This window comes from Triticum aestivum, chromosome 2D (assembly GCF_018294505.1).
Source record: "Triticum aestivum cultivar Chinese Spring chromosome 2D, IWGSC CS RefSeq v2.1, whole genome shotgun sequence".
Taxonomy (NCBI): Eukaryota; Viridiplantae; Streptophyta; class Magnoliopsida; order Poales; family Poaceae; genus Triticum; species Triticum aestivum.
In genome coordinates this window covers 518,760,473-518,832,561 of record NC_057799.1, presented here as the reverse complement: position 1 = coordinate 518,832,561, position 72,089 = coordinate 518,760,473, and the positions used below count along the sequence as shown (strand labels likewise).

At 45.7% G+C, this 72,089-nt stretch overlaps 1 protein-coding gene across 1 annotated transcript; it reads right to left on the bottom strand.

The window, feature by feature from the left end:
- Nucleotides 1–49,538: 49,538 nt before the first annotated feature.
- On the bottom strand, nt 49,539–53,529 carry LOC123054171 (cyclin-B2-1). Its single transcript, XM_044477879.1, has 11 exons — nt 53,186–53,529; nt 53,011–53,090; nt 52,833–52,923; nt 52,669–52,725; nt 52,437–52,596; nt 52,223–52,351; nt 50,993–51,082; nt 50,668–50,889; nt 50,375–50,473; nt 50,075–50,253; nt 49,539–49,967 (listed from the first exon to the last, which is right to left on the bottom strand). The coding sequence occupies exons 2-11, from the start codon at nt 53,069–53,071 to the stop codon at nt 49,829–49,831; spliced, it is 1,227 nt and encodes a 408-aa protein (XP_044333814.1). The 5' UTR covers nt 53,072–53,090; nt 53,186–53,529; the 3' UTR covers nt 49,539–49,828.
- Between the last annotated feature and the right edge of the window lie 18,560 nt (nt 53,530–72,089).

The following is a 72,089-nucleotide window of genomic DNA, read 5'->3' as shown; positions in this document are numbered from 1 at the left end:
AGATCAACTCACCCACTATATGTGGAGGGTTTGGAACTCTGCTTATGATCGGCCGCATGTTGTGAGGTCGCGGGAGCCAGTTGTGTTGCCAGATTTCTGTTGTTTGGCCATCACCAATGCGGCGAACCAGGCCCTGTGTCAGAGTGTCACGCCCTTCCAAGATCGCTCTCCACACCTGTGATGGCGCCGGCCCAAGATCAACATGCAGAAAGTCGCTCGAAGGAAAATATTTGGCTTGTAGGATTCGTGCACAGAGGGAGGTGGAATCTGTCAATATTCTCCAAGCTTGCCTAGCAAGTAAGGCTAGGTTGAAGAGCTCGATGTCGCGGAAACCTAGTCCACCACAAGCCTTGGGTCTGATCATGGTGCTCCAAGACACCCAACTTGGATTTCTTTTTCCTTCTTTGCTTCCCCACCAAAATTTGCGGATCAACGAGTTCAGGTGCTCGCAAAGGCCACGAGGAAGCTTGAAACAAGACATGGAGAACACTGGTATAGCTTGTGCCACGGATTTGATAAGGATTTCCTTCCCTCCAGCAGACAGGATTTTCTCCATCCACCCCTTGATTTTGTTCCAAACACGATCTTTCAGGAACTTGAAGGCGCCATTCTTGTTGTTACCTACATCAGAGGGCATTCCCAGGTACTGCTCCGATAAGGATTCATTGGTGATGTTCAAGGCGCCCTTCACCTCCTGCTTCAACGTGTTAGGACACCCTTTGCTAAAAAACACTAAGGATTTTGACAAGTTCACACGTTGCCCCGACGCCATGCAATAGTGATCTAGCAAGGATGACAACTCATTTGCTCCATCAACATTGGCCTTAACAAACAGCAGGCTATCATCTGCAAAAAGCAAGTGGCTTACCGGCGGAGCCGTTAGAGCCACTTGAATTCCTCTAAGGTGCGATGATTCGTTTGTAGTTTTTAAGAGGCACGAAAGGCCCTCCGCTGCTATCAAGAACAAGTATGGAGAAATGGGGTCCCCCTGACGGATCCCTCTTGAAGGCATAAATTCCTCAAATTTGCTACCATTGAAAAGGACAGAAAATTTTACAGAGCTCACCATTCTCATGATCAGAGATACCCAAGTTGGTGCAAACCCTAGCTTGAGCATGATGGCCTCCAGATATTCCCACTCAACTCTGTCATAAGCTTTCATCATGTCAAGCTTAACCGCGCAGAATCTATTCCGTTGAGCTTTGTTTCTCTTCATGAAATGCAAACATTCATAAGCAGTGATAATATTATCTGTTATCAGCCTTCCCGGAACAAAGGCTGGCTGCTCCTCGGATATGATTTCTGGCAGAATAACTTTGAGCCTGTTGGAAAGGACCTTGGAGGCGATCTTGTAGAGTACATTGAAGAGGTTATCTGGCCTGAATTGAGTAAGCTGGGTTGGGTCCCCGACCTTAGGTATGAGGACAAGTATGGTTTCGTTAATCACCTCCGGGCTTTCCTCGCAGCACCATGTCTGTTACTTCAGCACCACAAAAAGCCCAGTGCCTTTGGAAAAAGTGTGCAGGGTACGCATCAGGGCCTGGCGCTTTAGTGAGGTACATTTGGAATAGTGCAGTCTTCACCTTCTCGGCCGTGTACGGTGCTAGCAGACTTTCATTCATCTCTGGAGTCACCTTGGACGAAACCGACTCAAGTACTTCTTCAACCCCCGACGTGCCCTCCGCCGTAAATAGACTCTTGTAAAAAGAGTTCGTCAGGCTCGCCATCTCAGAGGCATCATGCGTCATTGAGACATCTTCCCTCGTTAGGTTCTTAATCTGGTTCTTCCAGCGTCTCATGTTGGCTCTACGTTGGAAGTACTTAGTGTTTTTGTCCCCGTCCGTGAGCTGGTCGACTCTTGACCGCCCATCTTCTCATTCGCCCCGACGCGACGTGAGAGGTGCTTCTGAACGCCATCCGACATCCTTACGACCGGGCGTGGACGCAGGTGGTGCGCGTTGCCTCGGAGGAGCCAGAGGCCCACGGCGGAGGGGAGGGGATGACCGCCGACGCAGCCGCAGGGCGCGAGCGGGTAAAATTTCCTCCATATGATACAGCTCTACAAGATGATCAGAAATTTTGACCTCTACATGTGATGGCGCCACTCTCTGGGGTTCATTCTGCAAATTTTCCAACTCCCTCCTTAGCTTTTTGATTTCCTTAGTGACTTGTCCAATCGTTGCCCCACTCCACTGTGTCAAAGAGACCGACAGGTTCTGCAGTTTTCTATTTAAATCAGCCACCGTACTAGCACCCGGATCCCCCGTTCACATGTGATCAAGGGACTCCTTGTACTCTGCATGCTTTTCCCAATACAGCTCATATCTGAACATTTTCTTCTTAGGTTGCATGGCAGTCCGGGGTTCCAACTGCAGCCTAATTGGCATGTGATCCGATGTTGCTGCTGTCTCATGGAAAATCGTTGCATGGGGAAACAACGCAATCCAGTCATTGTTGGCCACTGCGCAGTCGAGACGTACACAGCAGTAGGCTCCTCCTGACGTTTTCTTTTCGAAAGTCCAAGGTCTCCCTTGGTAGCCCAAGTCCTCGAGCGCACACACATCCAGCGCATCTCTGAACCCGGCCATCTGCGCTGCTCTTCTCTGCCCCGCTCCCACATGCTCATGTTCATATAGCACCTCGTTAAAATCTCCCAGGCACATCCATGGTAAGGGACTAGTTGCAACCAGGGATTTTAGAGTGTCCCATGTTTTGTATCTTTCTCCGACCTGAGCTTCACCATGACACACGTGAGGCGCCAATCGGGGCTATTATGTGAGCTAACAGTAGCTTCAATATGGTACTCTGAGTAACCTGAAACATTTATTTTTATTGCATCATTCCAAAACAAACCGAGGCCACCACTACGGCCCGAGCTACCAACAACATAAGAATGAGTAAAACCTAAAGTATCAGAAAGATTCTTGACCCGTTCTTTAGATATTTGAGTTTCCACTATGCATAGCACGGATGGGGCAAACTGCTTCGTTAGATCACGAAGCTTGATGACCCACAAGTATAGGGGATCTATCGTAGTCCTTTCGATAAGTAAGAGTGTCGAACCCAACGAGGAGCAGAAGGAAATGATAAGCGGTTTTCAGCAAGGTATTCTCTGCAAGTACTGAAATTAGAGGTAACAGATAGTTTTGTGATAAGATAATTTGTAACAAGCAACAAGTAACAAAAGTAAATAAAGTGCAGCAAGGTGGCCCAATCCCTTTTGTAGCAAAGGACAAGCCTGGACAAACTCTTATATAGAGAAAAGCGCTCCCAGGGACACATGGGAATTATCGTCAAGCTAGTTTTCATCACGTTCATATGATACGCATTCGGTACTTTGATAATTTGATATGTGGGTGGACCGGTGCTTGGGTGCTGCCCTTACTTGAACAAGCATCCCACTTATGATTAACCTCTATTGCAAGCATCCGCAACTACAACAAAAGTATTAAGGTAAACCTAACCATAGCATGAAACATATGGATCCAAATCAGCCCCTTACGAAGCAATGCATAAACTAGGGTTTAAGCTTCTGTCACTCTAGCAACCCATCATCTACTTATTACTTCCCAATGCCTTCCTATAGGCCCAAATAATGGTGAAGTGTCATGTAGTCGACGTTCACATAACACCACTAGAGGATAGACAACATACATCTCATCAAAATATCGAACGAATACCAAATTCACATGACTACTAATAGCAAGACTTCTCCCATGTCCTCAGGAACAAACATAACTACTCACAAAGCATATTCATGTTCATAATCAGAGGAGTATTAATATGCATATAGGATCTGAACATATGATCTTCCACCAAATAAACTAACTAGCATCAACTACAAGGAGTAATCAACACTACTAGCAACCTACAGGTACCAATCCCAGACTTAGAGACAAGAATTGGATACAAGAGATGAACTAGGGTTTGAGAGGAGATGGTGCTGGTGAAGATGTTGATGGAGATTGCCCTCTCCCGATGAGAGGAGCATTGGTGATGACGATGGCGATGATTTCCCCCTCCCGGAGGGAAGTGTCCCCGGCGGAACAGCTCTGTCGGAGCCCTAGATTGGTTCCGCCAAGGTTCCGCCTCGTGGCGGCGGAGTCTCGTCCCGAAAGCTTGCTTATGATTTTTCTTCGGACGAAAGACTTCATATAGCAGAAGATGGGCACCGGAGGGCCAACAGGGGGCCCACGAGGCAGGGGCGCGCCCCCGACCCTCGTGGACAGGTGGAGGCCCCCCTGACGTATTTCTTCCGCTCAGTATTTTTTATTATTTCCAAAAATAACTTTCGTGGAGTTTCAGGACTTTTGGAGTTGTGCAGAATAGGTCTCTAATATTTGCTCCTTTTCCAGCCCAGAATTCCAGCTGCCGGCATTCTCCCTCCTTATGTAAACCTTGTAAAATAAGAGAGAATAGGCATAAGTATTGTGACATAACGTGTAATAACAGCCCAAAATGCAATAAATATCAATATAAAAGCATGATGCAAAATGGACGTATCAACTCCCCCAAGCTTAGACCTCGCTTGTCCTCAAGCGGAAGCCGATAACGATAAATATGTCCACATGTTTAGAGGTAGAGGTGTCGATAAAATAAAATACGGACATGAGGGCATCATGATTATTCTCATAACAGCAACATATATGGATATTGTCATATGATTTCTTATGCTCAAGTAATGATCTATTCACAATGCAAAGTATGAATCGGAAACTTTATTAGGAACTAACAAACTATAGTCTCAGTCATTGAGGCAATTGCACTACAAAAAAATACACTTCCGTGATGATACGTGTTTGTCACAGTAGGTCGCGTTTTTTGTCATGCATGTACATCCATGACAAATATATGACAGAATCAAGATAGTCATACATGTGCTGTCGTAGAAGTGTTCCATGACATTACCAAAATTATCATCACGGAAGTGTCCACTTCCATGACGATAAATCGCGCGTCACAGAAGTGCTTTCGTCAAGGGTGACCGACACGTGGCATCCACCGTAACGGAACGCCGTTAAGCTATCGGGTCGGGTTTTGGATCCGATAACCCGTTAACAGCCCCGACCAATGGGGATTTTCCACGTGTAAAATCATCATTGGCTGGAGGAGACACGTGTCAGGTCCGCGTTGGCACAGGTGTCACTCATCCAATGGGCGAGACGCGCCTATGATATGTTGACACGTGGACCGGCCCATCAAGTTTAAATGGGCCGGCCCAACTGAAGGCCCACAAGATTTTGCGGACCATAATGGGCCGGCCCAGCTAAAGGCCCACGAGATTTTGCGGACCATAATGGGCTGGCCCAGCTAAAGGCCCACAAGATTTTGCGGGCCATAATGGGCCGGCCCAGGTAAAGGCCCACAAGATTTTTGTGTGCCATAATGGGCCGGCCCAGGTAAAGGCCCACAAGATTCTTGCGGATCATAATGGGCCGGCCCAGCTAAAGGCCCACGAGATTTCGCCGACATTAATGGGCCGGCCCAGCTGTAGGCCCACAAGATTTTGAGGACCCTAGTAGGCCGGCCCATTAACTGGCTGCCATGTTTTGGGCCAAATGCCGGCCCATATTTGATCCGGTCCATTAATGGCCTGCCACGCTCCGGGCCTAATAGTGGCCCATATGAGATCCGGCCCGTTAAAAGCCTACCACGTTCTGGGCCAAATTACGGCCCAGATCAGGTCCGGCCCTTTAAGAGGCTTTGGGCTCAATTATGGCCCATATCAGATTCGGCCCGTCAACTGGACACTATGCTTTTGGGCCCACTTGCTAAAGGCCCACTTAGTAATTCGGCCTGATATTAGTTTTGGCCTGTTAAAGGCCCGTTTAACATTTCGGCCCTATATTAATTTCGGCCTGTTAAAAGCCCGTCATATAGTTGGGCCTAACTACGGCCCGGTTTGCATCCGGCCTGCTCGCAGCCGATATCTGATTGGGCCAAACAAGGACCGAGACAATTTTGGCCTGTTAAAAGCCCGTGATTTGATTCGCACAATCATGGGCCGGGGTTCATTTCGGGCTGCTGCCGGCCCGTGAGCTGTTCGGCACGTTTCAGGCCCAACCTACATCGTGATTGCATGACGGCCCGATTATGTACCGTAATTTTACGGTTTGGCCGGTTTACTGCGAAGACAGGATATATATACAGTAAAATAACTGCAGCATCGTGAATAAGAAAAAACCTAGACTATACAATAAAGAAATTACGGCATATTACATCCACTGGGCATCAAAGTTCGCCACTATGATAATAAAGCACAAGCAGACAGCAGATTACATACACTGGGCATCAAAGATCGCCACCAGTGCAAATAAACACGCCGACAAAATAATATACAAAACCGACAGCACTTCAATAGAGTTCAAGAAAGGTTAGCCCTGCTGGGGAGCTGCAGCGCAAGCAGCTGAGCAAGATGATGAGACTGCGCTTGTTCAACACTTATATCTTCCTCACTCTGAAAGATAAACAAGCAGACAGATGACAGGTTTTGCACATAAAAGTATCAGTGCTGACAATTCATCACATTTCTTACTGACGAATAAAGTGACACAGTTTAAAATTGCATTAACACAATATGGTATTGTTCAGGTCAAGACATGGCAGGAAATGACATTGTGAAGGAGTTGGCAGCTTCACGACACCACTGGATTACAGATCAAGAACTCATAAGTATCAATGGTTAGTGTGCTGTCAATTTATACCATTTCAGATTGGCAAATAAAGAGACGGTTTAAATAATAGTAGAATGATATGACATTGTTCATAGTTAAGACATTGCAGAATATGACATTGTGCTGTAGTGGGTAGGTTCACCACACCACTGGATTACGGATGAAGAACAGAAGCATACATGCAGTGCAAAAGAAGATCACTTGCTCTGTATAGTTTAATTTACATGGTATGAAGAAGGAACTTGGTTGTACAACTGAAAACTTAAATTGAGAAAGGACAAACTTTTGTTTATGAACTACATAATAAACTTTAAACAAGCAATTTGATGCAAACACCAAAAATAAACAGCTGTTGCAGTCATGCCTAACCAAATATATACAACAAAGTTTGAAGGCTTGAGATGGACAAACTTACATTATTGGTGAAGACAGGCTCTATAAAGGCCTTGTCCATGCTGATGGGGGGGGGGCAATTCAAGAAGTTTACCACAGAATCTTCTTCAAAAGCATTGCCTTTATTCTACATTTTGTTAAGAGTAAATATAGATGTGATAATATACGAAAAAATGGAGAATATTTAAGATAAGATGAAGAGTGATGCTACATAACCAAGTAGCTATAAATGTAAGTGCAGCGATACAGGCAAAAGGTACAGCCAAGAGCAATGCACAGCTAAACTTCTTCAGTACCAACCTTATGGTAAGAGTAAATATAGATCTGATGTGTAGAAAATGGAGGGCAAAGGAAAATAAGCTGCAGAGTGATGGTACATGAACAACTACCTGTCATTATAAGTACACTGATAAAGGACAGCATGTACTTACAAGAACAATGCAGAGCTAAAAAACATTGGCATTGGATATATTCTACACTAATGTAACCATTCATACAGATCAGATAATTTGGAGCGAACAATTGATAAGCAAGCTATCATGCATACTGCTGTCACATAATGAACCAGGTATGTATGCAAGTACAGTGATACAGGACAACAGGTACTAACAAGAGCAAAGCAGCGGGCAGCATATTTGCGATATCCTGTCGTTCTTGTCAAACCGGAATTCTTCTTCGAGCAGATTTCCTGCAAAAAAGATCCGTAAGGCACATGCGGAAAAGTAGAAGTTCAAATTGTCATGTGATTTCATAGACAGTACCTCATCCTGGGAACGAGACCAGTGCATAACAAGGTTTTTCCATTCAATGTCTTCTAAATTTAGCACAGGAGACTTCACCGGAAATTCGTTTATAGACTTGCCATCAAAGTGTGATTTCCTCAGGTAACACCGATACTGCTGCAATGCTTCCTTGAAAAGCACAAGCAAGCTTTGCTCGTCATGACTATCCAGATTGACCCTCGCCTAGTTACAACAATGTAATGTAAATCATTGATGTGTTCAATCAGCAGAAAACAGGAAAATAATAACCATGAATAATAGCACTTACACGTAAGTTGGACAGGAAGATGTGAAAATGGTGTTTGTCTTCACAATAATCTTCCCATGATGGGAATATATGCACGTAGTCCCTAACAACATTGAAAGCATTGTCTTTTAAACTGGGAATAAATGGAATGGGGTTCCAATCTGCAGGAATTGGCCGTCTCTGCAGTTGGGATAGGTCTTCGGCCGGTGGACTTGCTGTACTTTTTGCTGGAGTGGGATTTTTCTGTGGTACAGCTGGTGCTATGGCAAATGAAATCGGTATACCTTTTGCTGGAGTGCAGGTCCTGTGTGGTGGGGCTAGTGGTGTGGCCAGTGAAGTATGGGTACAGTCTGCTGGAGTCGGTCCTACGTTTTGTGTCACTGGTTGTACAGCCAATATAAGTGGGGTGCTGTCTGATTTCTCCGGCACCACCACGTTTTTCAAGGACTTTGCTGGTGCTCCTTCAGGTTCGGCAATCACCCTCTTCCTTTTTGATGTCTGATGCACAAGAACAACATTTGAGTGGAAAAACATGGTATGATGACAGATGGAATATGTATTGATAATGGATGGGCATGGCATCTCGACATATATGATGAGTAAACTAAGCAGATGGCGGTGCAACAAAGTAGAAGAAATGCAAGACAACATATGCAAGATACCCGCAATCAATAAAACATTGCCAAATTAGAACAGGCACCTTGATGGGTGAACAGGACAGGCCATCTGCCTTTGACTCCTCGAGGTTAGAATAGTCATTAGGATCATATTCTGAACAAGAATCAACAGGTGGGGAGCGTATGAGTTTCATTGCATCCAGAATGGCACTCAATGCCTTGGTGCCAATTTTGTAAGTCATTGCAGTGTTTAGCTTCAAGAGTGGACTGCTGCTAGTGCGACACAAAGCAGCTACACAGATCATAGTGTAGATATAACGGGAAAACCTTAAGCATCAGAGTAAAATCAGCAAAGTGGAACTTGCTGGAATATATGTGCTAGTATTGCCGGTACGGCTAGAAAGGCTTCGGATACCAGCTCTCTTCAAGTGAAGGTGCGGTACTGTTAATATCAGTGTAACTCTCAAAGGCGACACAGCTCCCCGCATTTCCTTGCTATTCTTATAGGATTCAAGTGGGCAGGCCACTACAAATCCTATTCCTATGTTTACAAGATCCTACGAATCAAAGAGGCTCAAAGTGTCCATCACAACCGACCGTATAGACCTCTACACTGCAAATGTCCCTGCTCATCTTCAGTACAAGGAACATACTGTACTACTATCATACTCCCTCCGTTCCAAAATATAAGTCTTGGTAGAGATTTCCACTATGGATCACATACAGATGTATCCAGATACATTTTAGAGTGTAGATTCACTCATTTTGCTCCATATGTAGTCCATGGTGGAATCTATACAAAGACTTGTATTTAGGAACGGAGAGAGTACATATTAAAGAAGAACGGAAGAGGAACATGGTAAAGAAGAGCAAGCAGATTTTGGATAATAAAATGTTGGTTGCGCAGTGCCCACACATGATGAACCAGAGCGCATTAAGAATGCAACTCCCAGCTGTCTCTCGACCATTTCAGGCGGTTGGATGAAGATCCTACGTCTCCTAACCCTTCTTCTTCCTCGTCTCTGATTCTTCCCATACAGAACACCGCACGGGCCGCCGGCCGGACCACCGGCCCCCACCGCCTGTGTTCCTCCGCCACCCCCACCCCCACCCCGCCCCAACCCCCACCCGCGTCGAGTTTTCTTCGTTCGGCGAGGCCCCACAACCACCCGAGCCCCTTCGATCGCACCGGCGAACTCCGGCGAGCTCTGAAAAATCGACTGACCCAATTTTGAAATTTAGTCTACTGTGATTTAACTAGTGTGGAATATAAAAGGGGAAAACCATAAGCATTGGGAGTATAGTGTTGAGCGTGCCATGGCGGATCTGAAGGTGCAAACCGGACAAAGGCAACTTCGCAACCAAGACAAGAAATCAGAGTAAAGCAGTGGCGATCTATTTTCTTGCTGCGATAAATAAGTTGAGCAGATACGAAAGAGTACCGCCTCTGGTGCGGCGCCGTGTACGCATCTGCTGAGAATTTGACGGTGCTGCGGTAGCGATGGCTGTCGGCGGCGTGGAAGCAGATCTAGGAGGGTAGACGGTGGCGGCGGGGCGCGGTGGACGAGACGGTCGTAGGAGCGGCGCCGGCAAGGTGGACGACGGCGGGGATGAAGCGAGAGGACGGGATGCAAGGATCCCGGTCCGAAGCCGTGGATGAGAGAGGTCGATCTCTTGTAATGGACGGCGGCGTCGGGGTATCAGCTCCGGCATGGTGGAGGAGGACGGCGGTGGATGGGGTGGCGGACGGCGGCGGACGGAGGAGGGTGGGGTGGAGAGGGTGTTTTGGCGCCCACGGAGTACGAATGGGGAAAAGGGAGGTAGAGAGGAAGGGGGGAACCATGTATTCAGGGCGCGCTTGTCTCAAATGCGAGGAAATTTACAAACTTAGCCCCCGTTTCAAATTTCTACTACATCACAGCAACATTAGTCGGTTGGGGATAGGACGGTAATCTCGCATACACCGAATATTTGCCGACGAGAGTTTGTTTTTGGCGCCCACCGTGTATGAATATGAATCGGGGAGGGAGTCGATTTCGGCCGAGGACACACTGTGTTTTGGCGCCCACCGTGTATGAATCCGGGTGAGAGGCGGTTACGTCACGTTTGGGTGAAATTACAAACCTACCCCTATCGAAACCTATAGAAATCCAGCAGATAGGCTTTGCGTGGCAGGGATAGGCAGTAGTGATTTCCATCTCGCAGATTTTGGTTTCGGGCGGTTACTGCGACTTTCCCCGCTTCGTTCAAATTTTGCAGAGTGCACGTTTACCGTGCCAACTCAATTCGAATCCCGTTTGTATTCTATTTTTTTCGGGCGGGATCCATTTTCAATTGGAATTACATTCTATATACATCATTTTTTATATATACTTTCAAAAGCACAACACCATTTATACATAAATATGGTTTACAAATGGCATGATCTCAGATTCATAAGGTTGTATCCATCAATTTGGATTTTCAAATATTTGAAACCACTTTATGTTGAAATCCAATGTATGCATTCCTCGCTAACTGTCTCCAATTAATGTGTGTTTCATGCGGGTTTTTTTACTTCTCAAACATGTATAATGTGTTTCACACACGCAACATATAGTGTAATCCCGTTTAGACATTAATTGCATATAAACCATGCATTGTTTGTAATTGAAGAATCTATGGATCACCAATATTGATAAACTATATAACATTACACGTGTGCCCAAATTCAAATGAATATGCATGTTTGATACACCAATTTGCGTTATGATATTATCGATGTCGTGATCTCCAGTTTAAATATTTGAATCCCCTTTAATCCAGATATTCGTCTCATATAGCTATCACTCATGCTTATATAGGACTATCTCTCTGGACCTATACGCGTTCATCGTCTCTCAGGTATCTCTCGTGCTACCTGTATGTCGACAATGATCTTTTATCTTCGTAACACACTGACGGTACTCTCTCCCTCGACCTTCATCACTCTATCTCTCTCTAAGTATATCTCGCTCCCTGCTATGTGTCTCTAACTATGATTCTCCATGTGGAATCTCTTTCTCTCACACAAACACAAAACTTTGTCTCCCGGGGTCTCATTTCTCTCTACTATTCCCATGTGTGCCACTCGCACACCCCTCATACAGAGATGTCTTTCGCTCCTTAGATATGAGAACCTACGACTCTTCCTCTTCAATATCTCTTTCTCACACACAAACACAAACTCTGTCTCCCAGGGTCTCATATTTCTCCATTGTTCTCTTGTATGTCGCTCACACACACCCTCTCTCCCTAGAGATATCTTGCGTTCCCTCGTATGTCTCTCTAGCTATCACTCTCGTTGTGAAATATCTTTCTCTCTCGCAGACACAAAACTCCGTCTCTCTGGATCTCATTTCTCTCTGATATCTGTTTGTATGTGACTCACATGCACCCTCTCTCTATCTCTCTCACACCCACACACATAACCCAGCCTTCTGATCCACTCGACTCCTATCTCTAACGCACACTAGCTAGCATCTTTATCTTTCTATTTATCTGTTTCTCCATCAACCTTCTTTCTCGCCCTCACTCTTGATTCCTATCACGCACACTACATATGTTTCTCTCTACATGCAGTCAAGTGCCCTCTCACACACATATATAACTTCACCCTTTGAACCACCCGACGGTCATCTCCAACACCCAAACTAGCGGATGTCCCTCTAGCTAGCATCTCCATCTCTGTATCTATCTGTAGTTTCTCCGTCAACATTTCTTTCTCGCACGGAGTCTTGCTTCCTATCACCCACACTATATATGTCTCTCCATACATATGCATTTATAGGTTGGTCTCTTTTGCACAATCGTTGCGCCTCACTCCCTCTGCTCGCCATAGATGCATGCTCCAGCCCACGCCACTATCTCTTAAAGACAAAAACACATGCTCAATTGTCGGGCCTTCTTCCCTGCATTCTCACATGCATGCATATTGTCATACCGATCCGTCTCTCCCATGTCGTTGATCTTATGACTTATGTCTTCTTTCTTTTATCTCGATCATGCGCGCGCGCACACACACACATCCCACGTATACATGTATACCTCTCACACATGCACGTTCAAGGTCTCTATGTCTCCATACGTATTAATTACCCTCAATCCTAACGCCACATCGAATCGTTCTCCTCTTTTGTGCACATAACTTCCGCCTGGATGGGTAAAACACACACTCACACTTAACAATCTCCTTCTAGCTACCCCCCCCCCGCCTCTCACTCTTCCCCTATATCCCTGAAACCAATAAGACCATCCCTTTGTTTAATTCCCGCCTACATGCACCATCGATATATAGTAGTCTTCCTCGGTGTCTCTCGAACAAACACGTTCTCTCGATGTCGACTCCTCTCACGCGCACACACCTTCTCTTCCCTCTCTACGGGCATTTTCTCTCTCGCACCCCATCGTTGGTGGCCTCTTCCATACACATCACCTCTCTATGATGAAGCCATGCACACTTAAATTACATCCTCCACAGAGGACCCCGCGACACACACACACACATGCACACACACACACATGCATGCACCCCCCACACACGCACGCTAAGACTCCATCTCTCTCTCTCTCACACACACACACACACAAACACACACACACACACATGCACGCACCCCCCCACACACACACTAAGACTCCATCTCTCTCTCTCACACACACACACAAACTAAGACTCCATCTCTCTCTCCTCTCTCTCTCTCTCACACACACACACCCCACACACACACTAAGACTCCATCTCACACACACATGCTCTAGGCGGAGCATTTGTTCCTACCACCCTTCATCCAACCTTACCCGTATGATAAACAATCACCTTTATTTACTTGCATAACATGGACAAATTCCACTTTACTTTAGTAGTCAGCAAACTTATCATCTGTACCCTTATAAAAAATGAGTTGGCGGTGATGGTGTGCCTGCCATCTTGTAATACAGACCGTATGATCTATATCTGAGGATAGAAAGCAAACTATGATAATTTTACAAAAGATACCCGCACCTCTCTCCACATCATTATCTCCTGCAACCTCATTGCTCAGCAATTAAAAAAGGAATAAGTCTCTAGAACAATCTAGCATGCATGGTGGCCGCTGCCGCCTGCCGGCGCCGTCCATCCCCATGCCTCCGCCCATTCCGACCACCAGTCACCACCACGCTCCACTCCTCCTCGCCTTATCTCTCATCTTTCATTTTTTCGATGACATTCTCGAGATACCAGTTTTCCGATAAAATTCTCGAGATATCATTAGTTTTTACACATGGGATTACTCCTGCATGGGTCAATCACAACAGGTGTTCTGTAAAAAAATGCATATTGATGTTCCGTGCAATGCACGAGAATCTTGCTTGTAATTATATAACGCAAATCACGAGCAGGAAGTGACATTTTTTGACACAACCACGTAAATCACTAGCTAAAGTAAATACCATTATACTTATATCCCGATGCAAAAGGTTGAGTACATGTCCGAAGAGTAGAGTCACACACACGCACTCTGTCTCTCAGAATCTCTCACACACACACACACCAGTTACGTGACGCCCACTTAAGCAGACACGTATGTTACAATTTGTGCACCTGCGAGTACACGTGATGTTGCGCATTTATTTAAGCCGGAAGGCGAACCCAAACAGTAGCTGCATTCATTCCCCTCCCGCCACCTCTTCTCTGGTCGCCGTCGCCCGGTAGCCATGGGCCGGCCGAAGGTAACAACATACGCCATACTCCCGCCGGAGCGGCGCTTTAATATGGAAATTTTAGTGGTCATGCATGCATCTTTTTGTGCTAGCACTCCTATATAAGGGTTGACCGGTCGCTTCCCGCGGACGTGCGCGGGCGGTGGAAGAGGAAGGAGAAGGGAAGCGGGCTGTGGAGTAACGTTTTTTACCACAATTTCTTAGGAAACTGAGTGCAATAATTGAGTAGTTTTGCAAACTACCAGTACTACACCTGAAACGGTTCAAAACCTATACTCCCTTGCCAGCGCGCGCTTCCCGCGTGAAACGGTCAGCGTCGCCCTGGAGCGTTAGTGCCACATTAATGCCCGGCCAGAGCGGAGGCGACCTCTCACTGGCGCCGGCTTTGAAGTGGCGCGACGGCCGAGAGAGCGCCGCTTCCCGGTGCACGCGACTGCTCCGCGTCGAGACTGGCCATAGGCCCTGTTTGGATCCATGGGTTAGAGTTAGTTTGAGCTAGTTGGGGCTCAAATAGCCCTAATGTATCCAAGCATGAGGGTTTAAATTGGAGCAAGTTGCACCGAACCCACCAAAAAAAACTATCCCACCCAAGAGGTGCTAACTGGAGATAGTTCTCATTGGGACCACTGAAAAATCACTTTTCTCTCTCCATGAAGTGCATTTATTGTCAATCTAACCCTGTCACCCAAACACCTCTTTGGCTACAGTTAGTTCAGGGTTAGTCATGAGTTAGTCTAACCTCTAGCTAAGTTAGAGTATCAAACAGGAGCAGTATAGGACATGCAAGTTGCTCAAAGCATACAAGGCTACAGTTAGTTCAGGGTTAGTCATGAGTTAGTCTAACCTCTAGCTAAGTTAGAGTATCAAACAGGAGCAGTATAGGACATGCAAGTTGCTCAAAGCATACAGGCAAATTCATGCGTGAAAGGATTTTTTTCTTTTTGAAAACGGAACGTGAAAGGAATTTTTTTAGAATGCTCTTGGCACGCCAGCCCGCCGCACTTTGATAGAGACGAGGAGGGAGAAGCGATACAGGCTGCTGGATTACTAGAGATAGGTGTCGCACGGAAGCCAAGAAATATGGTGATAGCGTGGGTTAGCCATGTACTAGTATGATGTAACTACACTGGGCTGCCGTGTTTCGTACTCTTCCAGTCCACTGTGGAGATGATTGGTTAATTTTATATCGCTGAATATTATTAAATATTATGAGTGCAGACGCTCCACCACGAGGTTCCTTGCTCCTTCTCGGTCGTCCGGAATCTATGTTCTTCCACTCTATTTTTTTATGTGAGCTTTGTTCATCCTTTTGCCAACACGCGAGACATCTAGCATCAAGGTGCACGTGTTATGCAAGGATCGTTCCATCTATATGAAGAACACGTGGGACTGGAACTACGAGACGGACATGTACCCAGGAGTGGACGTACGAACCTGAGTAATGTAGCGCAGTAAGTGAAGTAGAAAGGCACAAATGGTATGAACATGCGTGGCATATAGGGTGTGTTTGGTTGCGTTCTCGTCTCAACATAGTTGTTCCCTCTTCATGCATGCTCAACTCAACACCCCTCTTCATGCATGCTTCTAGTGTATTTGTGCTAAACTAGTGTGGACTCATGCACCCTCCATACACTCTACCAAACACCCAAAAGTAGGTCAAGAAGGGAACTCTTGGGCGGCATTTGTCTCTTACTACGTACTACCACTAAATGTTGTGCGTGCAATGCACGGTGATGTTATGGAGAACGTGCCTAAGTACTCTACTACTACTATATTAGTTGGAGGCACATATTAACTTTTATATTTGTTTACGTGTATGCCCCGAGACCTTCCAACTAGACGTGTCTTTCTCTCCATGTCGCACTTTGTATCGTTCATACCACTAAGTACTACTACGTGTGGTCTCCGACCCAGAAGTGGAAGAAGTGGAGACGCTCGACCACGCTATTTTTTTACGCTGGGCTCTACCACGCTGTTCATGTCCCACTCCTTTCGCTAACGTGTGGGACATCCAGCACGTGCCGTGTTTGGCACCCTTCGTCGTAAGAGTTGAAACGCTAGCATTCATTAGAAATAAAAAATAATTATAAATCGGTAGTGATACTATTTTTTTGCGAACCAATCAGCAGTGATACTATACCACGCGGTTTCCTTGCTCCTCGATATCGGAAAGAATACTTCCGTTCGCCAACATGTGGGACGTCGACCATCCTGGTCCACTTGCCATGCACGAAGCTCCAAGGGAGAGTCACCCAGGCTGTCGCGCCACACTAACAATGACTAATGAGCCGTCAAATCACAGGCCCACTTCCCACTTTGAAGTTGCTCGGACGAAGGAACCATCATGACTTCGTTGAATTCCGCTTCTTGAAGAAAACTACTGTACCAGCAGTACTGCTAGCTACAGTAGTTACTCCAACAGAGGCCTCCTTTCGTTCATAGGATAGGAATATGAAAATCATAGGAAGTGAGATGACATGCATCTCAATTCCTATAGAGAAAGAGATGCCATTTGATGCTTAGGATAGGAATTTTTCCATTTAGTCCAGGCTAATGTACTAGTAATTTGCTCTAAAAACTACAGTAGTAACTAGTAGTATTGGTACATGCTCGTACTCAGACACAGACACACACACTAACTACTAGTACTACTACTTCTCACATGCTGACCAGACACCGTCGTTCTACTTCCCGGCTTTGTCGGCGACACCCCACCGTGCTTGGATCTCCGCCGACCTCTCCGCAGTAGCGTGTGCGTCCTTTTCTTTCTTGCGGCGGCGGGCCTCTCTTTTCTTGAGTGCTCTCTGACTTTTCCGCTCCCTCTGTGCGGCTTTGGCCGCCTCTTGCTCTACCGCCCATTCGGCCTTGGCATCTTCAAATTCCTCCCACATAGTTGTGAGGTCGCGAGCGGCGATGAACTCGGCACGGCGGGATGCCATCGCTTCCCTACCATTTTGTGTGCGGTCGTGGGCGGCGAGGAACTCGGCACGGCGGGATGCCATCGCTGCCTTACCGGTTAGTGTGCGGCGCGGTGGCATGAACGACGCTTGGTGAGAGCTCTAGGGTGGAGTGGCCGGACAACCGTATAGTGCATTGGTTTGTCAAGAGCTCAAGGACAGAAGACGAAGCAAATTTGGATTCCCCTTCAATCCTGGTCATTTATTACCGAGTAAAATGCATTGGCGGTCATCGAACTTGTCTTGATAGCTCACTTTGATCATTGTATACGAGATATGGTGATTATACGGTCACTGGCTCAGCGTATAGCTCAGTATTTGTCTGGTTGACTAGTCAAACAGTCCGCATGCGCCTCATCAGCTCGTGTTCTTTATCTATCTACGCGGGCCTACCTACCAATGGAGAAAGAAATACTGTAAAAACCAAAATTATGCGTATGTGGGGAATCAAACCACGGACTCGTCGCTGCAACGCACCCTCGTCAGCCAAATTAAAATTAAATACTTCGCATCAGACACTCACGCTCACGCTGTCAAAGCATGCTAATGCATGCACGTCGCCCTCTAAATCAAAGTCCTGCTCATGGCGCAACGCAAACGGCGAGCCCATCACCTGCGCGCCCCGGTGGTGCCTGACATTACTGTTTAGACGTTTGATGGAGGCCTACGCGAACGCCGAGCATGTATTCACCTGGCTCAACACCAACGGTCATACTCGGACCGCCTTGCTCATGTATATCGTCCATCACAACGACAATCTATAAAACAAACTAAGCTAGAGAGGGTACTATGGTAGTATGGTACAGAGTATGTACTATCGTGAGCAACCAATCTTAGTGCCACTGCACACCGAAACCCCTTCCATCGCTAGCGCGCTTCCCGCCTGAAACGGTCACCGTCTCTCCAGAATGTCAATGCCGCATTCACCGGACTTAACTGTAGGTGCAATTGGTGTGTCACTGACATGCGGGCCAGATGCCCGTTGGGCCCACATGTCAGCAACCCAAACGCATCTGCAGTTAAGTCACTGAAGCAGCGTCCGCATTCACGCCCGACGAACCTACTCTGGCGCCAGTTGTCCATCCGTCTGCCGTGGCTCATTGCGATTCGCCCGCTATATTAAGTTGAGCCCCAGCTCCCAGCCATAGCCAAAGACCCACACTTATTCTCCTCCGGTCCCTTCCTTCTGTCGGCACCACTTCAACCATGGCCTCCTGGCGCTCCGAAGCTCTCTTGGACGTACTGTCGCAGGAGCAAACGAAGGGGATCGCCGGCACCCCCCGGCCGCCCTCCGCCGCCATGACCACGAAGTCGGCGTGCGTGCGCGGGCGCAGCCGGCAGCGAGGAAGAGTAGTACACGGTAGGTCGCCGCCGCTCTGGTCCCGGGAAGGCCACCGCTACTCCACTCAGTCGACGCCAAGCTTGGTGGGGTAAACATCGGCAGCCGATTAGCCTTTTTGACGGTGACGTGGAGGCGGAAATCTTCAGAACCTTGTGCTCTGGAGGAGGAGGTTATCAAGGCGGATGAGGAGGAGGCAAAGGCAATGGCCGACTCTCTCGGGTTCATGGCCGGACATGGTGGTCGGGCGCCGGCGATCGTTTAGATTAGGTTTACAGTAGGTTTTAGTATGGTTTGTGCGAAATATGTAATGAATTTCGTCCAATTTGTAGGAAAAGTTTTCGAAATGTAATGAATTTCATCCGGTCAATTTGAAATTTGCTTTGTTTGCACGAATTTCGTCCGGTTAGTTCATATAGTTGTCGAAAGGTATGCGGGCAGCATCGGATGGCATCCATCAGTGTCCTCGGACAGATGCCGGTGTAAATTTGTGGGCCAGCGCTAGAGATGCCCTAACTATCATGTTATAATCGCTAACAATCCTCCATTATTTGGCAGGGAATAGTTATCCCTCGATCAAAACCAGATCTGCGGTGTTTCGCACTCCTCCCGCGTAAGAGTGTAAACTCTTGCTTACATAAAAATGGAGCAAGTGGACGGCACTATAGCACATCATATCACTCGAACTAGCCCGCCTAATGAGCGGGAAAGCACCGCCCTCGTCATTTTGTTCTGGATTTCTATCGATCGATCGCGCGAAAATGTTATGCTTCGCAAGTTCTAAAGGAAAAGGCGGCACACTTACGACTCGTACGCGTCGCAACCCCGACAGTCCGGCTCGCACGCCGCTCACCAGAGGGGACACACGTTGTCTTGCAATTTCACTGACATGTGGGACCGTAATTGAATAAACCATCGATAGCCGAAATCTAATCGCTCGGCGGGCGCCGGCTGAGAAGAGAGAAACGGGGGAGGGAGAAGAGATCGCCCGCCCGCCGCGCACGGACTCCAAGAAATATATGGTGATAATGTGAGGTGGGCCATGCTGGAGTCCGGACCGCTTCCGGAGCCTGCTCTCACCGCCCTGGCCCCTCAAGACGCTAGCTGCCCGCCACATGCATGCATAGCAAGTAGTACTCCTTATGTGGAGGAGAGAGAGGCATTGACAAAGTCAAGGAGTGGGCTCTGCAAGAGCCCGTCTCTACACGTGCTCCTAGGTATAAAAAATAATTCTAAAAAAGGCATAAAAACAATTGTATCTTAAAAAAAGAAAGGTAAAAACATTTGAGAGGAAATAGATAGAGAGAAAGTGAGAAAAAGCTGTAACCTGGGCATTACATGAGGAAGGAGGGAGTGGTGCACATGCCAAGTTCACTGGGCTGCCGTGTTTCACACTCCTCCGTCGTAACAGTGGAGACAATAGCTTTCATCAAAAATAAACAATGAATACTCGTTGCTCGTCCTCTATATCGGAAAGAATACTTTCATTCGCCGACATGTGGGACATCGACCATCCTGGTCCACCTGCCATGCACAAAATTATCCTGGTCTACCCCGGTCGTATCGCAGGCCCAACCTTTCCCACTGTAAGTTGTTCAGGCGAAGGAACCATCATGACTTCGTTGAATTCCGCTTCTTCAAGAAAACTTACTGTACCCGCAATACTGCTACCACACGCGAAGACTGGACGACATTGTACCACGTCATATCACTGAAACCCACTAGGCAAAACTAGCCCGCCTAGGTCATCTATTTTGGAACGGAGGGAGTACGTCTCTGCACTGCTATGATTTTGTGTTGCACGTTCTCTGTACTTTTGCTACGATTTTCCTACCCTATGAACCAAATGAGGCCTGAATGTATGTCGACTATTGTCTGATTGATCGCTAAGCCTACAATTTTAGGAGCTAGGGCTATTGGTCGATCGACGAGGGATAAGTATAAGCGTACCACGAGCTCATCAGCCCCAACGTTTCTCTTCGGTGAGTGTTTTGCAAGTACTATAGCTCGCATAGTAGTTAGCCTACTAACACCAAAAATCATCAAACAAGCCCTGCTGATATGATAAACAGTTCAAACTTACATCTAAGCATGCCATATATTACATCAAAAGCTGGTGAGGATACATCTGTTTCCATAACTCGGAGAGGGTTCGCATGATTCATCACATGATTCACTATCAAACAAAAGTAGCAAGATCCGCCCACACAAGATAGTGCACTGTCCCTAAGATGGTTTGATAACACGCATCGTTCTAGTAATTAAACACAGGGCAATGCAAACTACCCTGAAGGATTAGCGCGACCAACTATTTCTTGTCATCGATCTCTCGGGCAATGACCACAGGACGGACAGCGGCATGGGAATCGATTTCTAGGGCGATGTCCACAAGACTGACCGCGACATCGGAATCGATCTCTGGGGCGATGTCCACAGGATGGACAGCGGCATCGGAATCGATCTCCGGGGCGATGCCAACAGGACGGGCCACGACATCGGAATCATCAAGGACATCCACCGGCACCTGCACAACCCTAACATATTAGCAAGCACATTGCAAATAATCAAAAACCACAACTATGGTAATAAGCCATTATTTTTTACCTTGTGCAGCTCACCGGGGGATCTCATCCCTCCAGGGGCCATCTCCTCGTCCTCGATGGGGGCCATCACCTTGCCAGGGGAATACTGCTTCTCAACGGCGACTATCTCCTCAGACTCGGTCTTGAGCCTCACATAGGTGGCAATCAGAGTTCCTGGGGTAGGCACGGTGGGGCCCTTGCTGTTCTTCCAACTTTCTTTGAGGAGTTCGTCCGCCAACGTCCTCAACTCTTTGGCCAGTGCTTGTTTCTTGGAGTTCTTCGTCTCCATGGGTTGGCCCGCCAACATGGTTAACTCGTTGGTCGGTGCTCGCTTCCTGGAGATCGCTGTCTCCAGTGGGTTGTCCACCGGCAACTCTTTGCCTAGTGCTCCAGGATCCATCAATGAACTCACAAACAAAAAGCAATCGAAAGGAAACCACAATCACAATGAAAACGGGAAAAGAATATGATGTGAGAATCGGTCGGTGCTTCGCAAAAAGAAGATTCTTGGAATGAAAATATAGCAGCATAACTGATTCGCCCACCTTTCCTTCGTCGGTACAGAAGAAAAATGGCAGAAGTGAGTAGCCTGGAGTGAGGTTTTCTTCAAGAAAGGGAAGAAAGGGCTTGAACGAGCGTTCCAGTGAAATGATGGTTGCTTCGTCCAGTCCAACTTGGAGGCCACCTTACCACTGCTGGTAAAGGTGTGGGTTTTGTGATATGACGGGTCATGACGGCCACACCGGGGTGACAGGTGAGTCTCGACTGTAGCACCTCGCTGTGATTTGGTGGATGGCACGTGGGCCCGGATGCTTTGAAATGTCCTGCATGTAGATAGAGCGGCTAGTCATATAGGAGTGCTCAATATTGTGCACCGCGACCAAGGCGGAGAGGAAAACGAGAGAACTACGTAATTAATGCATGAGTTTAATTAGGGTAGTTTTGTAAAGTACGAGATACATTCCTCCAATCGCAAAATGACTTGGTTCATGAGATTTGAGATTTGAGCCCTATAAACCAGAAGGGAGGGAGTACTGCACACGGTGTAGTCTAGCCACTTGTTGAAATCTCTAGGAAGGCAAATACTCCTTTCCGGTTTACAGGGCTATACTACTCCCTCCGTCTAGGTGTGTAAGTCATCTTACGAAAACCAAATAGTCCCAAAACACTTAGGCGCGGTGCATTAACTTCTACCTTGTTTCTTGTTTCTTGACATATCAACTAATAAGAGATGAGAGGTGTGCATGCTTTTAATGACTTGCAATGGCTAGTTCATTGCATGCAATGCTATTAATTAGCAAATAAACATTGGTGACCCCAGGAGGAAACGGTGCTAAGCGCGTGGACCTATGCAGAATGAGTATCAACCAATGGATAATGGAGTTTAATTGTTAAACAATAGCAATTTTGTCTCATGCAAGAGCCTGGCTAGTACTCCAAGGAACCGCACCACGCGAGCGTTCGCAACTGCCACGTTCGGGTTGCGCTTGGCTCTTCGCCTCTTCGAGAAGACGAACAATGATGTTACTCCTACTTCTACAGTATCGAATCCACTGCTGCATGTCCGTCCACCTCGTGCGGGCGGGATAGCGTGTAGCGAAAGCTTCTACTTACTGCTCCTGCCTTTGCGTCTATGATAGGTGGGCCCAACAGGTGGTTGGCCCTCCTGTCATGCAGCCAAAGGCAGGTGCAGTTAAGGCACCAGAGCTCAGTCCGCGAGGGAGAGGGCGTTGTAGTAATCAATTTTCTCGGTCTTGTACGAGTTGACGCGACACATCAAAGCACTGCACTCGATATAAGTCTTTTTACACATTTCAAATGGGCTACTTCGTATGTAGGAGTAGACATATTCTGCTTCGTATATAGTCACTTGTTGCAATCTCTAAAAAGACTTATATTTGGAAACGGAGGGAGTACAACGCATGCATGCATGCCGTGACTTTCCTTTTGATACTTGCATGTGTTGATTTGATGCACCTTGCCAAATTTTGACTATAAATTTAACTAACCAAATTTTCATGCATGTCACAAAAAATTACGGGGCTGTTTGGATTGTGACTATGTTTGTCTTATGTTGCCACATTATTTTCGTTCAGGTATATCTTCGTTCGAAACCGCCTTAGCTCTACTTCCCCAGCTCGCTACGTCGCTGCATGTGCATCATTTTCTACCTCTCAGCCCCTCTCGATCGGATGGTCCAACGTCACATATTTTTTTCTTCTATTGTTAGAGGTAAAGCTACTTCATGGAGTCGAATCTTGTACTCCCTCCGTCCGAAAATACTTGTCATTGAAATGGATGTATCTAGATGTATTTTAGTTTTAGACACATCCATTTTGATGACAAGTAATTCCGGACGGAGGGAGTACTTGGTTCAAACAAGAAATAAAGTGGGGGTGGGGGAATTTAGTATGTACATCGGACTTGGTACAAACAGGAAGGAAAGGGGGTGAAAGTAGTACAGACTGGTCATCCAACCGGTCTCTTGGTCGAAAAGGGGAATATAGGGGTAACGCTGTACACAGTGGTATGACCAGGACTAGATTTGCTATCCACACATAGGAGTAGGTGGCTAGAGGGAACATGGGACCAACCCAGATATGTTTCTTGGATGTTTGTTTCTCGGGGCAACAAACTATGAATCACCACTTTATGCCCCTGTTTACGTACATGGTGCTGGACTGCTGGTGCACCCACTGTCCCATGCCCTTATACCAAATATTTAGGTTCCGTTCGGAATAAAGGGGCAGAAAACATAGGTCTTGATGAAAATAGAGGAATGGGAAAGGAATGTAGGTATAAAACTATGGAACAGCGAACCGGAGGAAACTCTCGAGAGAATGTGTTCGGATGGACTACGAAATGTACAGATTTGTTTTTTTAGAGTAGCATGCTTGGCAGTATGAGACGCTATTTGTTTATTCAGCTGCACAGTGACTACTCTTGTCCTCACCTCACGTACCACACATAGGTTGATTTTTTATTCCGGCAACACAGCACAGCAACCTGTCTAACGCATGGCAGCGAGCGCCTGTCTTGGGCTTCCGCCAAAAAAATGAGCAGCGAGTGGATGTTTCTAATGCTATGGAATCAGTACTACCAGACCAGCTTTCCTATGAAACACTATTCACCTTTCCCGTGTTCCGAACGGTTGGAAGGGAAAGAATACCGTATGAATTGTGTTCCTACGAAAATCCTGCACCAAACCTGTCCACCGAATGCAGCCTTAGCTGTTCTTAATCTAATGTCCCTGGTAAAAATGAAGCCATGCCACTGTTATAAGCCATGACAAGTTTAGCCAAATGTTTTTGCCTGTAATTGTTTGAGACTCTGACTGTTTCCTCTGTGCCTTTTTGTGCAAACAGGGATATCCAATTCACCTGGTTGCTGTTGTGAGCTTTTGGTGCACTGCACAAAACTCTTCTTAAAAGAAGTGACTTTTGTGTTGTTTAACTGGAATGTCAGAATGGAATAGTTGGTTCATTTTGGTGGAACTGCACAAAGGGAGATCTGTGTTCCAATCCTCATCATCCATATTGGCGCCATAACCTTCCTTTAGGTAAGAATGATATTTAATGCATGTGTTCATCTCTATTTTCCGACTGCCATGAGAAAATAATGTTGGTTTTTACTAGTACATTTGTACTCCCTCACTGACAAAACCAATTATGAATTAGAAGGCCAATCATGTACTTGGTTTCACCAACTGGTGAGGAGAAAGAGAAACAGAGCATGAAGAGGAAGAAGAAGAAGAAGAATAAACAGTGCCAAGGCGATCTTGCTGAAGCCAGAGGCCTCAGTCGAGGCCATTCAAGGGCTCCGGCAATGACTACCTTACATGTGAGACGATCCTCCAGGGAGCCCTTCCACTTCTGCTGTCTCACTTAATTAATTAGGAGTACTTAAGTACCACTAATTTATTACTGCCTAATTTTCTTGTTGGAGTTAAACAAATCTTTAGTAGGACCCTATGCTGAATCATGTACGTGTGTATGTTTGTCTATGGAGGTGAATCATGTGGTGGAGCAGGGAGGGAATATTATTAGTGTCATGACATAATAGTGCTATTGTTTTGCATGTCAATTTATTGCCATTGGTTCAACGAGGCAATGTTTTGCGTATTGTCCATCATGAATTTGATGCTACTGTTTGAGTAATATGCTAATGTCTTCCTATCCTTTCTCACTAAGCTAATGAAGGTTTCACCTTGTTCCTACTTGTGCAAACAGGGATCATGTTGTGCCAATCATACATTTTAGTGGAACTACACAAGACAATACAATGAACTGTATCCCAGCCAGTGCTCTAACTCTGCTGGAAGTTCTTGATAATCTTTCGATATAATCTCAGCACTGGTAAACAAGAGTGATTTCAACCATACATTTGAAGTGCACAAAAATATATACTATTGTGTGATTCCAGTGAGTGCTTTATCATCTCTTATGGGACTACATGAATAAGCTTTTTTCTCAGGTTGGTACGGGCCTAAGGCCTTCATCCATATTAGTTTGATGTCATCTCTATTTGTATCGTGCTACTGTCATGAGAAACTCCTTTATCTTTGCACGTTAAAGTTTTGCAACCTATGATAAATGGCAATGCTTTGAGTGTTGAGTTGAGCTAATTGGCACTGATTAAATAAACTAATACCTCTCTTTAAGCAAGACTACTATGTTGCTAACTTTACCCATTAAGATAATGAGGGTGCTTCTATTTGTTAGTGTATGTTTCATCAACTAGTCCCACTATTACAGTAATCTCACTCTCTCAATATATGTGCCAACAGGGATGCTCGATTTTGGTGGAACTGCACAAAAACTTTGGGTGCTTCATTGCCTCGACAGCTTCCATCCTTTCCTGTCAGTCGCTAATCTCCGCTTGCTTTCTTCCTTTGCTGTCAGTCGCTTGGCTTATCTCGGCTTCCAGTCAAAGGAAATAGTAATTGATATGCTACCTCACACAGGTTGGTACTGGTCTTTATCCTGATTATTGTGCCTGTCATATGTATTGGTAATTTGGTATTGTGCTACTGTTTGCCGATTTCATAAAGGAGTAATTTGGAGCCTGAACTCGCAGGCAAATCATTACATCGGGTGATTTCAGTAGAACTGCACAAAATGATCAGATGGACAGGTACTTATGCTGCTGCTATGTACTCCAAAGTTCACTCAGACAAGCATCGATGTTGACAAGAAGTGCCTATATTCATTCGAGTATCAACCGGCGTCAACCAATTGTCAAACTCCAAGTATTAGGAGAGTGAACGCCAAAAATATTGCTTGGTGCATAGCCCAGAAAAACGCAGTCCAGTCTTTGGTCCCAACTTGTGCCTTTTGGTTATCGGCACATATGGTAGCGAACTATATGGCATGGAGTCTAAAGATTCCAGACAAGTTGGTTGACGCGTATATTCATCTGGCACTTAATCAGTCTGCACGCCAAGGATGCTCCATTTCAGTTGAACTGCACAAAAAATTTGGGTGGTTCATTTTCTCAACCGCCTCCTTTCTCGTCTGCAATGTAGAATTTTGGCGAGATACAGGACCAAGATGAGCCAGTAAACTAGTTGGATGAAAGTAGTGGCCAAGTTGCTCAAACCTCCCTCGGCACGAGGCCACTATTTGAGGATAAACCTACAAGCAAAGTTCAGATTGTCTGTGCTGCCTCTTATGTACTCGAAAGTTTACTCGTACAAGAACTAATTTTAGCAAGAAGTACCTCCGATTGAACACCATTTACCAGTCTGTACCCTAGGTAATTAAAGTTCGTCCATGGATCATATTGGCTGTGATCTCAATCATTTGGATGCATAAACATACTGAACATGTGTATATCTGAATCTTTTTGTGAATTATGTATGAATATTGTCGTGTGATCTATCAATCATTTGGATGCATAGATATGCTGAGCTTGTGTATATATGAATCTTTTGAGTTGTTGATAGTGAATGTTGGCTATGAATATGAACGTGTCCTGTGAACCTGAGTTTGATATGAATGTTTACCTTTTCTGTTGTATTTGTGTGTGAACTTGTTAGTATGCCTACTGTGGGGTATAAAACGCAGGTCTCTTATAAAAGTAATGTTGTGTCCAATTTATGTTTTCCCTTCTAACCACATTATATATATTTATATTATTACTATTATCGTATATTTTATAGAGACTTATATATACATTATAAAAACATCCCACGTGTTATTAACTTATAAAAGTAAATGTTTAACGGAAGTTGGCAAGGAAAATCCTGGTTGTTTTTGACTCACAGGCAAGGAAAATCCTGGTGATTGCGTACAAAAGCTTGCGAAGATTTTAAGGACTAATTTAATAATAACGCGCTCATTTTTATTTTGAGCAATAACTCGCTAATTTCTTAATTATATATATAAAAATGTGCCTCTCCAGTTTATTCTTTGATATTAATTGCTCCTTCTAACATAACATTATATATATAACGAGCCCACCTAATACGTGTATTTCAAGGAAGTGCAAATGGGCTGGGATTTCTTAGAAAATATAAATGGGCCTGATTGACGCGAAATTATTTGTTCACCCAGCCCAGCAAATGGACTGTACATTCTAGAAAACATGGGTTAAATATATGCCACATTTTTGCAGGCTGACATGTGGGCCAATAGGTCGAAGCCTACGCAGGGCGTTGTCAACTTGGTCAACAAATGATTGTGTCATCCACAGCCATTGGATTTATATCCAACGGCCGGCATGCACCTTCAATCTCTCGTCTTCTTCCTCCAGCGTCGCCGGGACCGCCTGGTCCGGCCTCCGGCGGCTAGCGGCTCTGCTTAGCACGCATCGCTGCGAAGCGCTACCCCACCGCCGGCCAGGCTATCCCTCCACCCCTCGACACCTCCTGTTATTCTCCACAGACTACAGCCCCACGCCGCAACAGAACCAGTTATAACCCTTCTCCTCCTCTCAATCTGCGACTCCACTGCCGCGTTTTCCCATCTCCGAGTCGTTCCCGTCCGGGGCCTCGCCGTCGTCCACCGCCTCGCTGCGTTCGGTGCGGCGTGGTCAACAAACGAGAGTCATCGGAAGAGGACTGTACGTGGAGAGCCTGACGGCTGGGACCCACGAGGTCCATGGTCGCACGCAAGGAAAGTTCCTCCTTATTAAGCTGAAAAAAATGTTTCCTCCACCTGACAGCTGGGACCCACCGGCTGTATCTTCGCACGGAAGGAAGTGCCTCCTTGTTTTGTGAAAAAAATTATTCATCCCGTTGACAGCTGGGACCCGTCAGATTTGGTGACTGACTTGTGGGCCTACTAAGCGGACGTGTACGCACGGCTTTGTCAACTTAATCAACAAATGATTCTAGCAGCTGGACCGTTGGATGTTAATCCAACAGCCGTGCTCCTTCTTCAACCTCTGTTCTTGCTCCTGTCTCCCGTGGGCGGCACCGCGGCTGTGCTGCCGCGCACCCGAACCAGTGAAGTTTCCCACTCCTCTCCATCTGCGACTCCACTGCCCCGTCTTCCCCATCTCCGGGTCGTTCCAGTCTGGGTGCGCTCGGCACGGTGTGGTCAACGTGGTCAACAACCGAGAGTCATCGGAAGATGACTGTACGTGAGAGGCTGACAGTGGGGACGCACCACGCCCATGGACGCATGCATGCAACGGAACGCGGCGAGGTCAACGTGGTCAAGGAACGACTTCCATCGGAAGTATACTGTACGTGGAGAGTCTCAGCTGGGTCCACGGCCGCAGCAAGTAAGTGCCTCCTTATTACGCGGAAAATAATGATTCCTCCAACTGACAGCAGGGACCCACTGGACGGGCCACCGTATTTTGCGAAAAAATGTTTGCCCCCTGACTGCTGGGACCCACCTGACGGGCCACCGTATTTCGCGAAAAAAATGTTCCCCCCGCTGTCAGCTCGGACCCACCGGAAGTGCCTCCTTATTACGCACAAAAAATGAATACTCCCCCGGCTAGCTGGGACCCACCTTGGTGGGAGGCTGACTTGTGGGCCTACTAAGTTGACGGGGACGAAGGGCTTTGTCAACTTAGTCAATATGAACGATTCTAGCTCCAGTGACCGTACGATGTCCATCCAACGGCCGTAGTGCTTCTTCAACCTCTGGTCTTCTTGCTCCAGCCGCCCAAAGCAGCGTCGGTCGTGCCGCATGCTCCTGACTCCCGTGGTCGGCTGTGCTGCCGCGGAGGCCTCACCGCCCCCTACTATTCCCACCGCTGGCCAGGCCCTGCGGCGACGGCAGCCTCACACCGCGCGGGCTTCCACTGCCGCGTCTTCCCCCGCTCCGCGTCGTCCCCTTCCTAGGCCTCGCCATCGTCCACCGCCGTGGTGCTCTCCGCGCGGCGTGGTCAACGTGGTCAAGGAACGACTTCCATTGGAAGAGTACTGTACGTGGAGAGGCTGACAGCTGGGTCCACGGCCACAGCCCAGTTTTTTTGTGATTTGCCAAGTAAGTCGCTTTGTCAAGCCTGTTGGGCTGCAAATCTTTTAAGACGAGGAGAGCTTTCATTCGGCTGGCCGAGAAAATGGCCCATCAGTAATGAGAAATGGGCTGTACATTTTTAAAACACATCAAACCGGCAATTAGTTTCAAATATCTTTTTTTTTCATTTCGAGATTTTAAATTACATTAATTTTTATGCGTGGAGAATTTGTTGGATTTTATATTGATATACATTTATTTTTAAAATCAGTTTGAATGTGAGTCGAAATTTCGGGATTAAAAACAGTTCGGACCGCACCGAAATATGCAAAATTTCGTATAATTTTTTAACCGTGGCCACAATATGGGCTGTAATGCTAACAAAAAGAATATGGGCTCCAAAAAAACCTTAAATTAGCAAATGGGCTGTAAATTATTAGAAATAATGGCAGATGGGTTGTATGCTGTTTTCCACAGATTTGAGGCTTTCCTAAAAAAAAGGTTGACGCACAAGCAGTGACTGTTGGATGGCCATCCAACGGTCGTCGTGCTTCTTCAATCTCTGCTCTTCCTGCTCCAGCCGCTCAAACAAGCGCCGGCGGGACTGCCTGCTCCCTCCTCCCCGCGGCCGGCTCTGCTGCCGCGCAGGCCTCACCGCCCCACCGTACTCCCATCGCTGGCCTAGCCATCCCTCTACTCACCCACACCTGCTGTTATTCTCCGGCGACGGCAGACGAACCAGTAAACCCTCGTACAGTCGTACTCCCCTCCGCGTGGGAAACAACTGCCGAGTCTTCCCTGCCTCCGTGTCGTTCCCTTCCTAGGCCTCGCCGTCGTCCACCGCCCTGGTGCTCTCGGCGTGGCCTGGTCAACGTGGTCAACGACCGACATGCATCTGAAGTGGACTGTACGTGGAGAGGCCGACAGCTGGGTCCACGGCCGCACGCAAGGAAATGCCTCCTTATTACGCGCAAAATAATGATTCCTCCACCTGACATCAGGGACCCACCGAAAGGGCCTCTGTATTCCGCGAAAAAACGTTACCGCCGCTGACAGCTCGGACCCACCAGCTATATCTTCGCACGCAAGGAAGTGCCTCCTTATTACGCACAAAAAAATGAATACTCCCCTGTTAGCTGGGACCCAGTATAGTGGCAGGCTGACTTGTGGGCCTACTAAGTTGACGGGGACGGAGGGCTTTGTCAACTTAGTCAATATGCACGATTCTAGCTCCAGTGACCGTACGATGTCCATCCAACGGCCGTAGTGCTTCTTCAACCTCTGGTCTTCTTGCTCCAGCCGCCCAAAACAGCGCCGGTTGTGCCTCGTGCTCCTGCCTCCCGTGGCCGACTGCGATGCGGCAGAGGCCTCACCGCCCCTACTACTCCCACCGCTGGCCAGGCCATCCCTCTACTCACCCACACCCCCTGTTATTCTGCGGCGGCGGCAGCCTCACACCGTAGCGAACCAGTGAACCCTCGTACTCCTCTACGCGTGGGCATCCACTGCCGCGTCTTCCCCGGCTTCGGGTCGTCCCCTTCCTAGGCCTCGCCGTCGTCCACTGCCCTAGTGCTCTCGGCGCAGCGTGGTCAACGTGGTCAAGGAACGGCTTCCATCGGACGTGGATTGTACGTGGAGAGGCTGACAGCTGGGTCCACGGCCGCAGCAAGGAAGTGCCTCCTTATTACGTGCAAAATAATTATTCCTCCATCTGACAGCGGGGACCCACTAGACGGGCCACCGTATTTCGCAAAAAAAAAAACGTTTGCCCCTGACTGCTGGGACCCACCAGCTACATCTTCGCACGCAAGGAAGTGCGTCCGGGCAAAAAAAAAGATTCGCCCCCTGACTACTGGGACCCACCAGCTACATCTTCGCAGGCAAGGAAGTGCCTGACAGTCGGGACCCACCTGGTCGAAGCGTACGTAGCGTTGTCATTCTGGCCGCGAACGTGTATGTACATATATACTGGTGGATGTAGAGGCGCGCACGTGTCGTAGTAGAGGCGCGTACGTGTCATAGTAGAGGCGCGCATGTAGCATGTACACGTACGTACAGCGGCCAGGGTGCAAGAAAGAAAATACGGCCACGTATGTGTACATATGGGCGGGGTCTCGAACGCCTACTCGCGCATACGTACTGCCAGGGCTCGTGTACATGGCTGGGTCGGAACGGAGAAACAACGTCGTCGTCGTGTTCATGGGGAGGCAACGGAATGCGTCGTGTTCATGGGGAGGCAACAGAATGCGTCGTGTTCATCGGGAGGCAACGGAACGCGTGGGAGCCAACCGGCTGGGTCGGAACGGAATGCATGGTCGTGTTCATCGGGAGGGCTTGGACGGAACAGGCGATGGAAACGAGGCCTGACGTAACGCACAACGGAGGAAACGAACCTCCTACGTTCGGAACGGGGTCCTGTTGATCGGGAGGGGTGTGGCATACCGCAAAACGGAGGTAACGGACCTCCTACGGTCGAAACGGGGGTCCTGTTGATCGGGAGGGGTGTGGCGTACCGCAAAACGGACAAAACGGACCTCCTACGGTCGAAACGGGGGTCCTGTTGATCGGGAGGGGTGTGGCGTACCGCAAAACGGACGAAACGGACCTCCTACGGTCAAAACGGGGGTCCTGTTCATCGGGAGGGGTGTGGCGTACCGCAAAACGGGACTCCACGGGATACTGTTCATCTCCACCGTCGACCTCCTCCAGCCTCCACGGGCTACCGTCGACCTCCTCCAGCCTCCACGGGCTCCTGTTCATCCAGCGTCCACCGCGCGCTACTCCACCGGCTACTGTTCAACCACCCCTCCACGGGCACCCCTCCACCATCTACTGTTCATCCAGCCCTCCACACCACGGGGTCCTGTTCAACCACCCCCCACGGGCACCCCTCCACCGTCTACTGTTCATCCAGCCCTCCACCACACCACGGGGTCCTGTTCATCCAGAGGCAACGCCACCGCTCACTGTTCATCCAACCCCCCCCCCCCCCGCAACACTCACTGTTCATCCCAGAGGCAGCATCGATCGGCTTCAGTTAGCAGCAGTAGCGAAGGAATCACTCGACCGGGTTCAGTTAATAGCCATCGATCGATTGCTCGGGTTCAGTAACGCGTAGCCTGCAGTGCAATCGCTCGGGTTCAATTAGAGCCCAACGCCTCGCTCAGGTTCAGTTAGAGCCAACACCTCGCACACACGCGCGTACGTGTACGAGAGAAACGCGCATCGCTCGGCCCCCTACCTCCCACCGTAACCGGGAGCTCCCCAAAATTTTCCTCGCCCTCGCTTCTACCATGGTTTTTTCCGTCATGGACGGCCCAAAGAATGTCATGCAGCTGCGTCTCCGGCCCGCCCAGGACAGAAAGCCCATTTTCTGTCATGATTTTTTGTCATAGAAGTAGGAGCCCACCACATCTATGATGATACCGGGTTTTGTCACAATTATCGTCATAGAAGTGTCATATGTATGACAGGAAAAAAATTTCGTTCGGCCCAAAATGTCACGAATGTGTCTTTTTTTGTAGTGTTGCAATTTATCATAACATCAGAAAGAGTCTATGTCAGAGCTTTCTAGCAAGTCCACATACTCAACTATCATTTAGTCTTTCATAATTGCTAACACTCACGCAATACTTGTGGTTACGGAGTTTTAACCGGACACAGAGAAAGATAGGGGCTTATAGTTTCGCCTCCCAACCTTTTACCTCAAGGGTAATGTCAACAATAATAGTTCATGCTAACTTACATCCAATTATATATATATATATATATATATATATATATATATATATATCAGGATCTTTCCAACACCCTGTGCTTGCCAAAGGATAAAATGTAAAAAGAAAAGGTGAAGATCACCATGACTCTTGCATAAGGTAGAAGATAATAAAAGATAGGCCCTTTGCAGAGGGAAGCAGAGGTTGCCATGCGCTTTTAGGGTTGGATGCACAAAATCTTAATGCGAAAGAACGTCACTTTATATTGCCACTTGTGATATGAACCTTTATTATGCAGTCCGTCGCTTTTATTTCTTCCACATCACAAGATCGTATAAAGCTTATTTCCTCCACACCAATCAATCATACATATTTAGAGAGCAATTTTTATTGCTTGCACCGATGACAACTTATTTGAAGGATCTTACTCAATCCATAGGTAGGTATGGTGGACTCTCATGGCAAAACTGGTTTAAGGGTTTTTGGAAGCACAAGTAGTATCTCTACTTGGTGCAAAGAATTTGGCTAGCATGAGGGGGAAAGGCAAACTCAACATGTTGGATGATCCATGACAATATACTTTATCTCAGATATAAGAAAACATAACCCATTACGTTGTTTTCCTTGTCCAACATCAACTCTATAGCATGTCATATTTTAATGAGTGCTCCCAATCATAAAAGATGTCCAAGATAGTATATTTATATGTGAAACCTCTCTTTCTTTATTACTTCCTATTAATTGCAACGATGACCAAAGCTATGTTTGTCAACTCTCAATAAATTTTAATCATCATGCTCTTTTTATGTGAAGTCATTACTCTCTATAAGATCAATATGACCTCTTTGTTTCTTTTTATTCTTTTCTCTTTTCTTTTATTCACTCAAGATCATAGCAAGATAATCAAGCCCTTGACTCAACACTAATCTTTATTATATAGCTCACGGACTCGATTACATAGAGTGACCATAAAGCAAAACTCAAAACTAGATCATACCAAAACTTTATTCTACTAGATCAAGATACTACTAATAGGATCGAACTAAGAAAAACGGTAAAGATAGGAGATGTGGTGGTGATACGATACCGGGGCACCTCCCCCAAGCTTGGCAGTTGCCAAGGGGAGTGCCCATACCCATGTGATTATGTCTCCTTTGCTGGTGAAGGGATTGTTGATGATGTAGGCTTGTCGTCCATCTTCCAAGGCATAGGCTCACCATCATAGAAGGATGATCGAGTCTCCGGGATCCTTAAATCTGCAGCCAAACTCATCCTTTTGAATCTATATTCATACTCACAGTTTTGGTTTTGCAGGTCATAGATTTGAGCTTGGAGGTGCTCGATTTTCTCGTGGAGCTTGAAGATGGCCTCCCCAATGTCCTTGGCATCCAGCTTGTGGTTGTTGGTGAACTTCATGATCATTATGTGATTGGAGTCAAGTCCATGCTCCACCATCTCCTGGCACTTGAAAACTTGTTACTCCATTGCTTCAAGCCTTGTCTCCATGCTTCCGGTCCTCCGTGGTCCCTCAACATCGTGGATGTGCAGCAACCCATCACGCATCTCAATGGTTTGAGGGTGTTGCAGCACCTCCGCGAGGTAGGGGTTGATGACCTTCTCGAAGAACTTGTCCTTGGGGGCGCTTGGAGACGTCATGATGATCTAGATCTGTCAGAAAAACAGCTCGAAACGAAAACATAGGATATTTGCATGATACAGGAGTCAAAACCTTCGGGATATTATATAATGAATTTTTACCGACCAAAATACGTATCGTGCAAGAAAACGGAGTCCGGAGAGCACACGAGGTGCCCACGAGGTAGGGGGGCGCGCCCAGTAGGGTAGGGCGCGCCCTCCACCCTCGTGGAGGCCTCGTGTCCTTCCCGGACTGCTTCTTATTTTTCTATTTTTCTAAATATTCCAAAACGGAGAAATATTGCCATTAGAACTGTTTTGGAGTCGGCTTACTTACCGTACCACATACCTATTCCTTTTCAGAGTCTGAAACGTTCCAGATAGTGTCCCTTATGTGTTCCTCCGGGGTTATGGTTTCAATAACATTGGTTTCAACATTTATAGGATTACCTGAGATATAATGTTTGATTCTTTGACCGTTCACCACCTTCGGATTTGTGCCTTCGAAGTTGTTGATTTTTATGGCACCGGAACGATAGACCTCCTCGATAACGTAAGGGCCTTCCCATTTAGAGAGAAGTTTTCCTGCAAAAAATCTTAAACGAGAGTTGTATAGCAATACATAATCACCTACATTAAACTCACGCTTTTGTATTCTTTTGTCATGCCATCTTTTAACTTTTTCTTTAAACATGGCATTCTCATAAGCTTGGGTTCTCCATTCATCAAGTGTGCTAATGTCAAATAACCTCTTCTCACCGGCAAGTTTGAAATCGTAGTTGAGCTCCTTAATAGCCCAATAAGCCTTATGTTCTAGTTCGAGAGGTAAGTGACATGCTTTTCCATAAACCATTTTATACGGAGACATACCCATAGGATTTTTATATGCAGTTCTATAGGCCCATAATGCATCATCAAGTTTCTTGGACCAATTCTTTCTAGATCTATTGACAGTCTTTTGCAAAATTAATTTGAGCTCTCTGTTGCTCAATTCTACTTGACCACTAGACTGTGGGTGATAAGGAGATGCAATTCTATGATTAACATCATATTTAGCAAGCATTTTTCGGAAAGCACCATGAATAAAATGTGAACCACCATCAGTCATTAAATATCTAGGGACTCCAAACCTCGGAAAAATAACTTCTTTAAGCATTTTAATAGAAGTGTTATGACCAGCACTACTAGTTGGAATAGCTTCTACCCACTTAGTAACGTAATCAACAGCAACTAAAATATGTGTGTATCCATTAGAGGCAGGAAAAGGTCCCATATAATCGAAGCCCCAAACATCAAATGGTTCAATAACAAGTGAATAATTCATAGGCATTTCTTGACGTCTACTAATATTACCAATTCTTTGACATTCATCACAAGATAAGACAAACTTACGGGCATCCTTGAAGAGAGTAGGCCAATAAAAACCGGATTGCAATACCTTATGTGCAGTTCTATCTCCGGCGTGGTGTCCTCCATAAGCCTCGGAGTGACACTTGCACAGGATCTGTTCCTGTTCATGCTCAGGTACACAACGTCTAATAACACCATCTACTCCTTCTTTATAAAGATGTGGGTCATCCCAAAAGTAATGTCTCAAATCATAGAAGAACTTTTTCTTTTGCTGGTGTGTGAAACTAGGTGGTATAAATTTAGCAACGATGTAATTAGCATAATCAGCATACCATGGAGCAGTACAAGAAGCATTTATAACATTTAATTGCTCATCAAGAAAGCTATCATCAATAGGTAGTGGGTCATTAAGAACATTTTCTAACCTAGACAAGTTGTCTGCAACGGGGTTCTCAGCCCCCTTTCTATCAATAATATGCAAATCAAATTCTTGTAACAAGAGAACCCATCTAATAAGTCTAGGTTTAGCATCTTTCTTTTCCATAATATATTTAATAGCAGCATGATCAGTGTGAATAGTTACTTTAGAATCAACAATATAAGGTCTGAACTTATCACAAGCAAATACAACTGCTAAGAATTCTTTTTCAGTAGTAGCATAATTTCTTTGAGCATTGTCTAGAGTTTTGCTAGCATATTGGATAACATTTAATTTCTTATCAACTCTTTGCCCTAGAACAGCACCTACAACATAATCACTAGCATCACACATAATTTCAAAATGTAAATTCCAATCAGGTGGCTGAACAATAGGTGCAGAGATCAATGCTTTCTTAAGTATTTCAAATGCTTCTACACAATCATCACCAAAGACAAATGGTATATCTTTTTGTAATAAATTAGTCAGAGGCCGAGAAATTTTTAAGTCCTTAATGAACCTCCTATAAAAACCGGCGTGACCAAGGAAACTTCTTATACCTTTGATGTCCTTGGGACATGGCATCTTTTCAATAGCATCAACCTTGGCTTTATCAACTTCAATACCTCTTTCAGAAACTTTATGCCCCAAGACGATACCTTCATTAACCATAAAGTGGCACTTCTCCCAATTCAAGACAAGATTAGTTTCTTCACATCTCTGCAAAACTCGATCAAGGTTGCTCAAGCAATCATCAAAAGAGGATCCATAAACGGAGAAATCATCCATGAAAACCTCACAAATCTTTTCACAAAAGTCAGAGAATATAGCCATCATGCATCTTTGAAAGGTAGCAGGTGCATTACATAAACCAAAAGGCATACGTCTATAAGCAAAAGTATCGAAAGGACAAGTGAAAGTGGTCTTTGATTGATCATCGGCTGACACAGGTATTTGAGAGAAACCAGAATAACCATCTAGAAAGCAAAAATGTGTATGTTTGGATAATATTTCTAGCATTTGATCAATAAAAGGTAAGGGGTAATGATCCTTTTTAGTAGCCTTATTTAATTTGCGGAAATCAATTACCATCCTATAACCCGTAATAATTCTTTGCGGAATCAATTCATCTTTATCATTAGGAACGACAGTAATACCTCCCTTCTTAGGGACACAATGGACAAGACTTACCCACTGACTATCAGTAATGGGATAAATTATACCTGCCTCAAGGAGCTTTAGTATTTCCTTTCTTACCACTTCTTTCATCTTAGGATTCAGCCGTCGTTGATGATCACGAACTGGTTTGACATCTTTCTCCAAATTTATTTTATGTTGACATAGAGTGGGACTAATGCCCTTAAGATCATCAAGAGTATATCCAATAGCAGCACAGTGCTTCTTCAGAGTTTTCAATAATCTCTCTTCTTCATGCTCTGAAAGGTTAGCACTAATAATAACAGGATATATCTTCTTTTCATCAAGATAAGCATATTTAAGAGTATCAGGTAACGGTTTAAGCTCAAACACGGGATCACCCTTGGGTGGAGGAGGATCCCCTAGGATTTCAACAGGCAAATTGTGTTTCAGGATAGGTTCCTGTTTAAAGAATACTTCATCTATTTCCCTTCTTTCATTCATAAACATATCATTTTCATGGTCTAGCAAATATTGTTCTAAAGGATCACTAGGAGGTACGGCAATAGAAGCAAGACCAATAATTTCATCCTTACTAGGCAATTCCTCTTCACGGTGTTGTCTGCTAAATTTAGAGAAATTAAACTCATGAGACATATCACCCAAACCAATAGTAACAACATCCTTTTTGCAGTCTATCTTAGCATTAACAGTGTTCAAGAAGGGTCTACCAAATATAATGGGACAAAAGCTATCTTGTGGGGAACCAAGAACAAGAAAATCAGCAGGATATTTAGATTTCCCACACAAGACTTCAACATCTCTAACAATTCCCATGGGTGAAATAGTATCCCTATTGGCAAGTTTAATTGTGACATCAATATCTTCTAACTCAGTAGGTGCAATATCATGCATAATTTCTTTGTATAAGTCAATAGGTATTGCACTAGCACTAGCACCCATGTCACATAAACCATGATAACAATGATCTCCTATTTTAACAGAAATAACAGGCATGCCTACCACAGGTCTATGTTTATCTTTAGCACAAGGTTTGGCAATTCTAGCAGTTTCATCACGGAAATGAATAACATGCCCATCAATATTATCAGACAAGAGATCTTTAACAATAGCAATATTAGGTTCTACTTTAACTTGCTCAGGAGGTGTATAGGCTCTAATATTTCTTTTACGAACCACAGTTGAAGCTTTAGCATGATCCTTTATCCTAACAGGGAAAGGTGGTTTCTCAACATAAGCAGTAGGAACAATAGGATCATTATAAGTGATAGTCTTTTATTCAACTTTAATAGGTGCAGCTACTTTTACTTTTATGGGAGGATGATATTTAAACCACTTCTCCTTAGGGAGATCAACATGAGTAGCAAAAGATTCACAGAAAGAAACTACTATCTCAGAATCAAGACCATATTTAGTGCTAAATTTACGGAAAACATCGGTATCCATAAAAGATTTAACACAATCAAACTTAGGTGTCATACCTGAATCCTTAACTTCGGCGAGATCCCAATCTTCAGAGTTGCGTTTAATTCTTTCCAATAAGTTCCATTTGAATTCAATAGTCTTCATCATAAAAGAGCCAGCACAAGAAGTATCGAGCATGGTGCGATTGTTATCAGAAAGCTGAGCATAAAAACTTTGAATAATTATTTCTCTTGGGAGCTCATGATTGGGGCATGAATATAACATTGATTTAAGCCTCCCCCAAGCTTGAGCGATGCTTTCTCCTTCGTGAGGCAAAAAATTATATATATAATTGCGATCACGATGAACAAGATGCATAGGATAAAACTTTTGATGAAATTCCAATTTCAATCGTTTGTAGTTCCATGACCCCGCATCATCACATAGCCTATACCATGTAAATGCATCTCCCTTCAAAGATAAAGGGAAGACCTTCTTCTTAATAACATCATTGGGTATACCTGCAAGCTTAAATAATCCACAAACTTCATCCACATAGATTAGGTGCTCATCCGGGTGCATTGTTCCATCTCCTGCAAAAGGATTAGCTAGCAGTTTTTCTAACATACCCGAAGGAATTTCAAAGTAGACATTTTCATTTTCAGTAGGTTCAGTAGGTTGAGGAGCAACTCTTTGCTCTACTGGTCAGGGTGAAGATACCCCGAACAAGCCCCTCCGAGGATTACTTTCCATAGTAACAAGTGACAGTAAATTTCAGCACACTATATAAATTTTTCCTTACCAAATTCCACCTACCAAAGGCGCTTCACTCCCCGGCAACGGCGCCAGAAAAGAGTCTTGATGACCCACAAGTATAGGGGATCTATCGTAGTCCTTTCGATAAGTAAGAGTGTCGAACCCAACAAGGAGCAGAAGGAAATGATAAGCGGTTTCCAGCAAGGTATTCTCTGCAAGTACTGAAATTAGAGGTAACAGATAGTTTTGTGATAAGATAATTTGTAACAAGCAACAAGTAACAAAAGTAAATAAAGTGCAGCAAGATGTCCCAATCCCTTTTGTAGCAAAGGACAAGCCTGGACAAACTCTTATATAGAGAAAAGCGCTCCCGAGGACACATGGGAATTATCGTCAAGCTAGTTTTCATCACGTTCATATGATTCGCGTTCGGTACTTTGATAATTTGATATGTGGGTGGACCGGTGCTTGGGTGCTGCCCTTACTTGAACAAGCATCCCACTTATGATTAACCTCTATTGCAAGCATCCGCAACTACAACAAAAGTATTAAGGTAAACCTAACCATAGCATGAAACATATGGATCCAAATCAGCCCCTTACGAAGCAACGCATAAACTAGGGTTTAAGCTTCTGTCACTCTAGCAACCCATCATCTACTTATTACTTCCCAATGCCTTCCTCTAGGCCCAAATAATGGTGAAGTGTCATGTAGTCAACGTTCACATAACACCACTAGAGGATAGACAACATACATCTCATCAAAATATCGAACGAATACCAAATTCACATGACTACTAATAGCAAGACTTCTCCCATGTCCTCAGGAACAAACGTAACTACTCACAAAGCATATTCATGTTCATAATCAGAGGAGTATTAATATGCATATAGGATCTGAACATATGATCTTCCACCAAATAAACCAACTAGCATCAACTACAAGGAGTAATCAACACTACTAGCAACCTACAGGTACCAATCCCAGACTTAGAGACAAGAATTGGATACAAGAGATGAACTAGGGTTTGAGAGGAGATGGTGCTGGTGAAGATGTTGATGGAGATTGCCCTCTCCCGATGAGAGGAGCGTTGGTGATGACGATGGCGATGATTTCCCCCTCCTGGAGGGAAGTGTCCCCGGCAGAACAGCTCTGCCAGAGCCCTAGATTGGTTCCGCCAAGGTTCCGCCTCGTGGCGGCGGAGTCTCGTCCCAAAAGCTTGCTTATGATTTTTCTTCGGACGAAAGACTTCATATAGCAGAAGATGGGCACCGGAGGGCCAACAGGGGGCCCACGAGGCAGGGGGCGCACCCAGGGGGTAGGGCGCGCCCCCACCCTCGTGGACAGGTGGAGGCCCCCCTGACGTATTTCTTCCGCTCAGTATTTTTTATTATTTCCAAAAATAACTTTCGTGGAGTTTCAGGACTTTTGGAGTTGTGCAGAATAGGTCTCTAATATTTGCTCCTTTTCCAGCCCAGAATTCCAGCTGCCGGCATTCTCCCTTCTGTAAACCTTGTAAAATAAGAGAGAATAGGCATAAGTATTATGACATAACGTGTAATAACTGCCCAAAATGCAATAAATATCAATATAAAAGCATGATGCAAAACGGACGTATCAAAGCTCTCGGACTGTCGCGGCTTTGCCCGCACCGCGACAGTTCCAACATAAGATATTCATTGTGCCCGGCGATCCTCCTCGCGGGAGGTCGCCGATCTTGCATCATTGGGTTTGTCGAGTGCTCCAACTTTCTTCAAGGCATCTTTGTCAGGGTTCGTGCGAGGCCTCTTCGGGTCTTGTTTTGGCGGAGGGCTTACAGGCACAGTCGAGGTCGGAAGAGGAGGGGGGTCTGATGTCTACTACACAACCTTCTTCTTGTAGACGTTGTTGGGCCTCCTAGTGCAGAGGTTTGTAGGACAGTAGCAAATTTCCCTCAAGTGGATGACCTAAGGTTTATCAATCCGTGGGAGGCGTAGGATGAAGATGGTCACTCTCAAGCAACCCTGCAACCAAATAACAAAGAGTCTCTTGTGTCCCCAACACACCCAATACAATGGTAAATTGTATAGGTGCACTAGTTCGGCGAAGAGATGGTGATACAAGTGCAATATGGATGGTAGATATAGGTTTTTGTAATCTGAAAATATAAAAACAGCAAGGTAGCAAGCGATAAAAGTGAGCGAAAACGGTATTGCAATGCGTTGAAACAAGGCCTAGGGTTCATACTTTCACTAGTGCAAGTTCTCTCAACAATAATAACATAATTGGATCATATAACTATCCCTCAACATGCAACAAAGAGTCACTCCAAAGTCACTAATAGCGGAGAACAAACGAAGAGATTATTGTAGGGTACGAAACCACCTCAAAGTCATTCTTTCTGATCGATCTATTCAAGAGTTCGTACTAGAATAACACCTTAAGACACAAATCAACCAAAACCCTAATGTCACCTAGATACTCCAATGTCACCTCAAGTATCCGTGGGTATGATTATACGATATGCATCACACAATCTCAGATTCATCTATTCAACCAACACAAAGAACTTCAAAGAGCGCCCCAAAGTTTCTACCGGAGAGTCAAGACGAAAACGTGTGCCAACCCCTATGCATAGGTTCATGGGCGGAACCCGCAAGTTGATCACCAAAACATACATCAAGTGGATCACGTGATATCCCATTGTCACCACGGATAAGCACGGCAAGACATACATCAAGTGTTCTCAAATCCTTAAAGACTCAATCTGATAAGATAACTTCAAAGGGAAAACTCAATCCATTACAAGAGAGTAGAGGGGGAGAAACATCATAAGATCCAACTATAATAGCAAAGCTCGCGATACATCAAGATCGTGCCAAATCAAGAACACGAGAGAGAGAGATCAAACACATAGCTACTGGTACATACCCTCAGCCCCGAGGGTGAACTACTCCCTCCTCGTCATGGAGAGCGCCGGGATGGTGAAGATGGCCACCGGTGAGGGTCCCCCCCTCCGGCAGGGTGCCGGAACAGGGTCCCGATTGGTTTTTGGTGGCTACGGAGGCTTGCGGCGGCGGAACTCCCGATCTATTCTGTTCCCCGAAGTTTTAGGGTATATGGATATATATAGGCGAAAGAAGTCGGTCAGGGAAGCCACGAGGGGCCCACGAGGGTGGAGGGCGCGCCCAGGGGGTGGGCGCCCCCTGCCTCGTGCCTTCCTGATTGCTTCCCTTACGTACACTCCAAGTCTTCTGGATTGCTTCCGTTCCAAAAATAACTCTCCCGAAGGTTTCATTCCGTTTGGACTCCGTTTGATATTCCTTTTCTTCGAAACACTGAAACAAGGGAAAAACAGGAACTGGCACTAGGCTCTAGGTTGATAGGTTAGTCCCAAAAATAATATAAAAGTGTTTAATAAAGCCCATAAACATCCAAAATAGATAATATAATAGCATGGAACAATCAAAAATTATAGATACGTTGGAGACGTATCAGGGTCCTTCGAGGACTGCAGCTGAACTAGCGTAGCCCCGCCCCGGGGGTCGTCTGGAAGTCGTTTCCGATTTTCCTCCGCTTCCTGCATAACAAGATCATGATCCGTCATGCCTTCTGAATCTCGTGCCTTGTTGTTCTCCCTCTCGCCACGACCAGAGAGCCCTCCCCAGCGTCCTCCACGGCGGCCCCTGCCACGGCCCCCACAAGGGCCTGATCCAACGTTCATATTCTAGGAGGCCCTAAGATCCTTGAAGTACAGGGCAGAAGGAGGATGGATGCCGTCGCCATGCTCCTTGTACACCTGTCCTAGGTGCCCGCAAACCGTGCACCAGTCAGGGAGGCGCTCGTATCTCACGCGGTAGATCTGCCTTTTCCCGTCTCAGATCATGGACACATCGTTCTTGAGAGGCTTGTGCACATTGATCTTCACCCAAACTCGGTAGAAATTGCCAGCAAAATCTTGAGTGATTGGCTCCGAGAACAGGACTTCGCCAACCCTTGCTGCTAGTGGTTTAACAAGATGTCCGTACAGATCCGGAACATCATGGATTTGGATCCATATGTTGATAGTATCAAGGGTGACCTCTGTAGGTTTTGTGATTCCGTCATAAGGCTCGATCACCACCGCGTTCCCTCTGAAATTCCACGGGCCATCCTGCATCACGCGCTCCCAATCACCAAGACAGAAGAATTACATAGTGTAGAGGTTGCCTTCTAGAGGGCGAAACTTCACATCGTGGGCCAACGCATGTTCTTGAAGAACCGGTATTGACTATATGGCTTGTCGATGTGAACCCTAGCCACCGCCATCCATCTAACAGCTTCAGGCGGCGCCTACTTTTCATCAAAAACGACATCGTCAAGGTCCTCCTCTCGAAGCCCTAACTCAGCCATCATCTTCTCCACATCCGATGCGGTGTTGGACCCAGACGCCTCATCCGCCTTGGATCCCATCCTGCAACAAAGCTTGAACCCTAGTCCGAAGAACAGATCGGACCTTGCGAACTAACCCTAAGCTGTCTTCTCACCCCAAGGTGTCGGTCAAGGCCAGGCAGCGATACTAGATCGCCCCGTGATCAGCCCGAACCAGCAGCCGAGAGGGGGTCGGAGGAGGGAAGCAAAGTTCTCGACGGCGGCGACAAAATCGCCTCCGGGAGGAGAAACCCTAGCTAGAGGGAAAAAACACTAATGGCTTGCGAAATCCATCTGTTAACTGGTGCACACCCCCTACAGCAGCACTATGTACAAAACAGGTAGAAAATGGGCAGGCCCATGTAATATTTTTCCGACAGTTTTGTAGGTTCTGCTGGTTTTTTCGGGCAGCTTTTATTTTTGTTTACCAGCACGGGGTTTTTAGATGGTTTTTGTTTGGCTTTCACTTGTTTTATTCCCTTTTTTCATTACTATTTTCAAAACTCATAAACTTTTTTTAAATCCATGAACTTTCCCCAAAATTCCTGATTTTTGTGTGTGAACTTTTTTCCTCAAATTCGTGATCTTTTTTATCTCAAATACGTGAACATTTTCAAATTCTTGAACTTTAACTTTTTCCTCAAATCCGTGAACCTTTTCTCTTTTTATGTTAGGGTTTTCATTTATTTTTTTTGTTTTTTTTGAAATCATGATCATATTCCAAAACGGTGCCTTAAGCACCGGTTTCTTCACTTTTCGCAAACGGACGCACACCCCCATGCCACGGTGGGTTGGCCCGTTTTCCTTTTTTCTGTTAAAAAACAAAAAGGTGTGTGCAGAAGGAGTTCGAAGAGCAACGCAATAACCAGTAGGACAACGAAACACTTGTACCTACATACTTCTTTTTCTTCTTTTGTTCTTTCTCCAGGTCGCGAGAGCCCCCGGTTTTAGGAAGCTTAACCGGTTTTCTTTCGTTCGCTTGTCAGTTTCCAGACGGCTCTGATTCGGTTTTTCTTGTTTCTTTTTTTCTTAAATGCGCAAACTTTTTTCAAAGTCCATGAACTTCTTTCAAAATAGATGATTTTTTTAAAAAATGCTAACTTTCTTTCAAAATCAGATGATTTTTTTTCTTTCAAATTAGTATTTTTTTCCAAATTCGATGAATTTTTTGAATTTTGTGAACTCTTTTTAAAAATAATCGATAGAAAATCAAATTTGATGAACTTTTTCCAAATTTGAGGAAAAAACTTCAAAGTTGGTGACTTTTTTTTCAAATTCAATGAACTTTTTTTTGAATCGATGAACTTTTTTCCCATTTTAGTATTTTTCAAATCTATGAACGTTTTTGAACTCACGAACATTTCCTTTTTTATGATTTTTTTACCATTTTTATTCAAAAGTCAACAGTTAACCGGTCAAATATCAGCCGATCAACCGTCGAACGAAAGCGATGAAGGTGTTCGCTGTCGAGCGATTTCTGCCTTGTGATGGGCCGGCCTATATAGGAGCAGTCGCGTGGGCGCACTAAACATGATGTCCCATCTCTCAGGCAGTTCATGGGACATGAAGGAAGCGAAATCACTAATTAAGGAGTACTTTTTGCAAAGATCACTTCCACATCCCTGAATTGCGACAATGAAGCGAAAACACTAATTAAGGAGTTTTCCCTTTTTCTTAGATTCTTTTATTTTAAAACGTTCTATCTCTTAAACTGTGCGTCCAAATCTTGAACCGTCTTCACCGTTGGATTCCTCTCGTCCATATCTTGAAAACTAGATCTCATGTTGATAGGTTTCGAGAAACGTTTTTCATGAAAAAATAGAGGAGATTACCAAACCGGGAGCACGTTTTTTCCTTTATGAAGAGGCACGAGTGTGCCTCTCGCGGGAGCAAGCCCGTGCCTCCATGAGAAATAAATTCGTGTCTCTTGTGGAAGAAAAAAACGCGTTTTATCGTGAGAGGCACGGTTGTGCCTCTCACAGACGCAAATCCATGCTCCTCGTGCAAGAAAAAAAATGAAAACACATTTTTTTTCTTTTGCGAGAGACACAACCGTGTCTTTTGCAGAAAAAAAACACATTTTCCCCTTTTCTGAGAGGGCTTCACTAGAAGTAAATCTATGCCTCTCGCGGAAAGAAAGAAAACACATTTTTTCCCTTTCGCGAGAGGGATGACTGTGCTTCTCGCGGAAGCAAATCCTTGCCTCTCGCAAAAGAAAAAAACACGATTCTTTCCTTTTCCGAAAGGCACGGTTGTGTCTCTCGCAGTAGCAAATCCATGCCTCCACTAGAAGTAAATCCTTGCCTATTGTGCAAGGAAAGAAACACATTTTCCCCTTTTGCGAGAGGCGAGAAGTTTATATGTGCCTCCCGCGGAAGAAAAAAATGAAAACATATTTTTTAGGGAGAGTTTTTTGGGTCCAAAACCTAAGAAAACCCTGGGGGGAAACAAAAAGTTCATCCAAAAGCCCAAAACGCGTACACACACAAAAATCCGAAGAGAGCCTCAGGGCGTGATACATGGCGGCTGACGAGAGGCCGCCAAGTGGCACTCACCCAGCCCTCTCAAAATGACCCTTGCGGAGGCTCCCGAAGGAGTACTAGCTCATTACTTGCGCTCGGAAGGAAGGGGGTTTTAGTTGGGCTTTCTGTAGTATAGGGTCCAAATGCACCACAAACCTTCAAATTTTCCACCTAAGTAACAGCCCCTAGGACATCAGCCCAGTTTCGAGAGCTGAATTTAAATAAACAGCCAAGAATGATCCAAACGGCAATCTAACGACCGAAATCTCTAACGGTGTGAGAGGGCTGGGAATCAGTTCAGTTTTACCGTCCTAAAATTTTTGGACTGTTGACAGACATCAATTAGAATTGGTTATGAACCCTTAACATACAACAGTTTTCTTGAAGTATTCTAATTTCTAACATTGTCCTGCCATGGGCTTCATATCAGGTCCTGCTCATACAAGAGACATTCATGTTTCCTCAAGATTGGGAATAGGTGGAAAACCAGGAACACTAGTAGACTGCCCGTGCGTTGCCACGGGCTTTTTAAAATTTACATCGCTTGCATCTTAGAGAAATAATGATAGAAAGATGTTAAGTTCATCAGTGTTCATTTGGTTATATTGGAGAAATAAGATAACATCCCCTCAAACAAATTTATTTTTATTGATAAATGAATTCCCTCCTGCCTATGTGGTTGACCTGGAAGGCAAAGGAGAATTTCATAACATGTATATGGTATCTTGCTAGAACAAAAAAATTAACTGATATATTTGCCTCAAAATCAGAATGGATGACAGAAATTCCCACAGAAAATATAGCATGCGATTACGAGGATTGTAATAGCACACTAAATCGTATTTCTGAATGTGTAGGACTACAGAAGTGTTATTTCTTTGGAAAAAAATGGACAGAACAAATGAGGATGGTCCAATGCAGGTTCTGCCGCTTCTATTGTACACGTGTTTTTATACAAAATCTGTTGGAAAAAAAAAGGAACAAAATATGTTTGAGTAGGCAACAGTATGTTTTAGAAGATGATGACTTCCTAATATTGAAGCACATAACTGGACTCTACTAAGCAGTGGCAAATGAATCATAGGTACAGGAAAAGAGTGAACAAATAGGTATTATTTCTGTTACTCACAGCCTACATGTACAACATTAACTTACATTGCCGGGGGTGTACAAGATGGCAGGAAAATAGGACATACAAATGGAACTTAGCATTTTTTTTCTGTCCAATTCGAGTAGCCATTGCAATGATGTATATACAGCTCGCATGATGTTCTTTGCGTCACACGCGGTTTCTCGCACTTGTGTGCTGATGGGCGATGAAAGGCCATATCTATACTAGTGTGTGCTTGGTGGTACTCTGTGTTGATACTCCGAATCAGTCTTTCACCGTGAATTAGTTATGCTACTTCCCGGTTTTCTGTTGTGATCTCAACCTATATTACACGAATTTTCAGTGTTATGCACTTGTCCAGAATCAATTACACCACTGTTAAATTGAGCAACTCTGGTTGTTCTCCATGTTTTCTTTCTGCCATGCATAGACAGCGTCCTTAGCCTGTTGAACGAGAGTCGATTAAGTGAGAGCATAAATTAGTGGAATGAATGAGGATGATGATGTGGATTATTATTATAACTTGAATAGCCCATAAATACCAGTTAGTACGTAGTAACAGCCACAATTATTCTATTTTAGTGCCCTCAAGTAACTGATGGATTTAACCACCGAAATCCCATCAATCCATTCGTTTGGTCACATTCAAACTTAATTAAGTAGAGGTGTGTCTGATCAAGATTCCGCTTCTCAGCTACAAAAAAAAGGCCCCGCTTCTAATATTTTAGAACACAACATTAGGTCCACCTTATTCGTTAATCTCCAGCCCGTCACTTGAGCAATATGAGACTAAAACCTGTAATATCTTGGAATAAAACAGAAGATTCATCTTATATATGTTGGTCTCCACCTCATTGTTTCAACAGTGTGGGACCAAAACTTCTTGCACTAGGTTTGGAATTTTCATAATTCAGTAATGGGGCTTCATACGTGGTATTATGAAATTATAGCGACCCCCTTTGTTTCAGCTTCTCTTTGAAATGTCGTTGGGACATGAGTTTTTGAAAACCAATGACTAGAAAATTCTAGGATGGCTAAAAAAATAATCTATGAACATAATGTCATGAATTTAACCCGTCCCACCAAGTACCAAAGCACATTATGACATAGTAGGCAGTCTATTACGGTTCCATTTAGGATCACAAACCTTAGTTTTTTTACATGTTTTTTACCCCTCTTGGCCACAAATGTAGCTTAGCTATAACATATATATTTGGGACGAAAACACCATAGTTGGTCTTACTATCAATCTAGAAAAAAAAAACTACAAACATGATCAACGACAAATTGTGAACGAAACAATTGTATTTCATGAATCCAACAATTCAAACAGCAACTGAAACATCGACAGATAAGAAAGATAGGTTTGTTGCTTCATTTCATGCAGGCAAATGCTCTTTACAAGGTTCCATGGCACTCTTTAACGAAGGCTAAATCATTATTAGCCGGAGCGCAACTTAACGACTGAGTACTCGGAGCGTCGTCCACGAACGATCATACTAAGATTATTACATCGCCACAAGCATGTTGCAAACCTGCTGCACTTCTGTGCAACATCAGCAAGATGTTTCTGCATGTTCTCAGATGGATACTTAAAATCTATCAAGAAGGATAGATTGCTCTAGATTGTACCGGAAGTTTCATCCCCCCAGCAAGAAGTGCGCAGGCTCCACTTTCGCCACACAACCAAACTTGAATGCACTGTATTTCCTGTGGACGCCTGTAAGCTTCCCCCCTGCGGCCTTCTGGTGGAATTGTACCATCATTTTGGAGCACTCACTGTATTAAAAAACAAGCCAACAAAGGAGCAGATAAGTCAGCATACATTCCTCCTAATGGCGCACATGTTTCTAGATACAGTTAGTCATGACAGAAGGCAAACTTACATGAGCTGATCTCTAGTGTATCTGCTATGTGTCTCACAGATCTTTGTCCACTGCCAGCAGCGATTGATAGCACACTGTGCAGTGTAAACTGCAGCGGCAGCAAGCAGCGAAGGGCAGTACTTGAGCATTTGGTATTCAACCAGGCAGAGCTCAAGCATGAAGAAAGAAACTAGCTGTAGCTGTGATTCACAACATGCATATGGCGTTGTGTCAGCCACAAATGCAAAATGTTATTTCTGTAAATTTTTCTGTTTAAGTACGGAAGCACTAAGCAGAATTCAGAAGGTTACGATACTTCACCTGCTTGTCAGAATCAGCTGCCTTCAGGAACCTTCTCATAAAAACATATGGCGTTGGTACAGACATGTTGTATTCCAGAGTGTTTAGGACCGACTTTTCCTGCTCAAACACAGAAGCTTCACCCCTATTAGTACGGAACAGATAATAGCCAATTGGCTACTCTAAAATACAGTAGAAGCTGAAGAAAACATTCAGAAAACATCTGCGGTTGGAAAGCATGAAGGAATTTTGGATAGATACGCAAGGACTAGAAGCAATGAGCATGATGAGCATACTGTATTGAATGATATTACCATTTCAAGAATCTGTCCTTTAGTGTAAGCTCGGTCAGAAATGAGCACTAAATCTTCAACAACCGGAACTGAGACTTCCTCATATTTACAAGCAAGAAGCATAGCTGTCACTCCAACTAACTGCAACTTCTTCCTTGGCACCACTTGTTTTTCCAAGTATCTGTCTATTATGTTCACGGTAAGAAAGAGTGTCTCATCCATCAACTCAAACTTGTAATGAACCTATCAAGTGAGAAAACAAATATAATGAGTCCCAAAACACAGTTGTTCCAATGGGCACAAATCTATAGGATAGAGAAGGCTCAGGGTTTGCAGGCTTTTCTACCTCAATGAGCCAATCTATCAGAATAGCTCTCATCTTTTCATTTATGTCTTCTTGACTGGACATGTAATCAGGACGCACACAGCTCATTTTCTGCATAAAACCATAATGGTACAAGGAAATACTGAAAAGTTAAGGAGGCCAAAACCTTCAGTGTACACAGAACAGGAAAAAGAGTATTCTAGCACTTGCTTTTCAGTCATGCCAATGGGCACAAATTGCTATCAGCTGTCATAAAAAAAATGTTTTCCATCTTGATTATGATCACAATTTATCATGATCGTATACTGGTTTTAGGTAATACTGAGAAGTTAAGGAGGCCAAAACCTTCAGGGCACACACAACAGGAGAAAGAGTATTCTAGCACTTGCTTTTAAGTCATGCCAATGAGAACAAATTGCTATCAGCTGTCATAAACAAAACTATTTTCCATGTTGATTATGGTTTGCATCAAGAATATCACAGTTTACTATGAGTGTATGTGGTTGAATTCAGTGGTTCAAAGGTAGTACTTGATCTGAGGCATGATAATAAGAAAGCAAAATTGTTGTAGAATCATATCAAAAACCTATCTTCGGACCAACTACTCTGATTTTCACTCAAAATCTACGAACCTCAAAACTTTCATTGGCCCGTTGTCCCTTACTGTCATACCGGTCACCCGAACCAAAAATTTCGAAAGTTTATATTCACATTAGTTGCTCACGGCACTTAGAATACCAATCCTTTTATTTTAAGACATGCATCTTTTTGTTAATGCATTTCATTAAATCATACTTCCTCCGTCTGGAATTAGTTGTCGCTCAAATGGATGTATCTAGCACTGCGTTTGAGCATCAACTGATTCCAGACCGAGGGAGTACCACAATAAAAATATTGTATAATGTGTACTGATTACAGGATTCTGGTCAAATTCATTAATTTTCTTTGCATGGGCCTACCTTTAATCATTAAAGCGTAATGAATCCGGCATTTCTTTTGTTTTATTCCACAAAAAGATTATGCAGATCACTTCATTTTCTCTGTAGAACTTGTAAATCTCTTCGACATACTACAATTAAATTATTGTTTAATGTGTACTGATTACAGGATCTTGGTCAAATTCATTTATTTTGTTTGCATGGGCCTACCTTAATTCATCAAGCAGAATGTCAGTCATAGAAAATGCAACATTTGTTTTGTTTTCACAAAATGAAGATACACATTATGTGACACTGATGGCCAATAGATCACCTCATTTTCTCTGTAGAACCTGTAAATCTCGTCGACGTACTCAGTTGCGGCCAGCGGATTCCCGGAGTCGGCGCTGTCGATGTCCATGAGGGATACATCATCCACAATATCCTCCTGTTCGTCCTCATCCTGCAGTATCAAACACAGCAGTGAGCAGGAGCCACCCCCTACTGATAAACTAAACAGTGCTAATCATCACAAAGCGTATGTATACCATGTCAGTATCGTCGTCGACCGACTCGATCTCTTCATCAGTGTCAGCGGTGTCGTCGGGGATGGGCTCATCCTGGGGATCAACTCCGGGTTTTGCTGCATCAGCTGCGGTAGCCAGATGGTCAAGTTGTTCTCTGTTCTCCAATAAGAGGGCGAGTTTCCTGAATTAACAGAGTGGTATCAAACCAAGGCCCCAAGAAACGTGAGAGCACAAGAAGAGGGAGCGCCCTTACCTCGTCATAGGACGATGCGTCACCAATGCTGGCTTCTGCTCATCCCTCCGACTCTTCCTGGAAAAAAGAAAGGTAGGACACGCCCGGATTACATCTCGATCCAAGAAACATGGGGGAGAACAAAAAAAAGAACATTTTTTTAACAGATCGGGCGAGGGGATTACTCTAGCATCGGCTTCTTGGCGACGGCGCAGGGGTACGGGTGAGCCCCCGCGAGGTTGTTGAGTTCCTTGAGCGGCCTCCGATTCCCCATCTCTGCAGCGATCAAGGACAGATCAAGAGATCAGAAAAAAGGGGGAGATCGTGACGGCGCAGGCGTATATCTGAACCAAGGACCCGAACCTCGGACGCTTGGCACGGGCTTCGCCAACACCGGCCTCCTGTTCTCCCCGGCCCTCTCCATCGCCGTCGCCGCCGGGCACCTAAACAAAGAGAGAGGCCACGCGGCGGCGTCAGGATCCAGGAACGGAAGGCGCGATTCAAACGCGGCCGCGAATCGGGACGGCACGGCACGCACCACGGGGAGCGGGAGCAGCAGGCGGCGGCTTTCCTCGTCCGATCCGGGGCTACGAAGGCAGCAGCACGCCCATGCGAAGAGGGAGCGGAGGCGGCGGCGGCGTTAGAAACAGGAGGAGCGGGTACGAACAATGGCAACGTCCGTCTCTCCCCTCCCTCACTCTCTCTGACCGACCGCGTGGGGATTGGAAGACGGGGGGAGGGGGGAGGGATAGATAGAGCGAGCGAGAGGGATCGGGAAGGAAAGATTTGGGATTTGAGCGATTTGTTTTCTTTTTGTTCCGGGCTGGGGCTGGGGTTTGGGTTTGGGGGAGAAACTAGAGAGTGTCACGTACGAGAAAGGAGGGGGTTTGTCTGCCTCCGCCGCGGAGGGGTTGGATTTGAATCGAGGGGAGGGGGGAAGGCGTGCCGGGGAAGGGGGCCAACGGCCAACGGCTAGTGGGCCGCCGCTGGACTGGGTGGAGTTGGGTCGGACGGACAGGGCCGCCCGGCCGGTGACACGTGCCCGTAACGGTCGCCTACCGCCACGCGCGTGTGCACGTGCTTTCGAATTCTTCGGCCTCGGACCTGGGCCAGTTCGGTTCGGGCTCCTGCGTGCCGCCGCGGTGGCCTGGTAAAACGCACGCGGGGCCGAACGGAGCGGGCGGGGCCACGCGTCGGTCGGGACAAACGGAGCGAGTAACCACACGAGAATCGAGTCCGCTCTCCGGTGCGACGCATTGGCACCCGCTCCCCTCCACTGGAGAGGATGGGCGGGATCGCACGCACGGTCCGCCACCCGGGTCAGGCCAGCGGCACGCAGGGCGGCGTGGCGTGGATTGCACTGTTGACATGCACAACCTCGGTGCTAGAGACGATGGACGTTATTGCGTCGATGAGTCGTCCAAATGGTTTTTTTTAGGATCAACGCTGCCGCAGTTTTATTTAACCAGCATAGCTTGGAATGTCGTCAGCGATTACAGAAAGGACAAAGTCAGGGGGAGACCCCAGCCACACCTTACATAACTCATCACCCAAACCTACTTTAGCAAACTTATGATCAGCAACGTTGGCAGAACGACGAACCCAATCGACGCGAAACTCCATGCGAGAATTGAGCAAAGCTTTAATCTCTTGAATCCATGGACCCACCACACTTAAACACCTCTCGGGCTGCACCAACAGCTGAACAACAGCCTTGCTGTCGAGCTCAAGATGAACACGCTGAATTCCCAGCTCTACAGCAAGCTGCATACCCCACCGGCAAGCAAGAATTTTAGAAACTTCAGGATCCGCCGTGTTAGGGAAGAAATGACATACCCCAACCCTGAACGCACCATCATGGTCTCGAAGTACCGCGCCTCCACCGCCCGAGTTCCTCTGCTTAGAGACGGCCCCGTCCGAGTTCACCTTCACCCAACTCGGCACTGGAGGCTCCCAGCTCTGAACATGGCCAGACTTCGGAGCTTTGGCCTCCACAGCGTGAATGTTACGCCACTCCACCAGGTGCGAGTAGACTCTTTCGACAACCTCATGTGGATGAGCAATCCTCTTGCCATCTCGAGCTTCATTGCGGGCAAGCCACAACTCGTACGTCGCATGAATCATAGCTTGTTTCTCATCTTCAGTTGCGCCCGCAAAAGGGTGTGTTTGGTTCTGATCACCGGGTGGGACGTAACGGGTCCGTCCCGTGCCCGGGGCTCGTTCTTGTGTTTGGTAGCAGCGAGGTACCGGAACCCACCGATTCCCATGAGCGGAATATTCCCCTAAGATCCGGAATACGCTCATACCTCCGATTTGGAGGAATCACGCGGAACGGCTCGACCCCGCGTCCCTCACCTCCCCACGACTCCCTCATCTCGCTCTCCCACGCCGCCGCGACTCCCTCATCTCGCTCTCGCTCTCGATCTGCGCCCCTCGTCTCTCCTATGCCGGCGCCGCCTCTCCTCCTCCCTCTTGAGCGACATCTCCCCATCTCCGGCGATGCATCTCCCTCGGTCCCTCTCCTATCAGCTCTGCATCGGGCTGCTCCGGATCTCCGATGATGCTCCACGTCGGGTCGTTGCGGATCTCCGGCGATGCTCCACGTTGGGCGGCTGCGGATGACCGCGAGCAAAGTTGGACCATGATAGGAGGCTGCACCTCAGAAGCCATGTGCCACACCGGACACGCAGCCACGACAAGCAGTTGCTACAATGATTTGTGACCATTATTATGTTCTGAATCTTGGTGGCTTTTCCAAATCACAGCAGCACGATTTTGAGTAAATGACTTGTTTTTTGACAGATTGTTTGACATCTAATATGGATGGATGCCCTGTATTTTGACGTGAATATGAATGCGTGACTTGTATTTGTCAGTTTTTTAGAGTATATTTTGACAGATTTTTGAAATGTATATGAGTGAATAACTAGTATTTATTTTTATGATATTAGGTGGGATGAATCAAATGACTTCAATTACGTATCTCCAACCAAACACTAAAACGGAACCGTTCCATTACACTTACCGGCCCCAACCAAACATAGGAATGGAATCAACCCATTCCTGTGGAACGGAATGTAACGGAACCATGACATTCCATTCCACTTCGTTCCCCAACCAAACACACCCTTAGTAGCCAGCTCGAAAGTGCCTTCTGGGAGTCAATAGGAAGCGGTGGTGCTGCCACCGCGACGCCCTTCTCTGAAGACAAAATCTGCCAAAACTGGGAGGAGTGAGGACAAAACCAAAATCTGTGAAGAACCGTTTCCTCTCTTCCGCAGGCAGCACAAAAAACGCCAGGCTTGATCCGGCGTCGATGAAGCTCATGACCAACTGCCAGATCATTCCGGGTCATTCTCCAAACGTGAATTTTAGCCTACCCCGGCGCGTTTGTGCTCAACAAGCCAAGATACCCTTTATGGTCCTGAACCGAAGAAGATGAGGCCGGTCGTCCAGACCTCACGCGCCACAGAGAAACTGCCAAATGATATGCCGACCTCACACTGAACACCCCATTCTTGGTACCGTTCCATGCCAAGTAGTCATCCGTTCCAACACCCCCCACAGCTATTTGCTTGATGTTATCAACATCTGAAGGAGTGAACATGGCCTCAACCTTGTGCATATCCCAGCCCGACCCCTCATCATCCAGCAAGTCAGCCACCTTGGTTATGCCCGGCAGATATGTCTGACCCAGTGGTCGTAAGGAGCCCTGCCGCGGGATCCAATTATCATGATGGATGTTGATGCCACTACCGTCCCCAACACGCCATATCAAACCTTCTTTCAAGAGGTTTCGGCCATGCAGAATACTTCTAAAGGTGAAAGTGTTGGAAATATGCCCTACAGGCAATAATAAATAGGTTATTATTATATTTCCTTGTTCATGATAATCGTTTATTATCCATGCTAAAATTGTATTGATAGGAAACTCAGATACATGTGTGGATACATAGACAACACCATGTCCCTAGTAAGCCTCTAGTTGACTAGCTCGTTGATCAATAGATGGTTACGGTTTCCTGACCATGGACATTGGATGTCGTTGATAACGGGATCACATCATTAGGAGAATGATGTGATGGACAAGACCCAATCCTAAGCCTAGCACAAGATCGTGTAGTTCGTTTGCTCAGAGCTTTTCTAATGTCAAGTATCATTTCCTTAGACCATGAGATTGTGCAACTCCCGGATACCGTAGGAATGCTTTGGGTGTACCAAACGTCACAACGTAACTGGGTGACTATAAAGGTGCACTACAGGTATCTCCGAAAGTGTCTGTTGGGTTGGCACGAATCGAGACTGGGATTTGTCACTCCGCGTAAACGGAGAGGTATCTCTGGGCGCACTCGGTAGGACATCATCATAATGTGCACAATGTGACCAAGGAGTTGATCACGGGATGATGTGAGTTACGGAACGAGTAAAGAGACTTGCCGGTAACGAGATTGAACAAGGTATCGGGATACCGACGATCGAATCTCGGGCAAGTAACATACCGATAGACAAAGGGAATCGTATACGGGATTGATTGAATCCTCGACATCGTGGTTCATCCGATGAGATCATCGAGGAGCATGTGGGAGCCAACATGGGTATCCAAATCCCGCTGTTGGTTATTGACCGGAGAGTCGTCTCGGTCATGTCTGCCTGTCTCCCGAACCCGCAGGGTCTACACACTTAAGGTTCGGTGACGCTAGGGTTATAGAGATATTAGTATGCGGTAACCCGAAAGTTGTTCGGAATCCCGGATGAGATCCCGGACGTCACGAGGAGTTCCGGAATGGTCCGGAGGTAAAGATTTATATATGGGAAGTCTTATTTTGGTCGCCGGAAAAGTTTCGCACTTTATCGGTATTGTACCGGGAGTGCCGAAAGGGGTCCGGGGGTCCACCAAGGGGGTCCACCAGCCCCGGGGGGCCACATGGGCTGTAGGGGGTGCGCCTTGGCCTATATGGGCCAAGGGAACCAGCCCCAAGAGGCCCATGCGCCAAGAGATAAGAAAAAGGGAGAGTCCTAAAGGGGGAAGGCACCTCCGAGGTGCCTTGGGGGGGAAGGACTCCTCCCTGGCCGCACCCTTCCTTGGAGGAAGGGCCAAGGCTGCGCCCCCCTCTCCCTTGGCCCTATATATAGTGGGGGGAAGGGAGGGCAGCAATACCTAAGCCCTGGCGCCTCCCTCTCCCTCCCGTGACACATCTCCCTCCTCCCGCAGCGCTTGGCGAAGCCCTGTTGGAATCCCGCTACTTCCACCACCACGCCGTCGTGCTGCTGGATCTCCATCAACCTCTCCTTTCCCCTTGCTGGATCAAGAAGGAGGAGACGTCGCTGCTCCGTACGTGTGTTGAACGCGGAGGTGCCGTCTGTTCGGCGCTAGGATCATCGGTGATTTGGATCACGACGAGTACGACTCCATCAACCCCGTTCTCTTGAACGCTTCCGCTCGCGATCTACAAGGGTATGTAGATGCACTCCTTCCCTCTCGTTGCTAGTAAACTCCATAGATTGATCTTGGTGATGCGTAGAAAATTTTGAATTTCTGCTACGTTCTCCAACAGAAAGACGCATTAGATGGACAGGTAGCAGACAGGATGGAGAATTCCTTGAAATACCTAGCCTTTAGAACCCTTGCCACCAAGCTGTTAGGAGCAGTCAAGAGACGCCAAGCTTGTTTCGCCAAGAGAGCTTGGTTGAACATTTCAGGGTCACGGAAACCCATACCTCCCGCACGCTTCGAGTCACACATCTTCTCCCACGAGACCCAATGCACCTTCTTTTCACCGTTCATCGCACCCCTCCATAATTTGGAAGAAATAGAAGTCAGATTCCGGCACGTTTTCTTTGTGAGGTGGAAACAACTCATGGTGAAAGTAGGGGTTGCTTGGAGTCCCGATTTGACAAGGACTTCCCTGGCCTTCTTCGACATGCCTTGTCCCTTCCAGCCCGTGACCTTGCCCTTAGAGCTCTCAGTGACATATTTGAAAGTACCCTCTTTGGATCTTCCCACTTGAGTAGGCAGCCCAAGATATCTCTCACTCAGGGCTTCAGAAGAAATACCAATCTCACCTTTAAGCTCATCCCCGCATCCCTTGCCAAAGTAGATGGAGGACTTCTGCATATTCACCTTATGGCCCGACGCCCTCTCATATTTTAGCAGAATCACTCTCAAAGTGTGCATGTTCTCCCTCGACCCTTCCGGAAACACAATGCTATCATCGGCGAAGAGCAGATGTGTAACATGGGGGCCAGTGCTCCCAAACGTAACACCCTTGATCATCCCCTCACCTTGAGCTCTCCGAAGCATAGCCGAAAAACCCTCCACACAAAATAGGAACAAGTAGGGGGAGAGAGGGTCACCCTGCCGAAGGCCCCGAGAAGGAAGAAAAACCCTGGAAAGGCCACCATTGAGCTTGACACAAAATTTGGCAGATTTTACACACCTCATGATCATCTGAACCCACTGATCAGCAAAGCCAACTTTGTGCAACATCTGCTCCAAAAAATTCCACTAAACCCTTTCGTACGCTTTCATCATATCTAGCTTGACTGCACAGAGAGGTTTCTTCCGCTTCCTAGTACGAATCGCATGCACACATTCATATGCCACAAGGACATTATCAGTAATAAGCCGGCCCGGCACAAAAGCACTCTGTTCCTCTGAGATGAGTAGCGGCAGAATATTCTTGAGCCTATTTGCCAAGACCTTGGTAGCAATCTTGTATAACACGTTGCAAAGTCTTATGGGCCTAAACTGGGAGAGAAGCTCTAGTGAGCTAATCTTAGGAATCATAACAATAACAGTGTCATTAAAAGATTCCAGCATGGCTGCCCCCGCCAGGAACTCCTTGACCGCCCGACACACGTCATCCTTAACCAGAGCCCAGTGGCGCTAATAGAAAAGGGCCGGAAGGCCATCGGGGCCCGGAGCCTTAGTCGGCCCCGTTTGAAAAAGGGCCATCTGAATCTCATCATCCGTGATCGTTGCAATTAGCCTCTCGTTCATCCCCGCATCCACCACCACCGTAGCAATATTATCCAGGAGATCATTGGCCCCTTGCGAGCCATCCGACGTGAAAAGTCACTCATAAAAGGAAGCAGCAAGTTCCCTCATTTCATCATTGATAGTGCATCTAGATCCATCCTCCCGTCTTAGGGCTTTAACAGTATTCTTCCTCTTCCTATGAGTTGCCCGGTTTTGGAAAAACTTTGTATTCGAATCCCTTGCTTTGAGCCAATCCACACGCGAGCGTTGTCGATACATGATCTCCTCTTGCTCATATAACTCCCTGAGTTGCGTTTCAATATCCCGGACCTCCAGTGAGTGTCCAGGCACGCCACCCCTCGCTTTCGCCTCTGCCAGCTGAGATTTCAGTTTGGAAATCTTTCTGCGAATGGATCCAAAGACCTCTCTAGCCCATTTTTGCATACTGCCCGAGAGTTCACCAAGTTTCTTCCACACCCCCATAAGACTCTGATCCCCTGAGCTTGCGGCCAACGAAGCTGCCTCCACCATGCCTTCGTACTGATCGTGTCTAGTCCAGGCTTCTTCATATTGGAATGGTCTCAGACCCCGCGCATTCTGGCATGGAGCAGTCTCCAGCGCATGCACAATAATGGCTTGGTGATCGGACTTCTCCGTCATCACATGCTCCACTTCAGTTGCAGGAAAAAGATTCAGAAACTCGTCAGTGCAAGTGGCTCTATCAAGTCTCACCTGGATGTTCTCGGCGTCATCACGCTTATTGTCCCATGTATAAGGATAACCCGAGAAGCCCAAATCTGCCAGTCCACATTCTGCGAGACAATCTCTGAAATCCTCCATTTGAGTGAAGTTGCGAGGGTTCCCTCCTTTCTGGTTGGTATGGAAGAGGGCCTCATTAAAATCACCCAAGCAGATCCACGGCAGATCATCCTGGGCATGAAGATATCGAATTGCATCCCATGACTTCTTCCGATTGTCCATTTTAGGTTCCCCATAGAACCCAGTGACTCTATAGGATTTGCCTTGCCACATCATCTGGGTATCAATGAAGTATTGGCTCCACGGCTTGACGGTCACCTGAACTTCATCCCTCCACCACATAGCTAAACCACCACTCCGTCCCACACAGTCTACCGCTACACCATGCTTGAAGCCCAAGCTCCACTTCAGTCTGTCCATAGCTCTAGCCGTTTTGAGAGTCTCACATAAAAACACTACGGCAGGATTGTAGGATCTAATGAGATCCCTCAGCTTGCCAACTGTCGAGGTCAATCCCAACCCCCGACAGTTCCAGGCCAGGAGATTCATGGCGTCCGGCGGCCCCACCTCACAGGGTCCGCCGATTTCTCATCACGGTCAGAGATGCGTTCAAACACACTAGCCGTCTTCCTTCTAGTATCGCGAATGAAAACATCCCGGGAGGCCTGCCTGTCAATGTTATCCTTAGCAACCCAAATCTGCTTAGGACCTCTCTTCTTACTACTATCATCAACTCGCTGATATGATCCGTCCTGCAGCACGTTCTCATGGTCCTGCCTTACTTTTCTGACATATGTTCCCTGTTTCCTCTCCCTTCTGTCTCCCCGAAACCCTCTGCGGCCTTCCGAGGGCCAATCTTGATCATCACGGCTGCTGCATGGTCCATGCACGTCGTCCTTACCCTTCCGTACCCAGTCCTTCTGGCGCTGTTCATCGTCCGCATAGCGCTGTTGGAGCAGCCTGTCTCGCATCTCTCTCTATGGCTTTCAAGGCCCTGGTGCAGATTCACATCCCTCCGAGGTTCCATACCACTTATGCGCCTCTCTGGGCTGTTTACCTCCACACCGCTCGACCGCTGACCCACACCAGTGTGCGAACCCGCGGACCCTGAGAACTCAGAATTCAGGTTGCGCCGGGTGGAAGAGTCTCTCCTGCCCGAAGACCCCAGCCGGCTTGCCTCGAACACTCCAACACGTCCAGTACCTGAGATGTTGTTGCTACTTGCAGTTTCCCCATCCGAGTGCTCTTTCCCAATGTTGTTTCTGCCCGGAGATGCCCGAAGCCAGCCCCCCATTGAGAGGATGGGCCAGACGGGGGGGGGGGGGGCACAAACACCTCCAACATGAGCCAGCCGACCACATTCAAAGCAAAAATGGGGTATCTTCTCATAAAAGAAGTCGAACCAGTCCCCTACCTTGTCCTCCAGTGAGGTTTTGAGGTAGAAACCACACACAAGCGGCTCAAAAACAGATATCGTCGTTCTTACCCGCAAACAGTTACCACGGGCAAAGCCGTCCTTGTCCACATCAACCCTCACCGTCGACCCCAGCCAGTTGCCAAGAGCCCTGCCAAATTCCTCATTTCTCTTATCTGGAGGGAGATCAGTGACCCGAACCCAGAATATCCACACTGTCAAAGATCATCTCAGATGGCCTAACGTCTCCCTCATACTCTTTAATAACGACCACATTGAAATCAAATTGCCAAGGACCGCTAAACATAGCCTGCTTCCAATCACCCTCGCTTCCAAAGTGGACCACAAAAATATTGTCTCCCATATTTCTGAACGGGGCTTCCCTATGCAATCCCCATGCCCTTCTCATCGCACGTTCCAATGCAGAATAGTTCATTGGGCGAGGAGAGCAAACCTTACCAGCAATCGACCACTTCAGATTCTTTGTCGTCGGCTTCTTCGAATCCAGGAACAGAAAGCCTTCCGCCTCCTTATCCATCAGAGCCATTCCTCCAAGCCTCGTCGAGAGACTCGCGGTAGGGTCCAGCGTCTTGCACCCAGCCGGTGACCGGGCCGACCCCCCCGCAGACTGAACACTTGCCATCGGTGTAGGTGATGCCCCCGCTGTCTGCACCCTGGCCTCGGGCCGCGGCGTCCCCCTCGTGTTGGCCCCGACCGCTTCAGTTGAAGCTGGATGACCCTCAGACCTTGACGTAGTCGCCGCCCCCTTCTCAGATGCGATCTTGTCTTCTGGAACCGCAGCACCCTCTCTCGCCTTCTCCGCCATTGGCACCGCCCCTTGGCAGATAGCGATGAAGCAGCTCGGCCGGCAACGAAGGAAAGCGCAGTCGCCCCCTCGCTACCACCGAATCCTCACCACCCCCATAGACGAAACCCTAACCCTAGCGCAGGAAGTTGATCGCCTCGCGATCGCCTCCCCGTTGCCTTAGGTTTTGGTGAAACATGGTGGACCTGCTACCCAAAGCCCCTGCGCTGCACCTGCTTTCGTCCAAATGGGTTGAACGGTTCATGGTTGATTTCTTGTTCACGACACATGCGTGTATCTAAACCGGACACCACATCAACGGACCAGGGACCGGTTCACAAACATTGATACGTGAGCCGGTCATCTCTTTTTTTCTCGGATAAGAGAGCCGGTCATCCAACCGTAGACGCATATGCCCAGTTACATTTTAGAAGAAACTTAATGAAAGTGAATAAATTTGATCGGTATTTAAACAAACCAGACGATATTCATTCATTTGGATTTTTTTACATAAAACTGGATGCTTTTTTCTAAAACGAAGCAAACTCATTATGTTTTTCGACATATTTCAACCAAACGTACTCCGAACCTATTCCTCATGTCCGAACGACCATATGAGCCCCGAAAAATTAAACTCCGCCTCCGTAGCCTGCAAGTGGCTAATCGGCCGCCGACGATGAGCCGGCCAAGCTTGGCTTCAACCCGAGAGGGTGGCCTTCCTGGGACCCGACCATCGCCGACCTCACATGCTCTACCCTTCTTCGCTGTCGATGATGCCCGCGGATGTGCCGATTTCGTGGTCGTGGCAGCGGGGCGCGATCGTGGCGGAGCTGGCGACATCATCCTCATCCTCACTCTTGCCGTACACTTCGTCTCCTGTCTCGTCAATTTCCCTGAAGACGGCTTCTAACTCCGCCTAACTCGGTAAATGATACGTCTCCAACGTATCTATAATTTTTGATTGCTCCATGCTATATTATCTTCTGTTTTGGACATTATTGGGCTTTATTATTCACTTTTATATTATTTTTGGGACTAACCTATTAACCGGAGGCCCAGCCCAGAATTGCTGTTTTTTGCCTATTTCAGAGTTTCGCAGAAAAAGAATATCAAACGGATTCCAAACGGAATGAAACCTTCGGGAACGTGATTTTTGGAACGAACATGATCCAGGAGACTTGGACCCTACGTCAAGGAAGCTTCCAGGAGGCCACGAGGTAGGGGGGGCGCGCCTACCCCCCCAGGCGGGCCCTCCACCCTCGTGGGCCCCACATTGCTCCACTGACGTACTTCTTCCTCCTATATATACCTACGTACCCCCAAACGATCAGATACGGAGCCAAAAACCTAATTCCACCGCCGCAACCTTTTGTACCCACGAGATCCCATCTTGGGGCCTGTTCCGGAGCTCCGCCGGAAGGGGCATCGATCACGGAGGGCTTCTACATCAACACCATAGCCTCTCCGACGAAGTGTGGGTAGTTTACCTCAGACCTTCGGGTCCATAGTTATTAGCTAGATGGCTTCTTCTCTCTTTTTGGATCTCAATACAATGTTCTCCCCCTCTCTCGTGGAGATCTATTCGATGTAATCTTCTTTTGCGGTGTGTTTGTTGAGACCGATGAATTGTGGGTTTATGATCAAGTTTATCTATGAACAATATTTGAATCTTCTCTGAATTCTTTTATGTATGATTGGTTATCTTTGCAAGTCTCTTCGAATTATCAGTTTGGTTTGGCCTACTAGATTGATCTTTCTTGTAATGGGAGAAGTGCTTAGCTTTGGGTTCAATCTTGCGGTGTCCTTTCCCAGTGACAGTAGGGGCAGCAAGGCACGTATTGTATTGTTGCCATCGAGGATAACAAGATGGGGTTTTTATCATATTGCATGAATTTATCCCTCTACATCATGTCATCTTGCTTAAGGCGTTACTCTGTTCTTATGAACTTAATACTCTAGATGCATGCAGGATAGTGGTCGATGTGTGGAGTAATAGTAGTAGATGCAGGCAGGAGTCGGTCTACTTGTCTCGGACGTGATGCCTATATACATGATCATACCTAGATATTCTCATAACTATGCTCAATTATGTCAATTGCTCAACAGTAATTTGTTCACCCACCGTAAAATACTTATGCTCTTGAGAGAAGCCACTAGTGAAACCTATGGCCCCCGGGTCTATCTTCATCATATTAATCTTTCAACACTTAGCTATTTCTTTTGCCGTTTTTATTTTGTTTACTTTACTTTGCATCTTTATAACAAAAATACCAAAAATATTATCTTATCATATCTATCAGATCTCACTCTCGTAAGTGACCGTGTAGGGATTGACAACCACTTATCGCGTTGGTTGCGAGGATTTATTTGTTTTGTGTAGGTGCAAGGGACTCACGCGTAGCCTCCTACTGGATTGATACCTTGGTTCTCAAAAACTGAGGGAAATACTTACGCTACTTTGCTGCATCACCCTTTCCTCTTCAAGGGAAAACCAACGCAGTGCTCAAGAGGTAGCAAGAAGGATTTCTGGCGCCGTTGCCGGGGAGTCTACGCAAAAGTCAACATACCAAGTACCCATCACAAACCCTTATCTCCCGCATTACATTATTTGCCATTTGCCTCTCGTTTTCCTCTCCCCCACTTTACCCTTGCCATTTTATTTGCCTTCTCTTTTTCCGTTCGCCTCTTTTTCGCTTGCTTCTTGTTTGCTCGTGTGTTGGATTGTTCGCTTGTCACGATGGCTCAAGATAATACCAAATTATGTGACTTTACCAATACCAACAATAATGATTTCCTTAGCACTCCGATTGCCCCTCTTAGCGATACTGAATCTTGTGAAATCAATGTTGCTTTGTTGAATCTTGTTATGAAAGATCAATTCGCCGGCCTTCCTAGTGAAGATGCCGCTACTCATCTAAATAGCTTCGTTGATTTGTGTGATATGCAAAAGAAGAAAGATGTTGACAATGATATTGTTAAACTGAAGCTATTTCCTTTTTCGCTTAGAGATCGTGCTAAAGCTTGGTTTTCGTCTTTGCCTAAAAATAGTATTGATTCTTGGAACAAGTGCAAAGATGCTTTTATCTCTAAGTATTTTTCTCCCGCTAAGATTATCTCCCTTAGAAACGATATTATGAATTTTAAGCAACTTGATCATGAACATGTTGCACAAGCTTGGGAGAGGATGAAATTAATGATACGTAATTGCCCTACACATGGTTTGAAATTGTGGATGATTATACAAAATTTCTATGCCGGATTGAATTTTGCTTCTAGAAATCTTTTAGATTCGGCTGCGGGAGGCACTTTTATGGAAATCACTTTAGGAGACGCTACTAAACTCCTAGATAATATTATGGTTAATTATTCTCAATGGCACACTAAAAGATCTACTAATAAAAAAGTGCATGCGATAGAAGAAATTAATGTTTTGAGTGGAAAGATGGATGAACTTATGAAATTATTTGCTACTAAGAGTGTTTCTTCTGATCCTAATGATATGCCTTTGTCTACTTTGATTGAGAATAATAATGAATCCATGGATGTGAATTTTGTTGGTAGGAATAATTTTGGTAACAACGCGTATAGAGGAAACTTTAATCCGAGGCCTTATCCTAGCAATTCCTCTAATAATTATGGTAATTCCTACAACAATTCTTATGGAAATTTTAATAAGATGCCCTCTGAATTTGAGACTAGTGTTAAAGAGTTTATGAATTCACAAAAGAATTTCAATGCTTTGCTTGAAGAGAAATTGCTTAAAGTTGATGAATTGGCTAGGAACGTTGATAGAATTTCTCTTGATGTTGATTCTTTAAAACTTAGATATATTCCTCCTAAGCATGATATCAATGAGTCCCTCAAAGCCATGAGAATTTCCATTGATGAGTGCAAAGAAAGAACCGCTAGGATGCGTGCTAAGAAAGACTGCTTTATAAAAGCGTGTTCTTCTAATTTCTATGAAAATAAAGATGAAGATCTAAAAGTTATTGATGTGTCCCCTATTAAATCTTTGTTTTGCAATATGAATCTTGATAATGATGGGACTGAATATTTTTTTGATAGAAAGACTGTAAGGGAACCCCTTACAGTATAATTGGTGCAACAAACCCAAATTGCAAGTACCATGCCTTGAACCTGGGTGGGTGGGAAGGCATCAGCCCCTTCCCACCACTAGGCTATGCCTCAGTCTTCTCATGGGACTGAATATGATCCACCTTTACCTAGAAGGCATTCCAAAAATTCAGAGTTTTTAGATCTTGATGCTAAAATTGATAAAAGTGGGATTGAAGAGATCAAAACATTAGATAAACCCACTATTTTGGGTTTCAAGGAATTTAATTATGATAATTGCTCTTTGATAGATTGTATTTCCTTGTTGCAATCCGTGCTAAATTTTCCTCATGCTTATAGTCAAAATAAAGCTTTTACCAAACATATCGTTGATGCTTTGATGCAATCTTATGAAGAAAAACTTGAGTTGGAAGTTTCTATCCCTAAAAAACTTTATGATGAGTGAGAACCTACTATTAAAATTAAGATTAAAGATCATGAATGCTATGCTTTGTGTGATTTGGGTGCTAGTGTTTCCACGATTCCAAAAACTTTGTGTGATTTGCTAGGTTTCCGTGATTTTGATGATTGCTCTTTAAACTTGCACCTTGCGGATTCCACTATTAAGAAACCTATGGGAAGAATTAATGATGTTATTATTGTTGCAAATAGGAAATATGTGCCCTTAGATTTTATCGTTCTTGACATAGATTGCAATCCTTCATGTCCTATTATTCTTGGGAGACCTTTCCTTAGAACGATTGGTGCAATTATTGATATGAAGGAAGGGAATATTAGATTCCAATTTCCATTAAATAAAGGCATGGAACACTTCCCTAGGAAGAAAATAAAATTACCATATGAATCTATTATGAGAGCCACTTATGGATTGCCTACCAAAGATGGCAATACCTAGATCTATCCTTGCTATTATGCCTAGCTAGCTAGGGGCGTTAAACGATAGCGCTTGTTGGGAGGCAACCCAATTTTATTTTTAGTTTTTGCTTTTTGGTTCTGTTTAGGAATACATTTTTGTTCTAGCCTCTGGTTAGATGTGTTTTTATGTTTTAATTAGTGTTTGTGCCAAGTTAAACCTATAGGATCTTCTTGGATGATAGTTATTTGATCTTGCAGAAAATTCCAGAAACTTTCTGTTCACGAAAATAATTGTTAAAAATCACCAGAACGTGAAAAAGTATTGATTCCAATTGCTTCTGATCAATAAACAAATTGTCTAGGTCGTCCTATTTTTGCTGATGCTTTGGAGTTCCAGAAGTTTGCGTTAGTTACAGATTACTACAGACTGTTCTGTTTTTGACAGATTCTGTTTTTCGTGTGTTGTTTGCTTATTTTGATGAATCTATGGCTAGTAAAATAGTTTATAAACCATATAGAAGTTGGAATACAGTAGGTTTAACACCAATATAAATAAAGAATGAGTTCATTACAGTACCTTGAAGTGGTCTTTTGTTTTCTTTCGCTAACGGAGCTCGCGAGATTTTCTGCTAAGTTTTGTGTTGTGAAGTTTTCAAGTTTTGGGTGAAAGATTTGATGGATTATGGAACAAGGAGTGGCAAGAGCCTAAGCTTGGGGATGCCCATGGCACCCCCAAGATAATCTAAGGACACCAAAAATCCAAAGCTTGGGGATGCCCCGGAAGGCATCCCCTCTTTCGTCTACTTCCATTGGTAACTTTACTTGGAGCTATATTTTTATTCACCACATGGTATGTGTTTTGCTAGTTGCGTCTTGTATGATTTGAGTCTTTGCTTTTTAGTTTACCACAATCATCCTTTCTGTACACACCTTTTGAGAGAGACACACATGATTCGGAAATTATTAGAATACTCTATGTGCTTCACTTATATCTTTTGAGTTATATAGTTTTTGCTCTAGCGCTTCACTTATATCTTTTAGAGCACGGTGGTGGTTTTGTTTTATAGAAACTATTGATCTCTCATGCTTCACTTAGATTATTTTGAGAGTCTTAAACAACATGGTAATTTGCTTAAATAATCCTAATATGCTAGGTATTCAAGAATAGTAAAAAATTCTTATGAGTGTGTTGAATACTAAGAGAAGTTTGATGCTTGATGATTGTTTTGAGATATGGAGGTAGTAATATTAGAGTCATGCTAGTTGGGTAGTTGTGAGTTTGAGAAATACTTGTGTTAAAGTTTGTGATTCCCGTAGCATGCATGTATGGTGAACCGTTATGTGATGAAGTCGGAGCATAATTTATTTATTGATTGTCTTCCTTATGAGTTGCGGTCAGGGACGAGCGATGGTCTTTTCCTACCAATCTATCCCCCTAGGAGCATGCGCGTAATACTTTGCTTTGATAACTTGTAGACTTTTGCAATAGGTATATGAGTTCTTTATGACTAATGTTGAGTCCATGGATTATACGCACTTTCCTCCTTCCACCATTGCTAGCCTCTTTAATACCGCGCACCTTTCGCCGGTATCATACACCCACCATATACCTTCCTCAAAACAGCCACCATACCTACCTATCATGGCATTTCCATAGCCATTCCGAGATATATTGCCATGCAACTTTCCACCGTTCTGTTTATTATGACACGCTACATCATTGTCATATTGCTTTGCATGATCATGTAGTTGACATTGTATTTGTGGCAAAGCCACCGTTCATAATTCTTTCATACATGTCACTCTTGATTCATTGCATATCCCGGTACACCACCGGAGGCATTCACATAGAGTCATATTTTGTTCTAAGTATTGAGTTGTAATTGTTGAGTTGTAAGAAAATAAAAGTGTGATGATCATCATTTTTAGAGCATTGTCCCAAGTGAGGAAAGGATGATGGAGACTATGATTCCCCCACAAGTCGGGATGAGACTCCGAACTAAAAAAAAGAGGCCATAAAAAAAAGAGAAAAGGCCCAAACAAAAAAAATGAGAGAAAAAGAGAGAAGGGACAATGTTACTATCCTTTTACCACACTTGTGCTTCAAAGTAGAACCATAATCTTCATGATAGAGAGTCTCCCATGATATCACTTTCATATACTAGCGGGAATTTTTCATTATAGAATTTGGCTTGTATATTCCAATGATGGGCTTCCTCAAAATGCCCTAGGTCTTCGTGAGCAAGCGAGTTGGATGCACACCCACTTAGTTTCTTTTTGAGCTTCCATATACTTATAGCTCTAGTGCATCCGTTGCATGGCAATCCCTACTCACTCACATTGATATCTATTGATGGGCATCTCCATAGCCCGTTGATACGCCTAGTTGATGTGAGACTATCTTCTCCTTTTCGTCTTATCCACAACCACCATTCTATTCCACATATGGTGCTATGTCCATGGCTCACGCTCATGTATTGCGTGAAGATTGAAAAAGTTTGAAAATGTCAAAAGTATGAAACAATTGCTTCGCTTTTCATCGGGGTTGTGCATGATTAAAATATTTTGTGTGGTGAAGATAGATCTTAGCCAGACTATATGATTTTGTAGGGATAACTTTTTTGGCCATGTTATTTTGAGAAGACATAATTGCTTAGTTAGTATGCTTGAAGTATTATTATTTTTATGTCAATATTAAACTATTGTCTTGAATCTTTCGGATGTGAATATTCATACCACAATTAAGAAGAATTACATTGAAATTATGCCTAGTAGCATTCCACGTCAAAAATTCTGTTTTTATCATTTACCTACTCGAGGACGAGCAGGAATTAAGCTTGGGGATGCTTGATACGTCTCCAACGTATCTATAATTTTTGATTGCTCCATGCTATATTATCTTCTGTTTTGGACATTATTGGGCTTTATTATTCACTTTTATATTATTTTTGGGACTAACCTATTAACTGGAGGCCCAGCCCAGAATTGCTGTTTTTTTGCCTATTTCAGAGTTTCGCAGAAAAAGAATATCAAACGGAGTCCAAACGGAATGAAACCTTCGGGAACGTGATTTTGGGAACGAACATGATCCAGGAGACTTGGACCCTACATCAAGGAAGCTTCCAGGAGGCCACGAGGTAGGGGGGCGCGCCTACCCCCCAGGCCCGCCCTCCACCCTCATAGGCCCCACGTTGCTCCACCAACGTACTTCTTCCTCCTATATATACCTACGTACCCCCAAATGATCAGATACGGAGTCAAAAACCTAATTCCACCACCGCAACCTTCTGTACCCACGAGATCCCATCTTGGGGCCTGTTCCGGAGCTCCGCCGGAAGGGGCATCGATCACGGAGGGCTTCTACATCAACACCATAGCCTCTCCGATGAAGTGTGAGTAGTTTACCTCAGATCTTCGGGTCCATAGTTATTAGCTAGATGGCTTCTTCTCTCTTTTTGGATCTCAATACAATGTTCTCGCCCTCTCTCGTGGAGATCTATTCGATGTAATCTTCTTTTGCGGTGTGTTTGTTGGGACCGATGAATTGTGGGTTTATGATCAAGTTTATCTATGAACAATATTTGAATCTTCTCTGAATTCTTTTATGTATGATTGGTTATCTTGCAAGTCTCTTCAAATTATCAGTTTGGTTTGGCCTACTAGATTGATCTTTCTTGCAATGGGAGAAGTGCTTAGCTTTCGGTTCAATCTTGCGGTGTCCTTTCCCAGTGACAGTAGGGGCAGCAAGGCACGTATTGTATGTTGGGGAACGTAGTAATTTCAAAAAAATTCCTACGCACACGCAAGATTATGGTGATGCATAGCAACGAGAGGGGAGAGTATTGTCCACGTACCCTCGTAGACCGACATCGGAAGCGTTATCACAACGCGGTTGATGTAGTCGTACGTCTTCACGATCCGACCGATCAAGTACCGAACGTACGGCACCTCCGAGTTCTACACACGTTCAGCTCGATGACGTCCCTCGAACTCCGATCCAGCCGAGTGTTGAGGGAGAGTTTCGTCAGCACGATGGCATGGTGACGATGATGATGTTCCACCGACGCAGGGCTTCGCCTCCGCAATGGTATTATCGAGGTGTAATTTGGTGGAGGGGGGCACCGCACACGGCTAAGAGATATTAAGGATCAATTGTTGTGTCTCGGGGGTGCCCCCCTGCCCCCGTATATAAAGGAGCAAGGGGGAGGCAGCCGGCCAAGGGGAGAGGCGCGCCATAGGGGGGAGTCCTACTCCCACCGGGAGTAGGACTCCTCCTTTCCTTGTGGGAGTAGGAGAAGGGAAGGGGGGAAGGAGAAAGAAGGAAGGGTGCGCCCCCCTTCCCTAGTCCAATTCGGACCAGACCATGGGGAGGGGTGCGGCCACCTTTTGAGGCCTTTCTCTCCTTTCCCGTATGGCCCATTAAGGCCCAATACGAATTCCCGTAACTCTCCGGTACTCCAAAAAATACCCGAATCACTCGGAACCTTTCCGAAGTCCGAATATAGTCGTCCAATATATCGATTTTTACGTCTCGACCATTTCGAGACTCCTCGTCA

What these genes read in the sequence shown, in the direction of transcription:
- LOC123054171 (XM_044477879.1), bottom strand. Translation starts at nt 53,071, where the DNA reads ATGGAGAGGGCCGGGGAGAACAGGAGGCCGGTGTTGGCGAAGCCCGTG. An exon ending in GCCCGTGCCAAGCGTCCGAG is followed by an intron (nt 52,924 to 53,010) that starts GTTCGGGTCCTT and finishes TGATCGCTGCAG; the next exon opens with AGATGGGGAATCGGAGGCCG. An exon ending in ACGCATCGTCCTATGACGAG is followed by an intron (nt 52,597 to 52,668) that starts GTAAGGGCGCTC and finishes CTGTTAATTCAG; the next exon opens with GAAACTCGCCCTCTTATTGG.